General features: G+C 42.1%; 2 protein-coding genes across 6 annotated transcripts; both read left to right on the top strand.

The window, feature by feature from the left end:
- Positions 1–482: 482 nt before the first annotated feature.
- Positions 483–26,956, top strand: LOC115199093 (sortilin). The gene is made up of 21 exons (XM_029761648.1): positions 483–1,223; positions 1,870–1,932; positions 2,437–2,513; positions 2,660–2,762; positions 3,531–3,698; positions 4,288–4,361; positions 4,789–4,835; positions 4,951–5,087; positions 6,065–6,148; positions 11,345–11,405; positions 20,326–20,481; positions 20,937–21,037; positions 21,189–21,288; positions 21,815–21,989; positions 22,456–22,649; positions 23,186–23,378; positions 23,824–23,940; positions 24,206–24,332; positions 24,730–24,836; positions 24,995–25,115; positions 25,337–26,956. Exons 1-21 carry the CDS (start codon positions 978–980, stop codon positions 25,349–25,351), a joined length of 2,466 nt encoding a protein of 821 aa, XP_029617508.1. The 5' UTR covers positions 483–977; the 3' UTR covers positions 25,352–26,956.
- Positions 26,957–27,237: 281 nt separating this feature from the next.
- LOC115199094 (protein FAM3C) lies at positions 27,238–43,416 on the top strand. Of its 5 annotated transcripts, none has more exons than XM_029761651.1 (10): positions 27,238–27,382; positions 30,181–30,237; positions 35,214–35,318; positions 36,244–36,267; positions 36,970–37,093; positions 38,011–38,069; positions 38,991–39,041; positions 39,149–39,233; positions 39,719–39,845; positions 41,131–41,220. In XM_029761651.1, the coding sequence occupies exons 2-10, from the start codon at positions 30,225–30,227 to the stop codon at positions 41,218–41,220; spliced, it is 678 nt and encodes a 225-aa protein (XP_029617511.1). In that variant the 5' UTR covers positions 27,238–27,382; positions 30,181–30,224. The 5 variants fall into 5 exon arrangements, with proteins under 5 accessions (XP_029617511.1, XP_029617513.1, XP_029617510.1 ...); XM_029761650.1 differs by lacking the exon at positions 27,238–27,382 and adding an exon at positions 27,880–28,018 and having other exon boundaries at positions 41,131–43,416; XM_029761652.1 differs by lacking the exon at positions 27,238–27,382 and adding an exon at positions 28,111–28,555.
- The last annotated feature ends 8,630 nt before the right edge of the window (positions 43,417–52,046 follow it).

Genomic DNA, 52,046 nt, shown 5'->3' with positions numbered 1-52,046 from the left:
TTACACCAAGTTTGTTTCTCCTGCGCCTGACTTCCCGACATGACACATAGTAAATCTCAAAATTATATATATATATATATATATATATATATATATATAGTATTTTGAGATTTGGCCAGTGGTCCCCGGACCCCACTTTGAGAAATCTTGCCCTATAACACCTTCCTGGTTGCATCAGCTGGGACTCAATGTTCAGTACACGTGTTGAGTCCGATATGATCTTTCTTGCCTGTCTAATGATGGTCTCATCAAAAATGTTATTGAGCGCTGAGGGACCTATTGAATGTAAATGTTACTGTTACTAAGTCTCTCCTCTCTCTAGCCAAGTCAACTCATCAGAAACAACAGGTCTACATGAACTTGTAAAAATAAATCAGAAGAGGAATTGGTGCGAGTGGCTACAGTGTCTCTTGTAGGCCAACTGCGTCATCTCGCGGTGTTCAACAGTTGTTTTACTGTGTGCGGGACAAGGGAGAAGCGCATAAATCGTTGCTGATGACATTACATCTATTAGGCAGGTTGTTTAGTTCTATGTAGTAATACTTTGCAGACTACTGTAGATGTGTTGCTATGGTGGGAGATACTTTTCTCACACTTGTAATACATAAATGACTTGTTATGCTACAGGGAATTTAGCCTATAGCTACTATAGCATTAACATTGAGTCATAGGCTGCTATAGGCTTAGCTTACTATTAGTATTTGCAAAGGCGTTATAGTGGCTGATGTGAAGGATGTTTTGTAGCCTATATATGTATGGTCGTCACATGGATGCGGCATGGGGGCGAACAACCGTTCATATACCCACTGGCAGCAGATTTGAGGTAAATTACTCGTCAAACGTGTCTCTCCGCCCCCAGCCATTCAAGTGCGACACTTGTCATTTGTCGCCTGAAGCGATAGGCAGTGCTGGTCTGTCATACGTGACCCGAACTGTGGGATTTGGGACTTTACCGTTATTTAGCCCACCACATCAAAATGACTTGGAGACTTTTGGTCCTCGGTGGGGCATGCTTGCTTCTTCTGGGTGTGGGGGGTCAGTGCAAAGAGCAACGAAACCGGAGAACGGTGTCGTTCCATCAGACTCAGCAAGGTGGGGACCAACGCCAAGTCCTCTCACGGCCAGAAAGGGATACCACAGCTTCTCCAAGACCCACTTTCACCGCTTGTAAACTCCCTCTCACACCATTAGAACACCGGGTGTTGGATCAAAACACACACGAGGTGAGAGCTATGTCAGTGCTGTTTTTGACGTACTTTATCAATTACTATAGCATCAACACCGCAGTTTTACTTTTGCAATTGCATAAATAAATGCAAATGTATCATAATATGTCATCATGATGATTAATGCTTGCTTTATTAATGATTTTGTGTGTGATAGTTTTGAGGGTAGGGCTACTTGGGTTGTCATCAGCTCTGAAGGTGTGATGTTATGGGTGTATGTGAGGAAAAAGATTAAGTTGAGTTTCACTCGCTCTCTTTCTCAGTTCAAATCAATTTGCTTTATTGGCATGACGTGACAATGTGCCAAAGCTTTCTTTGGAGATTTACAATATTTACATAATAATAATCAATATTGTCAACTGGTCAACAGTAACAAAAATAACCAAGGGTAAAAATAACCAAGGGTAAAAATATCCAAGGGTAAAAATAACCAAGGGTAAAAATAACCAAGGGTAAAAATAACCAAGGGTAAAAATATCCAAGGGTAAAAATAACCATGCATTGAATAATAACAATAAGCATAGAGGACATGTGCAGGTTGGTTGGTCTGTCAGACACTGTCCCTCATCTTATGTCTCTTTCTCTATCTATCTATCTTTTACTCTCTCTATCTCTCTCTTTCTTTCTTTCTCTCTCCCTTCAGACAGGGTTTCATGGTGACAATGGCTCCAGTTTTACTGTCACATGGGTTGGAGACGGGACAGGAGTACGTATGGTCGTCACTAAATGGATGATGGATGTAGCATCATTGTCATCGTCACTTATTGGGTGCATCTGAAAGGGCTGCAGCTCATTACGCTGGAGTGGCTTCCTCACCTCGTTTCCTCTCTTTCACCTGCGATAACCAGACAGTGAGGCAACGTGATAGATGCCTACAGGGAATTTGCTTTCGCCTGTCCAGTTCTCTCACATCGATGCAGATGAAGGAAAGGAAAGGGGACGAGGAGAGAGGAAACCTTTTAAACCTTTGACAACAGTTTTTTAATTTGGTTGATTGATTGAGTGATTGGTTAATTTATTGATTTGTTGATTGAGTGATTGATTGATTGATTGAGTGATTGGTTAATTTATTGATTTGTTGATTGAGTGATTGATTGATTGAGTGATTGCTTGTAATGACAGGTGGATAAATGGGAATTGCTAACTGCATAAACTGGTAATAGTACAGTTATGGTGAAGTTTAGCCAAGTGTTAATTTGTGTCCCACCAGGTGATCTTGGTGTTGTCTACAATCAGTGCTCCTCTAGATTCCTTCTTCGAGGGCGGTTCTTCACGATTGTACCGCAGGTTAGTGGATGGTGGCAATATATCTGTCTGTCTGTTTGTCTGCGCGCGCGTGTGTGTGACAATACGCGCACACGTCTGTCTGTTTGTGTCTCTAGATGAACTGAGCCAGTGTTCTGACATTTTGGCCTGTTATACTCCCCTCTCAGTGCAGACTATGGCAAGTCTTTCCATGATATTTCTCATCTCATCAGCAACACCTTCATAAGGAAGGAATTTGGACTTCTGGCTGGACCAGGGAACTCTCAACAGGTAAGCTGCCTGATCACAAGTGTACATGCAGGAAAGCATTCTGGCTGATGACATTACATTTTAGTCATTTAGCAGACGCTCTTATCCAGAGCGACTTACAGTACTGAATGCATACATTTTATTTCATGCATTTTTTTTGGTACTGGCCCCCCGTGGGAATCAAACCCACAACCCTGGCGTTGCACACACCATGCTGGCGTTGCAAACACCATGCTCTACCAACTGAGCCACAGGGAAGACAGTATGTGTGTGTGTCTGCATGTCTGTGTGTATGTGTGTGTGTTTGTGACTGTCTGGTGTGCATGTGCAGACACATCAGCCGTCTTGGTTCTTGCTGTCCAATCAGCTTGAGCCACCACAGCTCAGTTTCAACACTCTCCTCCACATGCCACTGTGGTCACGCTGCTCAGAACACTGGTGTGAAGACTAGACAGTGAGAACAACAAAACTACCAAACCCATTTCTCCTAAACAACCACATCAGGGTTTTATCCATTAGGGCACAACGTAGCAAAACAATCTGCAACGGAAAATGTTCAGCAGCAAAAGCAAGCGTTTCTTATTGGACAAATTCAGGTCTGTTGCAGTTTGTTTTTGTCTGTTTGGCATCTAATGAATACACCCCAGGATGAGGCCTCATAGTTTTATGTTGGGGGAGGTGATTTATATGAAGAAATTAGAGAAGACAAGGGGAGGAAGCCAGTTTAGACTATTGAGATGCACGTTAAGGCAACCTCCCATCACCGATGGTGCTTGTTCTGGTTGACAGGTGATTCTGACTGCAGACACACCGGTTTTGGACAACCCCGGTGGCGTCATCTTTACCTCAACTGACGCCGGAGTGTCGTTTAAGTCTGTCCAGCTGCCTTTTCACCCGGCCCAGCCAATCACCTTCCACTTCTTGAATCCCGAGTACTTAGTGGTCATCAGCATAGATGTGAGTAAATAAACAAACATGCTCTTTATCTCTTTGTGATCACATTCACCTCACATATACGCACACATGGGCACACACGGGCACATAAACACACATACATACATACATACATACATACATACATACATACATACATACATACATACATACATACATACATACATACATACATACATACATACATACATAAAGGTACCATATGTAAAAATTACTCTGCCATTTCCTGGTAGAAAAAATTATAATAGTTAACCTAATTTCAGTTTATGTGACTAAACAAGCAAGTCTAGTGTAGAGAATCATTGTACCATCTAAAACACTGTGAAATATATTTTCCATAACCAAAAATATTGTATTTTCAGCTGTTTGAAGCTGGTGTACAAAACCAAAAGTAAAAGATGCAAAAACTGAACTTAATAACAGGAAGCATAGAAATAGCACAGATAAAACAGATCTACTGCTTCTTAGACTTGCTTTCAATGAGAATTACAGATCTATAACTCACATTTCTATGGGAATTTGGTCGGGTCGCCCAAAAAGTTACATATTCCAGCATTAAATACACATTCTCCTATGCTTTTCTCACTTGCAGGGCGGCCTGTGGCTTTCTCTGGACTTTGGGGCTGTGTGGACAAAGGTTCACGAAGGAACACAATCTTTCACGTGGTGAGAACAAACGGGGCACACACACACATACACACGCACCACAAAGCTCAGTTTGATCAGCCGTGCCCAGACAAAGAGAGGAGGTGTGTCGTGTTCAATCTAAATACTGACTTCAATACAACAATGTAGTAAACACACAGAGCTCATAAAGCACACACGTCTACAGTCTGTTGTTTGACTGAATTGGAATGTTTAGCCCAGGTCTGGCGGCAACTATAGTGTGTTTGGTAGGAGTGAGAAGCTCCTATTTGTTAAGTCACTAAAGGCAAATTTTCACTTAGTCATGCATTGATATCAATCAATGGGAGACTAAGGGAAAATTACTTGAGTGTAAGTTATAGGATTTGCCCCATGTAATAAAAAGTAACAAAATGTAATAAATATGATTATTAACTGGGTCTCTCTCTCTCTGTCCTTATTTTGCCAGGGGCTCCGGCATCACTCTCTTCTTCAGCTTCAGTCCCAAAGGAACAGGTGAGAGCAGATTCATTAGTACACACCGTAGCAAAACATTTTGAAACCAAAAAATGAGCGACAAGTTTGTTTTCTTCTGTTTGTGCGCTGGTCTAGTAATGTGTTGTGTCATTAGTGGAGGCAGACAGAAGAGGAGAGCTGTTCCTAAAGAGGACAGAAGACCTGGGGAAGACGTTCACCACCGTGGCACACAGCATCTTCTCCTTCGGCTATGTAGGAGGCTTCCTCTTCACCTCAGTCATGGAGACACTGGTGAGACACACACACTGATGCAACCAAACACACGCACACACACACACACACACACACACACACACACACGCAAGCGTACACATACATGCACACACACACACAAATACACACGAGTATCAACATATAAGCTGACATATACAATAATTTACACTCTGTGTTATTTCCACTTACTCTGCCTTTCATTGGTCCAGTCAGTCAACAGTCCTACACCACATTGTGGTTCTTGCTTGGTTAGATCTGTGTTGTGACTAATTGAATCTCTCCCAGGGAGCCTTGGTTAGATTTGTGTTGTGACTAAGTGATTCTCTCCCAGGAAGCCTTGGTTAGATCTGTGTTGTGACTAAGTGATTCTCTCCCAGGAAGCCTTGGTTAGATCTGTGTTGTGACTAAGTGATTCTCTCCCAGGAAGCCTTGGTTAGATCTGTGTTGTGACTAAGCGATTCTCTCCTAGGGAGCCTTGGTTAGATCTGTGTTGTGACTAAGTGATTCTCTCACAGGGAGCCTTGGTTAGATCTGTGTTGTGACTAAGTGATTCTCCCCCAGGAAGCCTTGGTTAGATCTGTTCTGTGACTAAGTGATTCTCTCCCAGGAAGCCTTGGTTAGATCTGTGTTGTAACTAACTGATTCTCTCCCAGGGAGCCTTGGTCTCTCCCAGGGAGCCTTGGTTAGATCTGTGTTGTGACTAAGTGATTCTCTCCCAGGAAGCCTTGGTTAGATCTGTTCTGTGACTAAGTGAATCTCTCCCAGGGAGCCTTGGTTAGATCTGTGTTGTGACTAAGTGATTCTCTCCCAGGGAGCCTTGGTTAGATCTGTGTTGTGACTAAGTGATTCTCTCCCAGGGAGCCTTGGTTGTATCTGTTCTGTGACTAAGTGATTCTCTCCCAGGGAGCCTTGGTTAGATCTGTGTTGTGACTAAGTGATTCTCTCCTAGGGAGCCTTGGTTAGATCTGTGTTGTGACTAAGTGATTCTCTCCTAGGGAGCCCCACGTGTCATCTATGTCTCCTCAGACCAAGGGGACCACTTCAACAAGGCCCAGCTCCCCTCTGCCTCCACTGAGCAGGTAGGACAGGCTCTTGTCTATCTGTCCATTATGTCCCTCTGTACCCCACTATGTCCCCTCAGCCCTCACTTCATTCTATTGTCCCCTGTCTATGGCTGTTATAGTAACCGTATTACCGCCACACCGGTAATGAGTAATGAAGGCAGTAAAATTCCACGTGACTGTTTAGTCACTGTCACTAGGCTTCTCCAAGCTCTGATACTGCTGATGGTCATTAGTAGTCTACCAAACTTGCTAACTGTCTGGTACTCAGCACTCTATTGTCCCTCTAATCACTCTGACATCAATGCAAATGTTAGCGAAAATCGGATCAAACACTTCACAAGGGCCCATGAGTTCATGTTGCGCAACATTTCTATAGGCTATGCAATTGTGTGAGAAAACATGGTTTTGATGGCCTATTAAAAAGAGGAGGATCCCATCAGCTTTCAATAGGCTAGACCTACTATATTTATAAACTGTCCTAATATTAAGCACATTGCTTTGCTTTACAACAGGAGTATAGCCTACCTGGCTGGCATGAAAATGAACCATGGGAAAAGCGTCTTCTATTTAAGTATTTCCCCATGCCTCTGTTCTGAGACAGGTGCATGATAATGGCCCATTCTAAATCAAACCTAATTTCAGACATATATTATTTAGCATGTAAAGACAACATTAAATTAAGAATAGTCTGATGGGTGACAATATAAGCCTATCACTTGTGAATTATATATTATCAGTTGTGAATGATGCCCAGCTTGTGTAGTAAGGCAAGAACCAGTGCATGCCTTTTTCTTGCGACTTTTTCAAATCATAGTCACACACCTCATGTAGCCTAGCCCATAGGCATATATGTTTTGATAATGTTTGTATCAAACCTAAAGTAGCCAAATAACTTCCTAAAATTAGGCATATTAATCCGCTCTATAACCGGTATAGAGCCAAACTGGCATATATACGCAGCACGTGAGTTTCAAGTTTGGGAAAGATAATTTTCACCATAAAAATGCACCTTTATAATACAGCATTGTATGCATAATCACATTTACCGTCACTTTCAAGGACAGTTTTCCCACTAATTGATTGCATTTTGGAACGTTCGCACTTATAGCCTACTGCCATGTGCGCATTCCTGCGCTTATAATGTGAAGAAATAGCCGAATAGTTTATCAACATCTTAAGCTAAACGTTCTGATCTGTTGCCTCCATTGCTTTTAAACGTTTTTTTTTATGTGAGTGGCACGAGGACAAAGCCCAAAACAAACACGTATACAAAAACACAGGAATGTAACCCAAACAAAAGAGTGAGGTAAAACCTCTAATAAATACACAGGACAAGACCCGCAGTACACTACACAGGGCTAGACCCATAATAACAAATGCACAACAATACACGGGACGAGACCCGTAATAACAGTGCACAATACACGCAGCACAATACACGCAGCACGAAAGCCAAAATCACAAAGAACAGGTACTCAGAGACCAACGGACATGGGAACAATAATCGACAAGACAATATTGAACAGAGGACACATATACAGTTGAAGTCGGAAGTTTACATACACCTTAGCCAAATACATTTAAACTCAGTTTTTCACAATTCCTGACATTTAATCATAGTAACAATTCCCTGTCTTAGGTCAGTTAGGATCACCACTTTATTTAAAAAATGTGAAATGTCAGAATAATTGTAGAGAGAATGATTTATTTCAGATTCAATTTCTTTCATCACATTCCCAGTGGGTCAGAAGTTTACATACACTCAATTAGTATTTGGTAGCATTGCCTTTAAATTGTTTAACTTTGATCAAACATTTTGGGTAGCCTTCCACAAGCTTCCCACAATAAGTTGGGTGAATTTTGGCCCATTCCTCCTGACAGAGCTGGTGTAACTGAGTCAGGTTTGTAGGCCTCCTTGCTCACACATGCTTTTTCAGTTCTGCCCACAAATTTTCTATAGGATTGAGGTCAGGGCTTTGTGATGGCCACTCCACTACCTTGACTTTGTTGTCCTTAAGCCATTTTGACACAACTTTAGAAGTCTGCTTAGGGTCATTGTTCATTTGGATGACCCATTTGCGACCAAGCTTTAACTTCCTGACTGTTGTCTTGAGATGTTGCTTCAATATATCCACATCATTTCCCCCCCTCATGATGCCATCTATTTTGTGAAGTTCACCAGTCCCTTCTGCAGCAAAGCACCCCCACAACATGATGCTGCCACCCCCGTGCTTCACGGTAGGGATGGTGTTCTTCGGCTTGCAAGCCTACACCTTTTTCCTCCAAACATAACGATGGTCATTATGGCCAAGCAGTTCTATTTTTGTTTAATCAGACCAGAGGACGTTTCTCCAAAAAGTACGATCTTTCTCCCCATGTGCAGTTGCAAACCGTAGTCTGGCTTTTTTGTGGCGGTTTTGGAGCAGTGGCGTCTTCCTTGCTGAGCAGCCTTTCAGGTTATGTCGATATGGGACTTGTTTTACTGTGGATATAGATACTTTTGTACCCGTTTCCTCCAGCATCTTCACAAGGTCCTTTGCTGTTGTTCTGGGATTGATTTGGACTTTTCGCACCAAAGTACATTCATCTCTAGGAGACAGAATGTGTCTCCTTCCTGAGCAGTATGACGGCTGTGTCACATCCTGACCATAGAGAGCTTGTATTTTTCTATGGTAGAGTAGGTCACGGCGTGACTGGGGGGTTTGGTCTAGTTTATTTATTTCTATGTTGGTTCTAGTTTCTTTTTCTGTGTTGGGGTTTTTGTCTAGTTTAAATTTTCTACGTTGTGTTCTATGTTCTTTTTTCTATGTTGGGGTTTGCGTATGATTCCAAATTAGAGGCAGCAGGTCATCGTTGTCTCTAATTGGGTATCATATTTAAGTTGTTGTTATTCCCACTAGTGTTTGTGGGAGATTATTTTGAGTTAGTGTATGTTGCACCTCTTCGTCGCGATTTGTTGTTTTTGTTTATTAGTTTATTGTATGTCTTGCATAGTTTCACAGTTAAAGATGTGGAACGATACACACACTGCGCTTTGGTCTCATTCATACGATGACCGTGACAGGCTGCGTGGTCCCATGGTGTTTATACTTGCGTACTATTGTTTGTACAGATGAACGTGGTACCATCAGGCAATTGGAAATTGCTTCCAAGGATGAACCAGACTTGTGGAGGTCTACAATTTTTTTTCTGAGGTCTTGGCTGATTTCTTTTGATTTTCCCATGATGTCTAGCAAAGAGGCACTGAGTTTGAAGGGAGTCCTTGAAATACATCCACAGGTACACCTCCAATTGACTTAAATGATGTCAATTAGCCTATCAAAAGCTTCTAAAGCCATGACATCATTTTCTGGAATTTTACAAGCTGTTTAAAAGCACAGTCAACTTAGTGTATGTAAACTTCTGACCCACTGGAATTGTGATACAGTGAATTATAAGTGAAATCATTTCTCTGTAAACAATTGTTGGAAAAATGACTTGTGTCATGCACAAGGTAGATGTCCTAACCGACTTGCCAAAACTATAGTTTGTTAACAAGAAATTTGTGGAGTGGTTGAAAAACGAGTTTTAATGACTCCAACCTAAGTGTATGTAAACTTCCGACTTCAACTGTATACAATTACTAATCAGGAGAATTGGAATCAGGTGTGCGTAATGAGACAGGCCGGTGACGTAGACCTCCGGAACTGGTGCACGGAAGGGCAGCAGTACCGGGGGAATCCGTGACATATGGGGGATAGTAGATTGACATAGGCTAGTGTTCTGCTGTTCGTTAGGCCCACTCATCTTATTGGCTGATGAAAAGTAGTGGACAGTTCTAACATTCGGAGTTGCGTCCCCCGATGTGTCTGTCTTCATTCAATTGTATCCTACTTCTTAGCTGAAATGCCTGTGAGAAGGACCCGATCACGTGACGGGCATTGGATATTAAAAATGTAGATATCTGAGAGAGCCATGTGAGTGAGAGGTGCTTCGGAGCACGGCAGCTGGGAGAAGGGAATTATAATTATTATATTCAGCCAAAGGGCACAATGGCCACTTTGGCTGCAAAGGCATGGATTTTTTTAGGGGGCATTACGGCCACACAAGGGGGATGCCGCTGGGAAATTTGAGGCCTGGTGAGAAAACTATCAAGTGCTTGTCAAATTGTGAATGAGAGACTGATGAAGTGTGTGTAGCTTGAACAACAAACAAATAAGAGCTCATGCCTTTCATGCAACTATTTTTCAAATCAATATTAGAGTCGCATCATACAGCCTTAGAATGTATAAAAATCTGAACATATAGCCCAATGTTTGTGTCACAACTAAAGTTGCATAAATAAGTCTAAATTAAGCATATAGGAGGACCAGTTTCTTTGTTAACCGCTCAACACAGAATAGCCGTAAGTGCGCGCTTCCTTTGAAATCGTTTGGAGAAAAGATCCTTTCTATTTTATGAATCTATTTTTGATTGTATTCTTCATACTATAAAATAATACAATTAATAACGTTCATTAACCGTGAGACTGGCAGTTATTGGCTTGACAATCACTGGCTGACAAAATTTTATGAACGCCACAATCCTACCCTTGTCCATCTCTCCTGTTCCTCTGTACTGTTGTCTTCATGTCCCTGTCTTCCCCTGTCTCTCTTTTCCCCCTGTCCCTCTGTCTCTGTCCCTCTATCTGTACCTCTGTCATAAATTAATAAAAAAATATCTCAGAATTCCAGATCAGGGTGACAGCATTTTGACAAGTACACGGTAAAGAATCTGTCACAACAATTGACAAGACATAGTTCAGATTAAAAACCACATTGTGACAAAGTAACTACAAGATATAGTAACTGTCACCAAGGTTCTGGTCTAGAAGCTCTTGAAAGAGGAAGTAGGGGTTTGAAAGACGTTTGCTCATATCAGGAGGAGACCGTTTGGCAACTTTCCATTACAACACATAACGTAACGACAGATGCCCACACCTGATCTTGCCACCGACAAAGACACACACACATACCATCCCCTGCTCTCCTCTCTCTCCCTCAACTCCCTCCCAAACTGTATCTTGCTGACGAGACAGAAACAAAGATATTCTCTCACGATAATTAAAGGCTTAGAAATGGGAGAACACACACACACACACACTAATTGGGGGAGGCATTACAATAACGCAAACAGTTGCACACATGTCTTAATGATTAATTTTCTCACCTGTATACATGTGTGTGTTTCCAGTTCTACTCGGTTCTGGATGGGGATGAGGATATGATCTTCATGCATGTGGACAATCCAGGAGGTACTGTAGGGGAAAGGAGTGAACGCCATCGCAACTCACTCAAACACACACATATCTAACAGACACTCTGTCACACACACACACTCTAGTCTCTGTTTCTATCTCACTTTCTCTCCCTCTCTCTATTTCACACATTCTAACTCACACACTCACACATGCTTTTCAAGTACAGACAAAGAACATATGAGCCACATGGATCCGTCTTTAGATTAAACATTAAAGTTTACTCATGTATTTTACTCAGCACCGATCGTGTCTGAAATTGTACATCTATCTCATCTAGATCTATGGCTGTCTAAGCCTGCTAACCCTTATGTCTGTCTCAGTGCTACTAATCCTGATATGTCTGTCTCAGTGCTACTAATCCTGATATGTCTGTCTCAGTGCTACTAACCCTGATATGTCTGTCTCAGTGCTACTAACCCTGATATGTCTGTCTCAGTGCTACTAACCCTTATGTCTGTCTCAGCCGTACTAACCCTGATATGTCTGTCTCAGTGCTACTAATCCTGATATGTCTGTCTCAGTGCTACTAACCCTGATATGTCTGTCTCAGTGCTACTAACCCTGATATGTCTGTCTCAGTCCTACTAACCCTGATATGTCTCTCACTCCTACTAACTCTAACCCTGATATGTCTGTCTCAGTCCTACTAACCCTGATATGTCTGTCTCAGCTCGACTATCCCTGATATGTCTGTCTCAGTTCGACTAATCCTGATATGTCTGTCTCAGTCCTACTAACCCTGATATGTCTGTCTCAGTCCTACTAACCCTGATATGTCTGTCTCAGTGCTACTAATCCTGATATGTCTGTCTCAGTCCTACTAACCCTGATATGTATGTCTCAGTCCTACTAACTCTAATCCTGATATGTCTGTCTCAGTCCTACTAACCCTGATATGTCTGTCTCAGTGCTACTAATCCTGGTATGTCTGTCTCAGTGCTACTAACCCTGATATGTCTGTCTCAGTCCTACTAACCCTGATATGTCTGTCTCAGTCCTACTAACTCTAATCCTGATATGTCTGTCTCAGTCCTACTAACCCTGATATGTCTGTCTCAGTGCTACTAATCCTGGTATGTCTGTCTCAGTGCTACTAACCCTGATATGTCTGTCTCAGTTCTACTAACCCTGATATGTCTGTCTCAGTCCTACTAACCCTGATATGTCTGTCTCAGTCCTACTAACCCTGATGTGTCTGTCTCAGTCCTACTAACTCTAACCCTGATATGTCTCTCACTCCTACTAACTCTAACCCTGATATGTCTGTCTCAGTTCGACTATCCCTGATATGTCTGTCTCAGTTCGACTAATCCTGATATGTCTGTCTCAGTTCTATTAACCCTGATATGTCTGTCTCAGTCCTACTAACCCGGATGTCTGTCTCAGTCCTACTAACCCTGATATGTCTGTCTCAGTCCTACTAACCCTGATATGTCTGTCTCAGTCCTACTAACCCTGATATGTCTGTCTCAGTCCTACTAACCCTGATATGTCTGTCTCAGTCCTACTAACCCTGATATGTCTGTCTCAGTTCGACTATCCCTGATATGTCTGTCTCAGTGCTACTAACCCTGATATGTCTGTCTCAGTCCTACTAACTCTAACCCTGATATGTCTGTCTCAGTCCTACTAACCCTGATATGTCTGTCTCAGTTCGACTATCCCTGATATGTCTGTCTCAGTTCTACTAACCCTGATATGTCTGTCTCAGTTCTACTAACCCTGATATGTCTGTCTCAGTCCTACTAACCCTGATATGTCTGTCTCAGTCCTACTAACCCTGATATGTCTGTCTCAGTCCTACTAACCCTGATATGTCTGTCTCAGTCCTACTAACCCTGATATGTCTGTCTCAGTCCTACTAACCCTGATATGTCTGTCTCAGTCCTACTAACCCTGATATGTCTGTCTCAGTCCTACTAACCCTGATATGTCTGTCTCAGTCCTACTAACCCTGATATGTCTGTCTCAGTCCTACTAACTCTAACCCTGATATGTCTGTCTCAGTCCTACTAACCCTGATATGTCTGTCTCAGTGCTACTAACCCTGATATGTCTGTCTCAGTCCTACTAACTCTAACCCTGATATGTCTCTCACTCCTACTAACTCTAACCCTGATATGTCTGTCTCAGTTCGACTATCCCTGATATGTCTGTCTCAGTCCTACTAACCCTGATATGTCTGTCTCAGTCCTACTAACCCTGATATGTCTGTCTCAGTCCTACTAACCCTGATATGTCTGTCTCAGTCCTACTAACCCTGATATGTCTGTCTCAGTCCTACTAACCCTGATATGTCTGTCTCAGTCCTACTAACCCTGATATGTCTGTCTCAGTCCTACTAACCCTGATATGTCTGTCTCAGTTCGACTATCCCTGATATGTCTGTCTCAGTGCTACTAACCCTGATATGTCTGTCTCAGTGCTACTAACCCTGATATGTCTGTCTCAGTCCTACTAACTCTAACCCTGATATGTCTGTCTCAGTCCTACTAATCCTGATATGTCTGTCTCAGTCCTACTAACCCTGATATGTCTGTCTCAGTCCTACTAACCCTGATATGTCTGTCTCAGTCCTACTAACCCTGATATGTCTGTCTCAGTCCTACTAACCCTGATATGTCTGTCTCAGTCCTACTAACCCTGATATGTCTGTCTCAGTGCTACTAATCCTGATATGTCTGTCTCAGTCCTACTAACCCTGATATGTATGTCTCAGTCCTACTAACTCTAATCCTGATATGTCTGTCTCAGTCCTACTAACCCTGATATGTCTGTCTCAGTGCTACTAATCCTGGTATGTCTGTCTCAGTGCTACTAACCCTGATATGTCTGTCTCAGTCCTACTAACCCTGATATGTCTGTCTCAGTCCTACTAACTCTAATCCTGATATGTCTGTCTCAGTCCTACTAACCCTGATATGTCTGTCTCAGTGCTACTAATCCTGGTATGTCTGTCTCAGTGCTACTAACCCTGATATGTCTGTCTCAGTTCTACTAACCCTGATATGTCTGTCTCAGTCCTACTAACCCTGATATGTCTGTCTCAGTCCTACTAACCCTGATGTGTCTGTCTCAGTCCTACTAACTCTAACCCTGATATGTCTCTCACTCCTACTAACTCTAACCCTGATATGTCTGTCTCAGTTCGACTATCCCTGATATGTCTGTCTCAGTTCGACTAATCCTGATATGTCTGTCTCAGTTCTATTAACCCTGATATGTCTGTCTCAGTCCTACTAACCCGGATGTCTGTCTCAGTCCTACTAACCCTGATATGTCTGTCTCAGTCCTACTAACCCTGATATGTCTGTCTCAGTCCTACTAACCCTGATATGTCTGTCTCAGTCCTACTAACCCTGATATGTCTGTCTCAGTCCTACTAACCCTGATATGTCTGTCTCAGTTCGACTATCCCTGATATGTCTGTCTCAGTGCTACTAACCCTGATATGTCTGTCTCAGTCCTACTAACTCTAACCCTGATATGTCTGTCTCAGTCCTACTAACCCTGATATGTCTGTCTCAGTTCGACTATCCCTGATATGTCTGTCTCAGTTCTACTAACCCTGATATGTCTGTCTCAGTTCTACTAACCCTGATATGTCTGTCTCAGTCCTACTAACCCTGATATGTCTGTCTCAGTCCTACTAACCCTGATATGTCTGTCTCAGTCCTACTAACCCTGATATGTCTGTCTCAGTCCTACTAACCCTGATATGTCTGTCTCAGTCCTACTAACCCTGATATGTCTGTCTCAGTCCTACTAACCCTGATATGTCTGTCTCAGTCCTACTAACCCTGATATGTCTGTCTCAGTCCTACTAACCCTGATATGTCTGTCTCAGTCCTACTAACTCTAACCCTGATATGTCTGTCTCAGTCCTACTAACCCTGATATGTCTGTCTCAGTGCTACTAACCCTGATATGTCTGTCTCAGTCCTACTAACTCTAACCCTGATATGTCTCTCACTCCTACTAACTCTAACCCTGATATGTCTGTCTCAGTTCGACTATCCCTGATATGTCTGTCTCAGTCCTACTAACCCTGATATGTCTGTCTCAGTCCTACTAACCCTGATATGTCTGTCTCAGTCCTACTAACCCTGATATGTCTGTCTCAGTCCTACTAACCCTGATATGTCTGTCTCAGTCCTACTAACCCTGATATGTCTGTCTCAGTCCTACTAACCCTGATATGTCTGTCTCAGTCCTACTAACCCTGATATGTCTGTCTCAGTTCGACTATCCCTGATATGTCTGTCTCAGTGCTACTAACCCTGATATGTCTGTCTCAGTGCTACTAACCCTGATATGTCTGTCTCAGTCCTACTAACTCTAACCCTGATATGTCTGTCTCAGTCCTACTAATCCTGATATGTCTGTCTCAGTCCTACTAACCCTGATATGTCTGTCTCAGTCCTACTAACCCTGATATGTCTGTCTCAGTCCTACTAACCCTGATATGTCTGTCTCAGTCCTACTATCCCTGATATGTCTGTCTCAGTTCTACTAACCCCGATATGTCTGTCTCAGTGCTACTAACCCCGATATGTCTGTCTCAGTCCTACTAACTCTAACCCTGATATGTCTGTCTCAGTCCTACTAATCCTGATATGTCTGTCTCAGTCCTACTAATCCTGATATGTCTGTCTCAGTCCTACTAACCCTGATATGTCTGTCTCAGTCCTACTAACCCTGATATGTCTGTCTCAGTCCTACTAACCCTGATATGTCTGTCTCAGTCCTACTAACCCTGATATGTCTGTCTCAGTTCTACTCACCCTGATATGTCTGTCTCAGTGCTACTAACCCTGATATGTCTGTCTCAGTCCTACTAACTCTAACCCTGATATGTCTGTCTCAGTCCTACTAACCCTGATATGTCTGTCTCAGTGCTACTATCCCTGATATGTCTGTCTCAGTTCTACTAACCCCGATATGTCTGTCTCAGTGCTACTAACCCCGATATGTCTGTCTCAGTCCTACTAACTCTAACCCTGATATGTCTGTCTCAGTCCTACTAACCCTGATATGTCTGTCTCAGTTCTACTAACTCTAACCCTGATATGTCTGTCTCAGTCCTACTAACCCTGATATGTCTGTCTCAGTCCTACTAACCCTGATATGTCTGTCTCAGTCCTACTAACCCTGATATGTCTGTCTCAGTCCTACTAACCCTGATATGTCTGTCTCAGTGCTACTAACCCTGATATGTCTGTCTCAGTGCTACTAACCCTGATATGTCTGTCTCAGTCCTACTAACCCTGATATGTCTGTCTCAGTCCTACTAACCCTGATATGTCTGTCTCAGTGCTACTAATCCTGATATGTCTGTCTCAGTGCTACTAACCCTGATATGTCTGTCTCAGTGCTACTAACCCTGATATGTCTGTCTCAGTGCTACTAACCCTGATATGTCTGTCTCAGTCCTACTAACCCTGATATGTCTGTCTCAGTTCGACTATCCCTGATATGTCTGTCTCAGTTCTACTAACCCTGATATGTCTGTCTCAGTCCTACTAACCCTGATATGTCTGTCTCAGTCCTACTAACCCTGATATGTCTGTCTCAGTCCTACTAACCCTGATATGTCTGTCTCAGTCCTACTAACCCTGATATGTCTGTCTCAGTTCTACTAACCCTGATATGTCTGTCTCAGTCCTACTAACCCTGATATGTCTGTCTCAGTCCTACTAACCCTGATATGTCTGTCTCAGTCCTACTAACCCTGATATGTCTGTCTCAGTCCTACTAACCCTGATATGTCTGTCTCAGTCCTACTAACCCTGATATGTCTGTCTCAGTCCTACTAACTCTAACCCTGATATGTCTGTCTCAGTCCTACTAACCCTGATATGTCTGTCTCAGTGCTACTAACCCTGATATGTCTGTCTCAGTCCTACTAACTCTAACCCTGATATGTCTCTCACTCCTACTAACTCTAACCCTGATATGTCTGTCTCAGTTCGACTATCCCTGATATGTCTGTCTCAGTCCTACTAACCCTGATATGTCTGTCTCAGTCCTACTAACCCTGATATGTCTGTCTCAGTCCTACTAACCCTGATATGTCTGTCTCAGTCCTACTAACCCTGATATGTCTGTCTCAGTCCTACTAACCCTGATATGTCTGTCTCAGTCCTACTAACCCTGATATGTCTGTCTCAGTTCGACTATCCCTGATATGTCTGTCTCAGTGCTACTAACCCTGATATGTCTGTCTCAGTCCTACTAACTCTAACCCTGATATGTCTGTCTCAGTCCTACTAACCCTGATATGTCTGTCTCAGTTCGACTATCCCTGATATGTCTGTCTCAGTTCGACTAATCCTGATATGTCTGTCTCAGTCCTACTAACCCTGATATGTCTGTCTCAGTCCTACTAACCCTGATATGTCTGTCTCAGTCCTACTAACCCTGATATGTCTGTCTCAGTCCTACTAACCCTGATATGTCTGTCTCAGTCCTACTAACCCTGATATGTCTGTCTCAGTCCTACTAACCCTGATATGTCTGTCTCAGTCCTACTAACCCTGATATGTCTGTCTCAGTTCTACTCACCCTGATATGTCTGTCTCAGTGCTACTAACCCTGATATGTCTGTCTCAGTCCTACTAACTCTAACCCTGATATGTCTGTCTCAGTCCTACTAACCCTGATATGTCTGTCTCAGTTCTACTAACTCTAACCCTGATATGTCTGTCTCAGTCCTACTAACCCTGATATGTCTGTCTCAGTCCTACTAACCCTGATATGTCTGTCTCAGTGCTACTAACCCTGATATGTCTGTCTCAGTGCTACTAACCCTGATATGTCTGTCTCAGTCCTACTAACCCTGATATGTCTGTCTCAGTCCTACTAACCCTGATATGTCTGTCTCAGTCCTACTAACCCTGATATGTCTGTCTCAGTGCTACTAACCCTGATATGTCTGTCTCAGTCCTACTAACCCTGATATGTCTGTCTCAGTCCTACTAACCCTGATATGTCTGTCTCAGTGCTACTAACCCTGATATGTCTGTCTCAGTGCTACTAACCCTGATATGTCTGTCTCAGTGCTACTAACCCTGATATGTCTGTCTCAGTGCTACTAACCCTGATATGTCTGTCTCAGTCCTACTAACCCTGATATGTCTGTCTCAGTCCTACTAACCCTGATATGTCTGTCTCAGTCCTACTAACCCTGATATGTCTGTCTCAGTCCTACTAACCCTGATATGTCTGTCTCAGTCCTACTAACCCTGATATGTCTGTCTCAGTCCTACTAACCCTGATATGTCTGTCTCAGTGCTACTAACCCTGATATGTCTGTCTCAGTGCTACTAACCCTGATATGTCTGTCTCAGTGCTACTAACCCTGATATGTCTGTCTCAGTGCTACTAACCCTGATATTTCTGTCTCAGTCCTACTAACCCTGATATGTCTGTCTCAGTCCTACTAACCCTGATATGTCTGTCTCAGTCCTACTAACCCTGATATGTCTGTCTCAGTCCTACTAACCCTGATATGTCTGTCTCAGTCCTACTAACCCTGATATGTCTGTCTCAGTCCTACTAACCCTGATATGTCTGTCTCAGTCCTACTAACCCTGATATGTCTGTCTCAGTCCTACTAACCCTGATATGTCTGTCCCAGTCCTACTAACTCTAACCCTGATATGTCTGTCTCAGTCCTACTAACTCTAACGCTGATATGTCTGTCTCAGTCCTACTAACTCTAACGCTGATATGTCTGTCTCAGTCCTACTAACCCTGATATGTCTGTCTCAGTCCTACTATCCCTGATATGTCTGTCTCAGTCCTACTAACCCTGATATGTCTGTCTCAGTCCTACTAACCCTGATATGTCTGTCTCAGTGCTACTAATCCTGATATGTCTGTCTCAGTGCTACTAACCCTGATATGTCTGTCTCAGTGCTACTAACCCTGATATGTCTGTCTCAGTGCTACTAACCCTGATATGTCTGTCTCAGTGCTACTAACCCTGATATGTCTGTCTCAGTCCTACTAACCCTGATATGTCTGTCTCAGTCCTACTAACCCTGATATGTCTGTCCCAGTCCTACTAACTCTAACCCTGATATGTCTGTCTCAGTCCTACTAACCCTGATATGTCTGTCTCAGTCCTACTAACTCTAACGCTGATATGTCTGTCTCAGTCCTACTAACTCTAACGCTGATATGTCTGTCTCAGTCCTACTAACCCTGATATGTCTGTCTCAGTCCTACTATCCCTGATATGTCTGTCTCAGTTCTACTACCCTGCTTGCTGCAATGGAAAAGCTTGAGTTTGTTAGAGAGAAAGAGGAAAGGCTGGTTTCACAAGTTCTCAGTATTGCTGACAAATCATACAGGCTGTGTGTGTGTGTCTTCTGTGTCAGTGCATACAGTAGGTGTCTATGGGTGGAGGTCCGAGGTGTTTGTTCCATTCAGCTGAATGGAGAAGATAAGAAGGAGGGGTTTTATCTGAGTGGGGGAAGGTTAGAGGTAGACAGACACATTGATAGGCTATAATACCAGCTGACACAGCTCTGGGCATCAGGGTACACACACACACAAACACACACATGGTACAAAGGGATTTTAAGGCCAGAAGGTCATATGCATACTATTTACCACTAAGTGCTGACGTAAGTTGTTTCTACATCTTTGATGTCAGGAGGTTTCTTCACACCATTTATTGATGTTTACGGCCCCTTATCGCTATGCCGACTCATAGAGGGCTGTGTCAGCACAGTTGGGTTTGTTCCCAAGCTTACAGAAGACACTGTATTTCTTCCATCTGTGTGTGTGTTGTCTCATGGGGTCGGGATAGAGTGATGATAAATGACTATTCCTTCTATATTATAATGTTTGATTCTATTGACTTCCTATTCTATTGTACCATACTCTACTGTCTTCTATTCTCCAGAGGAAAGCTACTTTGGGACGGTGTACACGTCAGATGACCGGGGCATCCTGTACTCTAAGTCTCTAGAGCGCCACCTGTTTGGTGGGGAAGGGAAGAGTGACTTCACCAACGTCACCTCCATGAGAGGAGTGTACCTCACCAACGTACTGGAGGAGGGTACGCAACTACACATCAACACAATCTGGGTCGTATTCTTTAGGAACATAAACAGTCCGAAACGGGGAGGGACTCTTATAATCTACACCCGTCACAGCCAGAAGAGGTCTGGCCACCCCTCCGAGCCTGGTTTTTCTCTAGGTTTCTTCCTAGGTTTTAGCCTTTCTAAGGAGTTTTTCCTAGCCACCGTGCTTCTACATCTGCATTGTTTGCTCTTTGGAATTTTAGGCCGGGTTTCTGTTTAAGATCTTAGTGACAACTGCCGATGTTAAAAGGGCTTTATAAATACATTTGATTGATACCTGAACTTGTCCAATATAAAATGCATGTACTTTGTAGGGGGGGTTTCAACTTGCTGATTGAAGTGTGAATTCATGTATTTTTTTGTGGCAAAAATATGACAATTACTAATCCAGGCTAAAACGTTTTTTTTCCCTGGGTATTGTTTTTGACAGACGGCCGCATTCGGACAGTCATTTCATTTAACCGAGGGGGAGAGTGGAAACTCCTCAACAAGCCCCAGAATGTTGAGTGTGGTGAGGATTCAAGAAATGATGTGAGAACTAACTTCATTCCCTCCTCTGACAATTAAGTGTGTTGATGCTTATTATATGATTGTGAACACTGGATTCTTGTGTGTGTGTGTGTGTGTGTGTGTGTGTGTGTGTGTGTGTGTGTGTGTGTGTGTGTGTGTGTGTTTGTGACAGTGTAACTTGCACATCCACGGTGAGCACAGTCGCTACAACGGCATCACTCCCATGCTGCCTCTCTCTGACCCCACTGCCGTTGGCCTTGTCATCGCCCACGGTAACCAAACTGTCAATCATACATATCAAAGACATGTTGCATTGTGATACTTCTGTATTACCGTAGTGTACAGGATGTTGTGCACTACATGTTGCATTGTGATACTTATGTATTACCGTAGTGTACATGATGTTGTGCACTACATTTAGCATTGTAGAGAATCTTGAATCTTGAACTACACAGGAAATTCTTCCCCCCCTAATAATTCGGTCATCACTACAAAATAGCTGATCCCATATATAGTGCACTATATATGCTCGGTCCCAATTCGTTCCCTCACCATTTAATGTTTGCAGATCAGTAATGTGGGATCAGTATGGTGAAAGCTTCTCCACTACACTGGTTATCTCTATCCAGGCCCTTCAAGTCAGAAAACATTGGCGGGTTAGGGCTAAACGGATGGGTAGGGAGAAATTTGGGACCGGATGACTGACAGATAGAACATGTTTTCGGACACATCCCCCACCCTCTAGCTGTCCCAGAATGTGTGTGACCTTTCTATGACCTCTGCACTTTGACCGGTCAGGCAGTGTGGGGGACTCCATCTCGTCAACACGGCCTGACGTGTACGTGTCAGAGGATGGGGGGTACAAGTGGAGGGGTTCCCTGAGGGGGCCCCATCACTACAGCATCCTGGACGCTGGGGGGCTCGTCGTGGCTGTTGAGGCCCACCCCATGGACGGCCAAATCAACACCATCAAGTACTGAACACCACACGCACACACACACACACACAGTCGGTGGCATGTAGAACGATTGGTGTAAGGAGATGCATTTTATTTGCACCCCCACCCATGGCATGCAAGCGACATCCTCTGAGTGTTTTGTGTGTGTGTGTGTGTGTGTGTGACTATGGAGTGTGGTGTGTCTATCCGCTCTTCTCTCCCTATAAAGTTGTGGCTATGAATGTGTCTATAAGCAGTCCACTATCCTGTAACTCTGTATGCGTGTGTTTTAATTCTGTGTACTTCATGCGTGTGTGTGTGTGTGCTTGCACGTTCACATTGAGATGTTTATACAGGGTCGTATTCATTAGGCACCAAACGAAAGAAAACAACCTTAACTTTGTCCAATAAGAAAGGCTCGTTTTAGTCTTCCGTTGCAAAGCGTTTTGTGACTCTGTGCACTAATGAAAACAACCCTGTGTGTCATTGTGCATCACCCCAGGTTCTCCACAGATGAGGGCCAGTGTTGGAAGGTGTACAACTTTACAGAGCAGCCCATCTTCTTCGCTGGCCTGACATCCGAGCCGGGCACCAAGACCATGAACATCAGCGTGTGGGGCTACCGGCCCGAGGACGACCACCAGCCCATGTGGGTGGTGGTCACCATTGACTTCCAGAGTCTCCTCACCAGAGAGTGTGGGTGAATCTCAATTGTATTTCCTTGATTCTTTGTGCCCTGTGTCTACTCGTCTCCTTGTCAAAACTCAGTGGAGGAGAATGTCTGAGGGGAGGAACCTTGGATTTTCTCCTTCAATGCTTTTTGAGAAGGAGGTGAGGAGAGTGGTCACGAGGAATCAAGGAAAGATGATTGCGATTCCCCCTGTGAGTTGTTCGTTGTCAAATGTAATATCCCCAAGGATCATAATCATTAAACCAACAGCAGACATTTCACAAGGAATGAAACAGTAGCTAGCTTTCTATTGTGAGAATACCCAAAGAGTGTCGTCAAATATGTGGTTTCCATATGTTTGATGTGTTTGATACCATTCCATTGATTCCATTCCAGCTATTACAATGAGTTCGCCCTCCTATAGATCCTCCCACCAGCCACCTTTGGCGTGCATCCCTGTGGGTCACTAGGAACTGAATTGAGCATACTGATATTGATAAATATATACTAAAATTGGCATGTCTCAATAGTCTCTCTATTGGTTAACGTTGGTTTCCTATAGGTGGTAACCAGGACTATGTTCAGTGGTTGGCCCATGCCACAGAGGGCGGGGACTTGGCCACAGAGGGGTGTGTCTTGGGCTACAAGGAGATCTTCAGGAGGCTGAGGAAGCTGTCCGTCTGCAGGAATGGACGGGACTACGTGGTGAGCAGGCAGAAAAGCCCCTGCCCCTGCACCAGAGAGGACTACCTATGGTAAGAAACACTGTCAGGGGTCCAGTCTAAACTGACAAGGCTATTCAGTTATGGTCTGCGAGGGCCGTAACACTATTGGGTCGTATTCAGTAGTAACCAGAAGAAAACAAACTGAAACAGAAAGGGACAACCTGAACTTAGGAAACACTCGTTTTCATTGTCTGTTGAAAAAAAAATGCTTTGTTGTGCCCTAATAAATTCAACCCTGGTTTTCATTCTCTCCCTCTAATCAGGGATACATTCAGATACAGGAAACCAGAAGTTGAGTGTTGTCCATTTAAAGGCACAATCTGTTACTTCATTTCTAGTCAAAAAAGCGTTTTTTTCTCTAATTGTGCCTTTGAGGCAAAGGCAGAGTCAACGCAGACCCAAACATAACATTGCCAACAAGGCATATGCTGTGTCTGTGGTTGAAATGGCCTAACGTGTCTCTCCTTTCCAACAGTGACTATGGTTACTATCGTCATGAGAACAGCTCAGAGTGTATGAGACAACTGGACACTGCAGACCACGCCCTGGAGGTGTGTCTAAATGGAGAGGAGGAGGAGCTTAGGACATCGGGGTAATTATGACACACACATTTGTTTTATTATCCTTGTGGAGACCAAACAATTGATTCCCATTAAATCCTATTTTTCCTGACCCTAACCCTTAATCTAACACTAACCTTAACTCCTAACCCTAATTGTATCCCTAACCCTAAACTTAACCCCTAAGCCTAAAATAACCTTTTTCCTAAAATAACCTTTTTTGTGGTCCCCACAAAGATAGTCAAACCAAACACACACACACACACACACAGTTCACCGTGTGGTCTCCATGTGTAGGTACCGTAAGATTCCCAGTGATAAGTGTGAGGGAGGTTTCACTCCCCTGCGCAGAAAGGAAACAGTCAGCAAGCATTGTGGGAACTCCAGTCAGCCCCCCACTGCCAGCCCATATTCTGAAACCCCGGTGAGTGTGACCTGTGCGTGTGCATCTGTGAGTTCTTGTGTGGGTCTCCTTTGAGTGTGTGTGTGCTTGGGTTATTGCTCACAGTGTGAAAGGTGTGACTTACCTGGGCATAGTGTAACTGTGTTCTTCATTCTCGGGAGACACACATTGTGAGCTGGGTTTTGTTCCAGCCCAGTACTAACATACCTGATTCAATCAATGGCTTGATAACTGGTTGATGAGTTGAATCAGTTGTGTCAGCGGTGTGCTGGAACAAAAGCCTACACACCCTCTGGGTACTTCCTCATCAGAAAATACAGCCCCACATATTAGATGATGCGATGTGTCACATGATAAAGCTTTATAGCGTTTAGAATATTATGACCAGAAATATGATAATGCTATGTCTGTATTTCAGAGAGAGAAGATGCTGTTGATCGTAGTTTGTGTTGGATTAGGGATTGTCATTCTGGTGGCTGTTGCTGCTGCTGTCTATACTGTAAGGAGAATGATCTATGGAAATAGGTGAGCCACATACACATTTATGCGCACGAGCATGCAAGTACACACGCATACAAACACACACACACACACTGCTCAGGTACAAGTGCACATTGAAATGCCTGCTTCCGTTCTGGTCCTAAATATTGACATGCCTTGTGGCTCTGCTCTGCCCCCTACAGGGCGCCAACGTATCGCTTCTCTGTCCTGCAGCTTCAGGACGATGACTGCTCCATTGCCGCCGACCCAGAGAGTGTCGCCAGTAGCAACGGAACATCAGTCTTCCAAGTGGATTCAGATGATGTGAGTGTTATTAGCTTTAGCATGGTGGCTAAAGGCACTCAGGATTTTTAGGACATTTTGTGTGCATAGCAAGAGGCAAAATATGTGTGAACTTGTGCATTTAAGGGCAACGTCATAGTCATGTTGGCCCGTCAATTGTTTTAAATGAACAATGATCCATTTACAAGACGTAATGTGGAAAATATTGATTATTTCCCTCTGTTGTCCCCCCCGTTTTGTAGGATCTTATTGAATGAACAACATGAGATGAAATATCTTGACGATGATCTCCAGAGCTTGGCCATTTGGATGTATGGCATTCCACTTGTTGTATTACGTACCTGTTGCATCTCAATGGAAAGATGTCTAGGGTTTGTAAGGAACAAATTGCGGATGTCATGTAGATGGTATGCAGATGCCCCGAGCTATTTATTGAGCGAAGAACACTTCCCACTGGGCACACACTGGTTGAACCAACGAAGAATAGAATTTACTTCAAGTTTCACTGCTCTGTTTTTAAGTATTTCATGAATTAATAGTTTGTCTGATGATATTATTTATGTGTGGAACACTTTCTTCAACTTGCACAATTTTGTATGGCGCTTGCAACGCAATTGATAGTGGGTTCGATTCCCGGGACCACCCGTGTGTAAAATGTATGCACGCATGACTGTAAGTCAATTTGGATAAAAGCATCTGCTAAATGGCCTATAATTATTATTATTATAACCACTGTTCACTAGTCTGTATTTTGATGAGGCCCTGAATAATGTGCATTCCTAATAAATCAAAACAGTAATGTTAGAATAGCAATGTAATGGAAATAAAGTGCCTGATTACCTCAATTATTCTGTATTTACTCTGCAGGAACAATCAACTGTAATCTGTTATTCACTGTGACTTTATTCCTGATGTCTCTATTTCTTTATCTTTAACTCTGCATTGTTGGAAAAGGCCCCGTGAGTAAGAATTTCACTGTTAGTCTACACCCGTTGTTTATGAAGCATGTGACAAATAACATATGATTGATTTGACATGTAGAGTGGATCCACAGCAAGTAGAGATTACTATCAACTTGATTTCTATTTGAATAGATTATCTTCTGTTAGACTGTTTAGGTGAGGTGCTGACTATGTTCTTTAACTGTTTTACTTCCTAGATGGATTTTTTTGTTGCCTTATTACTTACCTGTACAATGTGCCATATGGGCTAGGGCTCCAACCGATGGGTTCCACTTGTTCTATCTGGACAGGACCACCCACAAATGAAATCCCTATTTGAATTCTTTAAAAGTGCATCATTCCTTCCTCGTTGATTATAAATAATTGGAAAGGTGAAAGCCATGTGATGGTGCCCTTGCATTTACTTGCCCAATCTTGTAATAATAATCAATGGTTGCTGGATGCAGGAGGAAGGATGCACTTTTCATTCAACTACTCTCCCCACACAAGAGGGCGCTGTGCAGCATATCCTCTCCTGAAAGGTCTTGTGTCTATGCTTTGCCCCTTCTTTAGAGCTGATGTGACTTGGAGCGTGTGTCATGAACAACAGCACTAGCAACAAAAGTGAAATTAATACTAGCGTCTTAGCTCTTATTACAGAACTTTAAATGTTGGAAATCCCCTCACTATTCAGCCTATTGTATGTATTGGACATTCATATTGCAATGTACAGCCTTACCTATGGATCTTGGGTCCATGAAATTAGGTATCAGCCTATTCAGTGACACCAACAGATTACAATTTACACATATTAGCTTTGTTGCTCTAATTGCGGGACTTTAACTGACGAGTATTTTTCTCTGCTCATGTAGGAGTAATAAAGGCCTAGTTCACTAATTTTGTAAAATAAAAATATAATATTACTACTTTTTATTTTGATTTATCAGGGGCTTCCCGCGGTTATAGAACTCTAGATAAAATGGCTGTGTTCAGGTTGTAAATGGCAGCGAGTAGCGTGGATGAAAAGGAGGAAATTGAGAAAAGGTTGGAATGGCAACAGCTGTGCTGGAATGAGAACACTATGGGTGTCAATTCTGATTATATAGATTGGGAGAATGAGGGTCAAGGACTTAAATGGTCTGTATTGGAGACGCACAGGAAGAAGAGAGATCGTGATACAGAAAGCATAAAGATGGCCAAGGTTGGAAGCAAGAGTCATAATGTGTCAGAGTGGAAAGTGTGATGGTGTTTGATGAGACCACAGGGCCTCATTTACACCCTATCTGACTAACCAACACCTTGGAGAAAGCGATAGGTGAAGTCAAACTATCCCGGCTCATTGGAAAGGTAAATTGCTAATATTTTGTGGTATAAAAGCCATATCCCTGGGGTTTATGCTAGGTTGAGGGGAGTTGTCACTGGTGCCCCAATATCTATGTCCATAGTTGATATTAAAGAAAATGTGAAGGGAGGCAGAGTGATTGAGGACAAAAGTTTGCTCAGTAGGAAAGAGGGTCAAAGAAGTGAACGTTTATCAGTGCTGCTGAGGTTTGAGGTTTTGCCTAGAACAGTACAGATAGTATTCCTTTATTTCAATGTTGTTGACATGCTGAATAATTCTAATGGTGGATTGTTTCAGCAGGTTAGAGATAAAGTTGAATGGATTCGGGGGCTTGGGATGGGTTTCAGCAGGCATTTATTTGTTTTTTTTATTTTGTATTTTAGGTAGACCGTGATTCATCGCAAACTTCAGGACAGTACGTAGCAGTATGCACCTTAAACGTGTGTTTGCGGACCGCCATGATTTCAAGATGAAGAGAATGGCCTCACACTCCAGTACACTAGGTGGCGGTGAAGAATCATGTCTGGTCGCTCTTTGTTTAGTAGATTATTGAAGTACCACAAGAGTAAATAGCGATTTTCTGAAACAGGGAAGAACAGTGTCATCGTACAGGCAAGACTTGTAACCGTGGCGTTTCTCAGGTAAAGTTGCCAGCAATCTTGCTAACGTTCGCTGTTTTTTTTAGCTCATGCCAATTTAAGGCGACTTGGTGATGGGGCAATCCGGTTTATCTAACTATTTTGACTAGGGTTGGCTAGCTAGCTACTGTTAACGGAATCTAACTAAATTGTGAATCGCTATAACTAGCTAGTTATGGCTAAATCTAACCATACCTTAACGTTACTTATTTGGGGACGGTAAATTATTCGGGAAAAGGTATGTCTAGTTTGCACAGTTAGCTCGCTACACATGGTAGCCAAACACTTAACACATAACTAATTGTGTATCCAACAGATCTGACCCGATTGTAGATTAAAGCTGAAATGTATAACTTCCGGTGTAGATTAAGACTGGAGCCAGTGTAAAATAAGGTTTGGAAAGCGTAGCTAACAACCTCAATCCGAATTGTTCCAAAATGGCTGCTGTCCTGCTAACTCGCATGAGGACAACATAGCAGTCATTCAGTCTTCTTGGTATGACAATTTGGACTACAAGGCATTTCCCATCCCTGTATTGAGGTATGTTTTCCGAACCATATCTCGCTCCGGCTCCAACCGTAGTGCAGCTGAGCAGTCGGATCTGCTGGCTAACTAATTGTACTTACTAGGACGTTTTCATTCAGCTGCCCTGAATGTGTCTGTGTGTTTTTCCTTTCAGTTAAGGCCTAGGCATCCAGGTGAGGGGAGTTCTTTACTAATTAGTGACCTTAATGGAATGAGTTTGACACGTGCCCTGAGAGACTAACAGTGAAATGCTTACTTACGGCCCTTCCCAACAATGCAGAGAGAAAGAGAAAAACAAAAGTAATAATAAATAAACAATTAGTAATAATAACTGAGGTAGATATGTACATATAACTAGGAATAAAATGACTCCGCAACAGGATAGATAATAAACAATAGCAGCAGTGTATGTGATGAGTCAGTCAGAGCAAAAAGGGTAAATGCAGATTGTCCAGGTAGCTATTTGGTTAACTACTTAGCAGTGGCTTGGGGTTAAAAACTGTTCAGGTCCTGCTGGTTCCAGACTTGGTGCATCGGTACTGCTTGCCGTGTAGTAGCAGAGAGAACAGTATGACTTGGGTGGCTGGAGTCTTTGAAAATGTTTATGGCCTTCCTCTGACACCGCCTGGTATAGAGGTCCTGGATGGCAGGGAGCTTGGCCCCAGTGGTGTACTGGGACGTACACACTACCCTCTGTAGTGCCTTACGGTCGGATGCCAAGCAGTTGCCATACCAAGCGGTGATGCAACCAGTCAAGATGCTCTCAACGGTGCAGCTGTATGACATTTTGGGGATCTGAGGACCCATACCAAATCTTTTCAGCCTCCTGAAGGGGAAGAGGCGTTGTGCCCTCTTCACCACTGTGTTGGTGTGTGGACCATGATAGATCCTTAGTGGAGTGGACACAGAGGAAGTTGAAGCTCTCGACCTGCTCCACTACAGCCCTGTTGATGTGAATGGTGATGTGCTCGGCCCTCCGTTTCCTGTAGTCCATGATCAGCTTCTTTGTCTTGTTGACATTTGATTGAGAAGTTGTTGTCCACAGATAGAATAGATGTATAACACATAGGTCTAGGAAAAATGTGCTATAGTTAAAGGGAATACCTATAACACCAAAAAACATTTAATTTAATCAAATATTTTCAGTCTTCCTCAAATGAACGGGAAAATGATGCAATCTTTGCAAGAGGAATGAAATCTAATTTCATTGGTCCTCAACTTGTGGCTCAGTCATTTCGTTCAGGGTAAGTGGAGTTAGCAGGGAGTTAGCCTTCCCTGGATCATGTTTAGTTCTGAAGACATTTACCTGGCTGGAAGGTGAGACACATTCGTATGACTGGTTGACCAAAATTTCCTCTTCGTAGGATACCCCTCTAGCTGTGGATGTATTCCTGGCAATATTTATTTAGCCATCCCATTATGAACTACCGGTCTTCCTTGTTCTCAGTTAGATGCCAAAGTGAGTGATTCATGTTTTAAACCCAGGAGGGAAGGCTAATGTCCAAGTAGTAGTGTGACGTGTTCATACCCAACCAGCCAAAGTTAACTAGCTAGTCAACCTTACTGTGGAACCACAGTCACTCCCTCTGTATCTCTCTCCACACTGGAGAATACTGACATGTTGCTTTGTCTTTCAACAGAGGCATACATTGTGTTCTACTGACTGCAGATTCTTGGGACCAACATGAGAGCTGGAGGTAGGTTTTGCTATAATAGGTACCTGTATTTCTAACAATTAGCATAACTTTTATCACATTTACTTGGGTCAGTGTGACAATTGTTTATCTTGGCTATTCTGTCTACAAACCATATTCTTAATCACAGTACAACATAGCTATGCCTATAGCCTACTTTAGTTTATTAGGAACCCCATTAGCTGCTGCTCATGTAGCAGCTACTCTTCCTGGGGTCCACACAACATGTACATATACATGACAAAATACACAACGGTAATAGACAAGAACAACATAAGATATTACATTAATATAGAAATAAGAGGTGTGTATGAAAGACTCCAATAAACAGCAAATACTATTTACACACTTCATATACGTTCTTATGTACAATACAGTTAAATGAGATGTTCAGAAAGAGGAGAGGTGCTGTGATACAATATGTTTTTAAATGTAAACTTAAGTAACCTCTGGTGGCAGAGCGTTCCACGATGACATGTTTCCATACATAACTGAGCGACACATTAAATCTGTTTTTGGTTTGGGTACCGTGAAGAAACCCATAGTGGTGTGTCTGGGGTATGTATGTTTGAAGTGTATGCAAATGGTTAGGCATTTTTAAAAAAACACATTTTTCTTAGACTAGAAGTAGTCAGTTTCTCCTCAACCATGAAAGACTATCATGTTGTGTGCAGTTAAAGGCAAGGTGTTTGTTTTCAGCCAGCTGCAGCTTTGCTAGGTCTTTCTTTGCTGCTCCTGACCATATTACCGGACAGTAATCAAAATGGGACAAGATCAAAGCCTGGTACAGTTGATCATACAACAACATGCATACTGTACCGCTCACCATCTTCACAACAACTTTGTATATGACTTGACAATGATAACTGACCATCCAATGTTACTCCTAGGAGTTCAGGTTCTTCAATGTGTAGCGGTATTGTTAGAGAGGGATACAGATTTTGTTCTGGCGCCAGGCAGGTATTAACCCTGCCGAAAGAAGAGAGTAGGATGGAGTAGCACTACCAGACAGGCACACAGCAGGAGACTGCCTAGACTATTGTAGCCTGTGTGCCAGATAGCCAGTGGAGAGAAAAGATAAGACACACCATTTAAAACGCATTACATCACAGGGGTAACCCCACCAATAATACCTCATACTAGAATAATGGCAGAGCAATTCAAAGGCCACTTCATACAAACAATTGACGACAAAGAACCCAGTCATAAACCTTAGAGAACTTGCAATATTCTGTATTACGTCCCAGTGGAGGAGTGAGGGGGGGGGTATAAATGGGTTTGTGGGGTGTGTTCATTGACAAAGGCTTTGAAATGTCAAAATATTCTCTGCTAAATGTCAATAGTCCCCCACAAAATCAATACAGTTCAAGCAATAATAAACAAACTCTCACGCAACCTCACTTTAACCTCACCATTCTGTATACATCTGGCCCTTCTTTGGACACTTTAACTAACCTCCAAATGAGCTTCAATGCCATACACCACTCCTTCCGTGGCCTCAACTGCTTTTAAACGCTAGTAAAACCAAATGCATGCTTTTCAACTGTTTGCTGCCCGCAACCGCCTGCCCAACTAGCATCACCACCCTGCACGGTTCTGACCTAGAATATGTGGACAACTATAAATACCTAGGTGTCTGGTTAGACTGTAAACTCTCCTTCCAGGCTCATATTAAACATCTCCAATCCAAAATCAAATCTAGAATCGGCTTTCTATTTCACAACAAAGCTTCCTTCACTCACGCCGCCAAACTTACCCTAGTAAAACTGACTATCCTACCGATCCTTGACTTCGGCGATGTCATCTACAAAATAGCTTCCAATACTCTACTCAGCAAACTGGATGCAGTCTATCACAGTGCCATCCGTTTTGTTACCAAAGCCCCATATACCACCCACCACTGCGACCTGTATGCTCTAGTCGGCTGGCCCTCGCTACATATTCGTCGCCAGACCCACTGGCTCCAGGTCATCTATAAGTCTATGCTAGGTAAAGCTCCGCCTTATCTCAGTTCACTGGTCACGATAACAACAACTCACCCGTAGCACGCGCCCCAGCAGGTATATCTCACTGGTCATCCCCAAAGCCAACACCTCCTTTGGCCGCCTTTCCTTCCAGTTCTCTGCTGCCAGTGACTGGAACGAATTGTAAAAATCGCTGAAGCTGGAGACTTATTTCCCTCATTAACTTTAAACATCAGCTATCTGAGCAGCTAACCGATCGCTGCAGCTGTACATAGCCCATCTGTAAATAGCCCTTCCAATATACCTACCTCATCTCCATACTGTTTTTATTTACTTTTCTGCTCTTTTGCACACCAGTATCTCTACTTGCACATCATCATCTGCTCATTTATCACTCCAGTGTTAATCTGCTAAATTGTAATTACTTCGCTACTATGGCCTATTTATTGCCTACCTCCTCATGCCATTTGCACACACTGTATATAGACTTTATTTTTTTTCTATTGTGTTATTGATTGTACGCTTGTTTATTCCATGTGTAACTCTTGTTTGTGTCGCACTGCTTTGCTTTATCTTGGCCGGGTCGCAGTTGTAGATGAGAACTTGTTCTCAACTAGCTTACCTGGTTAAATAAAGGTGAAATAAAAAATAAACTAAAATGTCAACCCAAATACATCCGGCAGGGCAATAATAGTCCAGCGACACTGAACATCAAAGGGATGGCAGTGGGGGGGAAAATAAGTTTGCTGGAGCCATAGAGGGAAAATTAGTGAGGGTGGGGTTAGCTGTTGACTTCAGGCTTGCGGTTATAGTTTGTCAGTCTGATACACCTGATGGTTTGTTTGTCAAAGCTTCAACACTGTTGCTACTAATCCATTCAATCAATGACAGGAGCGGTCCCCAAAGATTCCAAACATGACCTAGAGCGTTAACACCGGCGATCAACTTCAACACTTTACAAACTAATCACGCTGAAAATAAACAAGACTTCTGCAAAGAGTTAAACACACTGTCAAAACTGCCGCGCCGACTGAGAGCCTCCTTACAGAGCCGGAAGAGCTGTCTTTATTATCTCCCTCCTGACTGCTGCTGTGCTCTTAAAGGGGCAGCCCACAGTGAAGGCTCCGTGCAGGATTTCACTACAAATGTTCACAACCTTTATGCACATCTCCAGTGTAGGTCTAAGAGAATGCTTTGAACCAAATACAATGCTTTTTGGTTTCAGATGAATTTAACACCAGATTATTGTAATTTCTCATTCTGACACTGACTGTAAGTCCTTGCTAAGAGTCTCTGTGAGCTCATTGGTTGTAGATGGTGATGTGTGCAATCAGCATACATAGTTATTCTAATTTCTTGTAAGACAAGTGGCAAATCATCTGTAAAAATAGAGAAGAGTGACGGCCCAAGGAAACTGTCCTGAGGGATACCACTGTACATATCTGATGTGAGAGAAGCTTCCATTGAAGAACACTCTGGGTTCTGTTGGATAAGTAACTCTCCAACCGTGTGATGGCAGGTGACGTAAAGCCATTCCAAGTGAGTTTCTTTTTTTCAATAACAAATGATGATCAGTAGCATCAAAGGCTTCACTGAAACCTAACAATACAGCTCCAACTATCATCTAATACATTTATTTTTGCCAGTCATGAGTCAGTGCAGTACAAGTTGAGTGCCTTTCCCTATATGCATGCTGAAAGTCATTAGTTAACTTTGTTTTTTATAAAATAGCATTGCGTTTGTTCAAATGCAGTTCTCCATCAGTTCATTAAAAACAGGCAGCACACTGGCTGGGTGGATGTTAGAGCCAGCAAAGGGTGCTTTACTATTTCTAGGTAGTGGAATTACTTTAGCTTTCTTCCACCTGTGGACACAATCCTGGTTAAAGACATGGCAAATTGGGGTGGCAATACAGTCTTACCATTCTCAGTAGTTTGTCTATATTTGGTGGCTTATCATTGATGGATGGTAACTGTTTTTCCACCTATTCCACACTAACTTGACCAAATTCAAAACGGCATTCCTGCTCTTTCATTATTAGATCTTCAATACACATATGATGGTTCAGTGTTTTAACTGACTGTTTGTCCTCTTTACTGGTGAAATAGTCATTGAAATGATTTGGCTACATCAGAAGGTTTTGCTATAAATGGCCCATCAACATCAATGAACAATGTAGATTTAATTGGGTTTTCTGTCCATAATATAACTTAAGGTGATCCAAAGTATTTTCCCTTTGTTTTTTTAATGTAATTTCTTATTTTAGTAATATATATTTTTTTAATTTATATATTTTGTCACAAATGTCTCAATTGACAGTATGTCAACCAACCAGCTGAGCAGCCTGAATTGTTTGTCACCTTTTTTCCCTTCATTTCTTTGAACCATATCATTTTTCAGTTCATCGACCCAGGGGGCTCTAACAGTTCTCAGTTTTTTAACAGGTGCATGCTTGTCAACGATTGGCAAGAATAATTGTACAAATACTCTGAGTGCTGTATCTGGTTTCTCCTCCTTATACACATCAGGCCAACAAATGTTTTTCATCTTAAACAAGAGTCCTGAGAACATTTTTGTATTACCTGTTATAAATAACTTTAGACCCTGCCTTTGGTACCTTTGGCTTTTCTTGCTATTGCCACAATGTTATGGTCACTATAGCCAATGGGAACTGACATTGCTTTGGAGCAAAGCTCTGCAGCAGTGGTGAAGATCTGATCAACACAAGTGGATGTCACAGATCCAACACTTGATTTACACTCTAGTTGGTTGAGTGATAACCTGGGTCATGTTACAGGCATTAGTCACAGTAGGAAGCTTCCTCTTGAAAGGACAACTAGATATCCAGTCAATGTTCAGGTCACCAAGAAAATACATTTCTCTGTTAGCATCAGAGACCTTATCTGGCATCACACATATTATACATGGTGTTTAAATAGTGTTTCTCTCTCCTCTCTCGCTCCATCTATTGATCTCTATTCGTTCTCTTTCTTTGGTCTATCTAATTTCCTTCAGGCATCTTGAAGTTGGCTGCATTGGTTTCGGTCTTTTTCCTGGCAGTTTTCCTTGCCTTCCAGCTGCTGGAAATTAATATGGACTTCAGTTTGGGGAATGTGTTTGGTGAGTTTGGTTACAGGGGTTTTCCAGTGTTGTGACTGTGCATATAAATCTATTGCCTGATCTTGCATGGAATTCCAAAGAGGAATCACTTAGTTTCAAAGGCTATTATTTTGAATACATCTCTCTCAATAGATAGGATTACTAATCTTCACCAGGGATTCAAGATTTAGGCCTTCAGAAGAACCTTGGTTGTGTCTGCATACGACACCCCTTAGTCTCTGGCTAAAGCTAAATTCACACACTACGGAGACGGAAGGCTTGGTTGTGTCTGCATACGACACCCCTTAGTCTCTGGCTAAAGCTAAATTCACACACTACGGAGACGGAAGGCTTGGTTGTGTCTGCATACAACACCCCTTAGTCTCTGGCTAAAGCTAAATTCACACAGTGTTGTCGCTTGGTTCCTTGTTCGGATCTACAGGTTATTCATCAAAGTTGCCTATTTTGTATTTGTAACCAAATATAATCTCTGCGACTGTTCAAACAGTAAACCAAACAACAAGATTCCACCCCCTCAAAATATTTAGTTTTATTAGTAATAACCAGTGATTCCAGGCTTTTGTGAAGTGGTAGAACCTGCTTTAGCCAACTAGCTAGCCATGTGCTTTTGTTTTTAGCTGATATCTGAATGAGTACACAAGCAGGATATCAAACTGGGATAATGTTTTAGGTTGCACCGGCAAGTAGAGTATTTGCTAGGGCATGGTTTTTAATGATAAATCTGATTTCACATGGAGATGTGGGATGCTAAAAGGCCTGGCTAGCTTGCTATGTTTTTAGCCAGGCTAAAGCCAGATAGCCAGATTTTGTGCAAAGCTCTATGTTTTAACTTTCTTAAATAAGGAACTCATGAGCTCACGGGCTAATGTCATAAAGACATCTGAAACTCGAGTCTAACTTGTCTGTTTCTGTCCCTCCACAACAGGGTCTATGCCTGTAGAGGAAGGCCGTAAGTATTCTTCAATAACTTCTCCTGTTACATCACTTTAACCTAATTCCTGATTCCCTCAATCAATCAAGTTACATTTCTTATTTTTTTTTCCTCCCCGTGGTATTTGAAAATCAGGGCTGATCTTCTCTTAACAAACCATGGAAACACCTTACCATGTAGGCTTAAGTGTTAGGAGCTAAGTAGTTAATCTGTGTGCTGTGTAGTTACCACCTGGCCTTTATTGTGAATGTTTTGGTTCTTTAGCTGTTGAGTTCTTTGTAAATTGTCTGGTTTGTTCTGTAGGTGTGTGAGTTATATTGTGCGTGTGAGAGATTCAAGGTGTGTGTGTAATAGACTGTTTGCAGGGCCTAGGTATGTACATGTGAGAGAGATTCAAGGTGTGTGTGTGTAATAGTAGACTGTTTGCAGGGCCTAGGTATGTACATGTGAGAGAGATTCAAGGTGTGTGTGTGTAATAGTAGACTGTGTTTGCAGGGCCTAGGTATGTACGTGTGAGAGTGATTCAAGGTGTGTGTAATAGTAGACTGTTTGCAGGGCCTAGGTATGTATGTGTGAGAGTGATTCAAGGTGTGTGTGTAATAGTAGACTGTGTTTGCAGGGCCTAGGTATGTACGTGCTCGCTGATATTGGGTGTGTGTTTGATGGGGGGTTGCTAAAGTGTGTTGGTATTGTATACTCTGTTTGGAATTCCATTCACAGCTACTAGACTGGACCGCTATAAGTGTGGCCTCTCCAAGCCATGTCCTGAGGGACACTTCTCCTTTAAGATGGCCAGCGGAGCAGCCAGTGTTGTGGGTCCCAAAATCTGCCTGGAGGACAACATGTAAGAGACATGATAGGCCTATATTAACAGTACAACCAAAGACCCGCATCCCTCTCAACCTATATTAACAGTACAACCAAAGACCGCATCCCTCTCAACCTATATTAACAGTACAACCAAAGACCCACATCCCTTTCAACCTATATTAACAGTACAACCAAAGACCGCATCCCTCTCAACCTATATTAACAGTACAACCAAAGACCCACATCCCTCTCAACCTATATACACACACACACACACACACACACACACACACACAAAAAATAACCTTGCACTTTACTTTTCCTACTAGCACTGACTTTGCTGATAACTACATTTTATTTAGAAAGAATTTACAGCACTTACTATGACTTATGTGGTTGTCTCACCTAGCTATCTTAAGATGAATGCGCTATAATTGTAAGTCGCTGTGGATAAGAGCATCTGCTAAATGACTACAATGTAAACATCTATTGTCAGGTAGATATCTAGAGTGCAAGGCTGACAATAGGATATTCTACAACACAATTATCCATGTCTGTTCTACAGGATGCATTTCTATTCTTATAGATTCCTAAACAGACTAGCGTAGACCGGTATGAACTGTCTTGTAACTGGGGTGGAAATTCAATTTAAACATGCCTGAAGCAACCTGTTTACTGTTAACCCTGTATTTAATTAACTGTTAACTCTTGTGGCATTCTGCATCCGTGTTATTGAAATCCAATTCCTCAGGCATCGCTTCAAGGGAATCAAGTCTGGTTAGGAATAAGTCTTTTATTTTTGTGTCGACACTATACGACCAGGGTGCGACAAGTCTCAGTACAGTGGTGAAGAAAGCCACACGACCGGGAACAAAGACAAGGATGGGACTAACCTAATCATAAAATACATGCAGGCTCACAATCACATAATGCTTTCATTTGTCCTTTCAGATTGATGAGTGGTGTCAAGAACAACGTGGGCAGAGGAATTAACATCGCCCTGGTTAACGGTAAACCAGCCTTGTCACTGCTACATACCATAGACAAACAGTACTTCTCCTTGTAGTCAAATCGGTTGTTTTACATGATTACATCTGTGAGTAATATGACAATTGAATATGAAATGTGTTGTGTGAAACATGTACTTTGTTCAGGGATTGGCAGCTCGAGTCCTTCGAGTATGTGTAGAATGCGTAGATGGCTGTTAGTGCTGGGCTGGAACAGAAGCCTGCATACAACATGGCCCTTCTGGACTGTAGTTGCCCATCCCTGCCTTGCTTAACTACAATACTAACCCGTCCATACCGCTGTTCATATACACTGAGCGGACAACACATTAAGAACACCTTCCTAACATTGAGTTGCACCGTCCTCTTTTGTCCTTAGAACAGCCTCAATTTGTCGACGCATGAACTATAAGGTGTCAAAAGCGTTCCACAGGGATGTTGACTCCAATGTGTCCCACAGTTGTCAAGTTGGCTTGATGTTATTTGGGCAGTGGACCATTCTTGATACACACCGGAAACTTGGTGTGAAAACCCAACAGTGTTGCAGTTCTTGACACAAATCGGTGCGCCTGGCACCTACTACCATAACCCGTTCAAAGGCATTTAAATATTTTTCTCTTGCCAATTCACCTTCTAAATGGCAAACATGCACAATCCATGTCTCAAGGCTTAAAAATCCTTATTTGACCTGTCTTCTCCCGTTCATCTACACTGATTGAAGTAGTATAGTGACATCAATAAGGGATCATAGCTTTAACCTGGCCAGTCTGTCATTGAAAGAGCAGGTGTTCTTAATGTTTTATACACTCAGTGTAAATAGTACTTTCCATTGTCATTGAATGTACTATAAATCACTATTCATGATGGGCGTTAGCCTGTGAGCGTACATTGGCTTGTCGTTAACAAGTTGTTTGTTCTCCACAGGAAAGACAGGGGACCTCATCAAGACAGACTACTTTGACATGTGGGCGGGAGGTGAGGCCTTAGTTTCAGTTAGAGTTTCTGTGTCATGGTGTGTCTTGACTAGGCAGCTGGACTAGGCAAACCAGTCTTGTACCTGTGTATTTGTTGTGTGTGTGCAGATGTCAACACGCTCATCACATTCCTGAAGACTATTGAAGAAGGAACAGTAGTGATGATGGCCACGTTTGACGATTCGGCCTCCAAGTAGGTGTTCCTAACTGAAGAAAGATACACGTTCAGCATTTAACTTCTCCATGAACTCTTGGATGATAATTTTAAGCTTAGGCAAATACTTCAGTTCAGTGTCTTGATCAATCTGTTTCGTTCCTCCAGGGACTTAATTGAACACTTGTAGAGTTGACAAATGACTATCACTTGAATACACCCATTAACTGACTGCGGGGAAATGTAAATGAGTTTCACCCTAACTCTTAGTCACCATTGTTACTGATGTATAACAATGGTGACTAAGAGAAAAGGTTCGAGCAAAGGAAAGAGTTGTAGGTAGAGACATTTAAGTGTCTAGTCTACAGACTCTTAATGACATTCTAGCTGTGTATTCACTAGCAAACGGACCGAAACGGGGAGGGACTACCTGAACTTGTCTAATAAGAAACGTTTTATTTTTGTTGTGAAACATTTTGCTACGGTGTGCACAAATGAATACGACCCTGCTTTGCGGTCCACAGGCTGAACGACGAGTCCAAGAAGATGATTGGTGAACTTGGCAGTTCCAGCATCAGCACATTAGACTTCAGGGACAACTGGATCTTTGTGGGAGGCAAAGGGATCAAGACCAAGAGTCCCTTTGAGCAGGTAACTTCAACCCCCCCCCCCCCCCCCCATTTTTTTTCTTTCTGGTCATGTTCACGTGGGACTTTTTCACCTCTCCCCGTTGAAATATCAAGGCTTTAGTGTAACACAACCGATGGAATGTTGTCTATAGAAATACCATTTATCATGATACAGACTCAATTTCTAGCCCTGTCATAGAGTTGCGGGCGCTGTTCTGCCTCATCAATGGCTGTGTTCATATTTTTAGTCAATACAACGACAACCAGATGCAGTTCATACAAGTTATCGTCTACAACCCTCAGACTCAACTCTGGACCTCCAAGCCAGTCTCACTGCATTTTTTTCATTGTTCCCCTCTAATCAGGGACTGATTTAGACTCGGGACACTGTGTGTCTGTGTGCAGTTAATTATCAGGTAGAACATAACCAGCAGGCTCCAGACCTTGTAGGGTAAGAGTTGAGCACCCCTGGTCTACAATGTCACAGATGTCATCGGAGGCTTGATTACCTAGCGAGGCAAGGTGAAATATCCCAAATGGAGCTAGTTAAAGCCAGAATAATAATCTACTTGTTGAGCATAGCTATAGTCATCAGCCTGGTGTTCATGGTCACCACTCACTGTTCAGTTTGTCAAGGTCCCGACATCAGCGTATAACTATCCTGCAACAGGGCTATTTGTTCAGTTCGTCAAGGTCCCGACATCAGCGTATAACTATCCTGCAACAGGGCTATATGTTCAGTTTGTCAAGGTCCCGACATCAGCGTATAACTATCCTGCAACAGGGCTATTTGTTCAGTTTGTCAAGGTCCCGACATCAGCGTATAACTATCCTGCAACAGGGCTATTTGACGAGTGAATCACTCGAACGTGACGTTTGTTTGTATACAACAAAATTGCTCTATAAGATATGTAAAACACAGCCGCTCCATGATTTTAGTTTTCGTTCTTTACAGTTCTGAACTATTGATTTCATTATCTGAGTTTCACCAGAGAAGACAATTTTGAGAATACTCTTTTTACATTTCCAACTGACCCTGGAACATGTTGTCCCTGAGTGAACAGGCACTCCTTCAATATTGACTCTCCATCCTCCCTTATGTGTTGTTGGGACATTGTTTGTGATCGCTGTGCCGGTACACACACACACACAGCCTTATCAGACAAGAGGGGCCATGCATGGTGCTTCCCAAATGGCACCCTATTCCCTTTGTAGTGCACAAAACACTTGCACTATATAGGGAATATACTGCCATTTGGGATGCTGCCATTGGGTCTAATCCAAAACCTCTGTCTCTGCCTCTACAGCACATAAAGAACAACGCCGACACCAACAAGTACGAGGGCTGGCCTGAGGTGCTGGAGATGGAAGGCTGCATACCCCAAAGACAGGAGTGATCTTTTCACTTGAACCCTCGACCGGCCATCTCCCGTTCCCTTCATAGCCGACCCCTTCACCTTTGGTTGCATCTCCCATTCTCTTAAAATAGTGTACTTGCACACTTTCCTATGATGGCTCTAACAATGGTGGAACCTCCCTCCACCCAATGCTAACACCAACGCAGCCTTTGCATTTTAGAGACTGTCCCTCTGCGTTGCAGCTGTCAATGTTTGCAGCAATCGGTGTTTGACGTCAGGGAGCATCCTTGTATCTTCCTGTGTTTTTGTGTCAAGGTATTGTCTATTTATAGAAAGAGGAATGGAAGGGTAGCTGGTTTGGCAGAAATCCCTGTTATTGGTTATTCAGCAGAATGTACCAAGATCACTGTGAAATTTGTAAATAGAACTACAAAAAAAGTAGCAAACTTTTGAACATCCGTATTGTAATATAAAATCTTGGAAAGCTATATGGCTTAAGATCCTTGTTACTTAAGAGTGAATTTATATTATAGCTTTTTATCTTTAGTGATTGGTCTTTTTTTAATTGTTAGTTTTTGTGTGGAATGAATGAGGAAGCATAGAGCTAAATTGTGTTAGTGGGGATTTTGTCTTGTGTGCATCTTTCTTGGATGGAATGGTTGGTTTTGGATGGGGGTCATGTACGTATGTGTTTCAGTAAAAATCTATCTGTTTTTAGGGAAATATTTAGCTGGTTTTGCTGATTTGGTAAACAAATCACTTGGGATTTTATTGGTACCTTGACAGCCTTGGAAAAACCATTCAAGAAATAGATTGATACATTACAAAGATGACTAGGTTTAGATTTGTGGCTAGATCTTACTTTCCCCAGTATCTCTGGTTTACTTTAAAGACTACTAACTCTCTGCATCACATCTCTTCCACTTGGCTCTCCTAAAGCTTTGATTACCTCATTGCGACTGACTTTTTTTTTTTTTTGTTCTTATATAATGCAAAAACTGCCTAGGCTGAAGCTTTTAGCTGATTTACTGCTGGCTTTTGCAACATGCATCATGTCCCCCCTGGATCTTGTTCAATGAGCGGTCTCAGTACCACTGTTCATTAGCCGTGGTCATATTAGCTACAATTCAACCCAGCTGTCATTTTGTCACACTTGGAATGGAGTAAGCTACACACTGACGTGCAATAGTCAGTTGGATTTTATATAAAATATATATATTAATAATACATTTGACCTTCTTTTTAACTAAGCAAGTCAGTTAAGAACAAATTGTTATTTACAATGAAGGCCTACCCCGGCCAAACCCGGACAACGCTGGGCCAATTGTGCGCCGCCCTATGGGACTCCCAATCACGACCAGGTGTGATACCCTGGTTCCATTCCGGGCTGTATCTGTAGTGACTCCTCAAGCACTGAGAATCAGTGCCTTAGACCGCTGCACCACTCAGGAACCCATAGATTGATTCAGTGGATTAATTCCTGTTCTGTGTGAAGTTGAATCCATTGGGAGATTATTGCATATGCAGTTATGTCATGTGCTTTAACTACAGTAACACCTGGTGCTAAAAGTAACACGTTTCAGAGTGTAATGTAAAACTCTTGTTGCCTGAAACATCTCACCTCGGTCCCCTAGTTGGTTCAAAGGATAACACTGTCTGTTTTTGGTCAAATGGCAGGAATACAATCCTGCTTCCAGTTCTGTTTGCATTTAGGGCAGTACATGTAACTTAACACAATGTGATTGTGGAGGCTATTCTGAAACATGTTCCCCCCCATCCACTTGTGTATGGAGTCATTGTAATGAAGGATTTTCCCTTTTGTCGTGACATTGGCAAGATATTTTAACACAATGAATGACATCCTCCACATTGCCTTTTAAAAAAAACTCTGTGTTCTGTTCTTTGGTTTCATTTGAGGACCTTGAGTGAAGTGAAAAGCCCAAATCGATACCCCATCGATGCCATTCCTAAAACGGTGTGTTCTTCCTGCTGTTAAAGGAATTCATCCCACCAATGTGCCTTGTCTGACTCGCAAATCCACAGACAGTCTATGTAATATTCCCTATTTCTGCATCTCTACTAAACTACTGATTCATTAATCATACATGTTGTTGCAAGGGGAACAATTCTGATAATTGTGACTCATTTTGTTGCAATGTCTTACATCTGTGTCGTGAAACATTTCAAACAACTTACCATTCATGAGTATGATTAATAAAGCTCAACCTGTCTTCATTGTACGTGTGACATTTATTTAGACAGAAGTCCTGAATTTGGAAAGCATTTCTCTCACAATGCCTTTAACATCTTAAATCCTTTATGTTGGCAGGTGAAGTTGACTTGATTTTAGGGAGGGGAGAAAAAAAGAGTACATCTAGCTTCTTCACCTGTGGGGTCGTATGAGGGGGTGCCGAGGCATATTTCTGTCTGTAATAAAGCCCTTTTGGGAGGAAAAACTCATTTTGATTGGCTGTGCCTGGCTCCACAGTGCCCTTGCCCAGTCATGTGAAATCCATAGATTAGGGCCTAATGAATTTATTTCAATTGACTGAATTCCTTATGAACTTTAATTCAGTAAAATCTTTGAAATTGATACATGTTGTGTTTTATATTTTTGTTCTGTATAGTCATCTGCATCAATCTGGGTTGTTTTCAGGAGGTTACATCATACTCAATGTTGCAGATGGAAATGGCATGAATAGATATAGCTCTTTGTTTTGTTACTGTGACACTCTGTTCTACATAGCCTAATGTTTCTGAACTAAGAACATTCCACAAGGTTGTGCCGGGATTCTATTATATAATAACCAAATACCCTATTCTCTTTGCAAAAGGTCATAAATAATTTACCACCTGGTTTTTAATAAGAATCATAAACTGGGTGGTTTGAGCCCTGAATGCTGATTGGATGACAGCTGTGATATATCAGACCGTCTACCACGGGTATGACAAAACATTTATTTTTACTGCTCTAATTATATTGGTAACCAGTTTATAACAGCAATAAGGCACCTCATGAGTTGGTGGTATATGGCCCATATACCACTGCTAAGGGCTGTATCCAGGCACTCCGTGTTGTCGTGTGTAAGAACAGCCCTTAGCTGATATTGGCCATATACCACACGCTTTCGGGGCTTATTGCTTAAATATATGACTGACTGGCTATTGTTGGCATGTATTTTGAATGCACACTTGTACACAATGCACATCACATCTACACATCTGTGTGTTTTCCACGCCAACAACGCTCTAATCAGATCACTTGCAGGTCACGCACGTGCTGTTACTGACCTTGCGCCCAACCCCCGTAAAAAAGTTTGTTTTCAAGTGTCATGTTGACAAGCAAAAACATTGTAACGAGTAAATAATGAAAACAAATTTGACAGTGAAAACAATGTACAAAGCAGAAGAATCACTGGTAAGATGCAAAATACATTTCAACTGTAGGCATATGCCATTTTCTTGACATTTTGAGGAGTGCTTTGTCTATGGAGCCAGATAGCTGCCAAAAGGTTGAACATGCGTATTGTTAGGATCGTAAGAAAAGCCATGCATGAAACGTAAAAGTAAGATTTCATCTGTGAACAAACAAACAGCATGTTACGATTACGGACTAACATTTTAGGCATGAACTAATCTTGTGTAGCAATTCTGCTGTACAATAATACCTTTCAGAGTTGTGGCAGTTTCATCTCACCAACAAAAAAAAGTACACCAAACGGCCTTTGAGGAGTGATACGTGAACAAGCATAATGCAATATAAAAAAAAACGGAAACCAGAAAGAGAGATCTTGCACATTTTCAAGTTAAAATTCTCTATTCTCTATTACTCCTCAGTTGAGTTGACTTCACATTTAGGTAGCTAATGTCATGGATGTGTTTGCCAGGGCAAGTCTAGATAGTGCTATCTGTATTATGTCTGCAACAGTGAAGTTTTAGTCTGCTAGGTATCTACAGCATGGGGACTCAAAATATTATTTTATAGAATATTTTGAAATGTATTTCATCAATCAAAATCTTGTCAAATCATATTGTGTAGGAGGGGTTAATATGAATTTAAAATAATTTGACATGATTTATATGAACCGGGTCATGAACATATGGATTTTGAAATTAACAAGGGAGAGGTTAAACCTAGGCTAAATCTGGCATCAGCTTATTCCCACACTTTACAATAACTCTGTTGCAGTGGTCTTAGTCTCTGTTTAGGCTATCACCTCCATCGTGACACTGCTGCCCAATTCAAGAGGTTGTGATTTCCATGTAGCACCACAGCACCATGCGTCTTCGGAAAAGCACCGCTCAGCCTCAGAAGATGCCCTTCTGGAGCCATGCAGCCATAGTCATTGTAATGTAGGCCTATTTGTCTACTAGCTAAATAAAAGGCAGAGCATGCATGATGCTTGCAACTCATCATTCCAACATATTTGAACATTTAATTCATCCTTCAGTCAGTATGTCAACCATTTAGTCATTTGTCTGAGTTGCAATAGGAACTAAATCAAAGAGAATAGAACAGACTCGCTGAACACTAGATGGTTTCATTTTATTTTTGGCAGTGAAACAAGGTTACTCAAGTGAGAAAAAAAACTCACCCAAATGTATAGCCCCGTTGGAAAATATAAATGGACAGTTTCAAAATGTGAGAAGAAAAATAAAATGTTTTAAAAAAAAAAATTAAAATGTGAATCACATTTTTATTTGGCTTACCCCCGATGGCATTCCAGTTTGGGAATACCTGCATTACATGATCACTACAGTAGACCCACACGGCTATAAATAAATTATGAGATTATATGGCCATTAAATAACACGTCATAGCTTGGAATATTTAGATTGGGGAATAGGCCTAAATCATATTAACTTTCTATTTTGCAGCTCAGGAGGTTATTCTAGACAAGGCTCTTCTGTGTCTTTAAAGTCATTTGCTGAAGGCCCAAGCCTATACTACGCCAGCTACTGGTATAAAGTCGTTATTGAATGCCGTTCTACAACAAGCTCTAAACTTTTATTTAGGAAATTAAACTGGAAATTGCAAAGCAACTCTAAAGTCTGGGCTAGAGTTGCTTGATTGACTAGCTACGTTCAGGTCATGTCCTTTGTGGATGTCACATCCCTGACGAAGTTTGTACATATAAAAAAGATCTGTAAGCGAGTAAAGTGATACGTAAAGTAAGAATTGATTTTCATAGTTGTAACATTTACAGAACTAATTTAACGGTTACTGCATGGGTTTTCTTACTATCCTAACAATTTACCTATGGGTTTTCTTATGATTCTAACTATACGTAAGTTCAACCTTGTGGCAGCTATCTGGCTCCATATTATGTTTTTCTCCCAATGTTTGTCGCTGGTCAATCATAACAAAGCGTTGTTGCAAATAGGCATGTTTCATTTTACACGCACAAGTAACAAACCGCAACCACTGTGTAACAAAACTTAGCTAATGATATTGTTCTGGTTGTTCAAGGTCGACATATTTCCAGTTTGTTGCTCCCACTTGAAAAGCAAGGAACAAATACTTGGCTTTTCTTCGACATTTTGACATGTTAAGGGCCTGTGACTCACTTAGTGCTGAGCGATTAGTGCTTTTTGAGGTCGTTTCGGTTTCGGTTGAATTATTCAAATCACGGTTTTCGATTATTTGGGTTGAATGCTGTGACACAGAGTCAAACAATTAATAAAAGTCGCATGATGGCAGTGAGTTTTGACCGCCCATTACAGCTTATCACTTATTAACCATAATTATTCACATTACTTTAATCAAATATTTCAGTTGTGTATATTACATTTGTTTTATTTGATGACTTATTTAATTCCAAGTCAGCTCATCTCCATAGAACTGCTGCATATGCTGTCTGACAATAACTATTTTGTAGTTATTCAAAGTAAATAAGGCATACTTTTATGACTGCTGAATACCAACTATAAACCACATAGATCATGTATTTTCAGGTAGAGATACCTCGCGAAGCAACAGCTGCTCTATATATCCCCAATCGCGCATTCTTCTGCTTCTTCCGTAGCAGGCATAAAAGAAACCCAGACCAGACAATGGAAAATCGTCATTGTAGTTAATTACCACGTTTTATGCGCTAAACCATTTAGAATATTGGCCTGTTGGAAACTACAACTCCCTACTACATCGCACAGTTCAGACTGGATCTGATTTGTCTCTTATTAGTTGTTTAAAGAACGTGTCTCTCAGACCTTACAACTCGTTCAGGCAGTATTGTACGACAGGGGGCGCCATTGACCTATTAATGGTCTGCCTGTAAACTACTTTCCTTGAGGCTCTGCTGTTGAGGTTGCTAGCAGGCATCATCTGTTGTAGGAGGCACATGTCTAGTTTTATGCTGACGGGATATGTTTATTTGTGTATATGACTAGGCCTATGAGTACCGCAGAGTGTGCGTCCTATTTAAGTGTATGATGCCATTTGCCACCAGTATGTTGAACACTGCCTATTGTAAACATGTAAGAGATGTACAGTTGAAGTCGGAAGTTTACATACACTTGGGTTGGAGTCATTAAAACTCGTTTTTCAACCACTCCACAAATTTCTTGTTAACAAACTATAGTTTTGGCAAGTCGGTTAGGGCATCTACTTTGTGCATGACAGAAGTAATTTTTACAACAATTGTTTACAGACAAAAGTATCTATATCCACAGTAAAACGAGTCCTATATCGACATAACCTGAAAGGCCACTCAGCAAGGAAGAAGCCATTGCTCCAAAACCGGCGAAATAAAGCCAGACTACGGTTTGCAAAAGCGTGTGGGAGCAAGGAGGCCTACAAACCTGACTCAGTTACACCAGCTCTGTCAAGAGGAATGGGCCCCCCCAAAAAATATATATATATTGTGGGAAGCTTGAGGAAGGCTACCCGAAATGTTTGACCCAAGTTAAACAAATTAAAGGCAATGCTACCAAATACTTATTGAGTGTATGTAAACTTCTGACCCACAGGGAATGTGATGAAATAAATAAAAGCTGAAATAAATATTCTCTCTACTATTATTCTGACATTTCACGTTCTTAAAATAAAGTGGTGATCCTAACTGACCTAAGAAAGGGAATTTTAACTAGGATTAAATGTCAGGAATTGTGAAAAACTGAGTTTAAATGTATTTGGCTAAGGTGTATGTAAACTTCCGACTTCAACTGTATTTGCATGTCTTAAACAGCATTGGATTCATGTAGCATGGTACCAGTATCGGGACACTACGATACCAGATTTCCCTAGGCAAAAAAGAAAAAAGGAAGCAAATTAAATTCTATGGTCCTTTAAAACCTACTTTTGTGAAACATTGTGTCCTGTAGCTTTTAAAATAAACTTGACTCCTGATCACAACATAAGGCAGTTTTTTCCAACTCCATTCTCTCCCCAAACTCTTAATACCACTCCTGATTCTTTTACGCCACCCCTTCCACCTCTATCTACCCCGTGACCCTTCTGCCATTTCCCCCTCTCCTCCTCTCCCTCAAACGTGACACCCTCCAAAGCCCCTGATTCAGCCAGCTGTGTTTACGCTCCCTGTGTTTCTCTGGGAGTTTCTGCTGACTTCTGCACAGCCACAGCTTATTCTCTCAACCCCACACCAGATCAATGAGTGACCATGTGTATGTACGTTCACATATGCGCATTGTGTCACTGTCAGGCAAGCACATGCACGCTCTGCACTGCAACCGTAGCCTATAGGCTACACACAGGTCTATGTGTTATAGTGTTTGAAGTAGGCTAGCAGATAACTGCATGTTTTGCTGTTTTCCCCACTCAATGGGAAACCATATGTGTTGTGTTTTGATCCTGGTGAGGCCCGACATCATTCCCGTAAGTTCTTTTAGTTGTTTTTCTGAGAAATACCAGGGTTTTAACAGAGTTACACTAATTTCCCGATAATCATTTCAGAGTCCTGCCCTCTTGACACATGAAAATTGCTGACCTCTCTCTCTCTCCCCACACAACACACACACGTAAACACACACAAACAGAGGCCTCTACTCTTATGCACAGAAGAAAGATCTCATTGACTTCTGACATTTTGGTCTCCCAGGTGACTTTACCTTAGATGTAAACAACAGGGTCAGGAAGTTGAAGCGGCTCAGGGTCTAGCTGAAAATAGTCCCATCCATCCCCCATCTCAGCATCTGCAGTTCTACTAGTAGAAACTGCCCCACTTCCTCTTTCGGTGCTCCCCCCTGCCTCACCAAGAAGAGGAACTGCAAGGGGAGATGGTCAGTGGTTAGACTGGAGAGAGTGCAGCAGTACATCATGTATTTGTATTAGAACAGGGTCCGTCAATTAGATTTAACCGCCGATGGTTGGGGGGCCAGAACATAAATACAAATCATTTGTAGACTGCAAATTGACCACAAGAAGCCAACACAGATATAATATTTGATTAAAATATAATAATTTAAAACCTTGATTACATTTGTATACCATAACGTGTCTCTATGCGTGGGAATATTGGGAACAGATTTCCAAAATCACTTGGAGCTGATTTCCTTGGGTTTTTTAGTCTTTTATATCCAACAATGAATAAAAAAATATATAAATAATAATTGCTCAGAAAACTTGAGGGGCCCAAAAAACCACTCACAAGCTGCCAGTTGGTGAACCCTGTTTTAGAGGCTTGTGTCCACTGCCCTGTACTTAATAATTCCTGGAAACGACATCTGTGTGCGTTTAGAGCAGGACGATATGTAAAAAAAATCCATATTGTGATAAATTGCCTGAATTCATGCGATACCGATAAATAGAACTATACATTTATAACAATGTGCACTGCCGTTTTATTTTATTGTATTATCCTTTAAAGTACTACTACTAGTTTGATGGCTGTAGCCATCATTTGTCCCATTAACCCATATTAGCAAACTTATTTCATTTCAAACTTCACATTTCTATAGTATAGCCTACTTATCATAATGAACGATATCAGCAAAATGCCTGCGATAAGTGATCGGTATGGTAGGTGTCAATCATTTTTGGTATATCTTCCCAGCTCTAGTGTGTGTGTGTGTGTGTGTGTGTGTGTGTGTGTGCGCGCATGCGCGCGCATGTGTGCGTGCGTGGAGAACAGAATGGTGCCTTCAGACAAGGGTGTTACATTTAGTCCCCCATTGACCTCCCCTTTGGCTACAAGGTATTATTACATTCATTATGGAACTCCTTAGCAGCCACTTTCCAATACTCTTGGATGACCTCCTTTCCTCTCGCTCTCTTTTCCTTCATGACAGCTAACAGATGAAAGGCTTGATGGATTCTCACCAGATGAATGTCACCTATCCAATGTTTTCAGAGCAGTGACAGAGTGAGTGGAGATTAAATAACAACCCTATTTGGGCATAGTGAATATCTGCCTATTTGCAAGTGAGTTAAAGATGCGCTCTCAAACTTTTGTATAATTTCAGCCACTAGTTTTGAAAGTGGTGCTCACGGTCAAATTCTGTACTACATCATCCATTTTGTATATATGTTACATCCTGCAAAAAACATTATGACATTTTTTGGTGCAATTTGTATGATATGTTACGAATCCATTTGATGCTATACGTTATGAATTTGTTGTGCTTAAGATCCTGGACTGCATCTTTAAATACAGACTCTAGTGATCGAGAGGGATTCATAAGAGTTACTGATGTATTTTGGAGGACAGAGTGGATGAGTTTCATTAGTAATTGCTCTGATCTATGTGGCATGACAGAGGCAAGACAATCATTTGTCCCATTTGTTTACTTCTGAGACCATAATGGCGTTACTGTCTTGAATAAGTTGTGAGAGCAGAAGTGGGAAGCAGTGTCTGGGAAGCAGTTTGGTCTTTTCCCATAAATAGAACCGCGCCGGCCCTCGCCTCCCAAGCCACGTGTAACCAACACAATACCCATAAATACCCATGGAGAAAACAGAAACCACGCTGAACGGTTTTCCTTCACGTTGTCCCTTATCATCACATAGTTTTCTTGGTCCCCATGTGCAACACAGGTTGGATGACACTCCAGATCGATCTCCCTAGTGGCGGTTCTGCATTTGGGCCCCATCCAGCAACATTTCCTCAGCGTTGTGCCAACATTTCTACTAGTGTGTTGTTCCATGTCATGTGTCGGGTGGTCTGGCTTTGGTGTCCATATGGGGAGGTTGAGTGAAGTACGTGCCTTGGAGGAGACATTGACAGTGATCGGTTTATTTGGATTGCTGGACTCAGCCCATTCTATTTAGTTCTAGGAGCAGAAACTCAGCCAAAAACATATTTCATGGAAACACAGACCCCATGAAATGGTGTCACTTGCTGACATATTCTCAGTGGGTCCTTAGCTCTACAAACAATCAGATTAGTTTTCCTGATCTTTTAAATTCCATTTTCCAGTGTATGTTTTGGTTGGTCCCAAGAGTTACAAAAGGTTTTAAGCCTATTTTCAGGGAGGGGGCTCCAGACTGGCTATTATTAGTTGTGAACTCACTTCCTGGAACTACTGGCTATAGCGTATAGTACAGTATGTGGACTTGTAAAGGACTGCGTAACTGGCTGCAGGGAAGTCAGGAGCAGGAGAGCAGAAATGGGTAGCAAACGGAGCCCTTTATTGAGGCGAACAAAACACGACACTCAGAAAACTAAACACACACGGGTTACAATAACCCGGCGCAAACCAGCCTGGAGTACACATACATTTACATATAACAATTCCACACACAGACATGGGGGGAAACAGAGGGTTATATGCAAGACGAGTAATGAGGGAATGCAAACCAGGTGTGCGGGAAAACAAGACAAAACAAATGGAAAATAAAAGGTGGATCGGCGATGGCTAGAAGACCGGTGACGTCGACCGCCGAACGCCGCCCGAACAAGGAGAGGGAC

The sequence above is a fragment of the Salmo trutta genome, chromosome 8 (genome assembly GCF_901001165.1).
Source record: "Salmo trutta chromosome 8, fSalTru1.1, whole genome shotgun sequence".
In the NCBI taxonomy this organism is placed as follows: Eukaryota; Metazoa; Chordata; class Actinopteri; order Salmoniformes; family Salmonidae; genus Salmo; species Salmo trutta.
Note: the sequence above shows the minus strand (reverse complement) of the source record. Positions and strands in the feature narration are given on the sequence as shown.

Coding starts and splice junctions, on each gene's coding strand:
- LOC115199093 (XM_029761648.1), top strand. CDS start 978: ATGACTTGGAGACTTTTGGTCCTCGGTGGGGCATGCTTGCTTCTTCTG. Junction 1,224..1,869: donor TGGATCAAAACACACACGAG/GTGAGAGCTATG, acceptor CTCTCCCTTCAG/ACAGGGTTTCATGGTGACAA. Junction 22,650..23,185: donor GAGTCTCCTCACCAGAGAGT/GTGGGTGAATCT, acceptor GGTTTCCTATAG/GTGGTAACCAGGACTATGTT.
- LOC115199094 (XM_029761650.1), top strand. Junction 36,268..36,969: donor TATGCCTGTAGAGGAAGGCC/GTAAGTATTCTT, acceptor TTCCATTCACAG/CTACTAGACTGGACCGCTAT. Junction 39,846..41,130: donor CCAAGAGTCCCTTTGAGCAG/GTAACTTCAACC, acceptor CTGCCTCTACAG/CACATAAAGAACAACGCCGA.